Below are 64,647 nucleotides of genomic sequence, written 5' to 3'. Positions count from 1 at the left end.
GGTGTGGAGTTATTTTTGTTTTGCCTTTCAAGAAAGTCAATGGGGGTCATTTACTAAGGCCCCGAATCATGTTTTTCCGTTGGGTTACCCAAATATTACTGTTTTGCACCGATTTCCCCTGAATTGCCCCAGGTTTTTGGCGCACACGATCGGATTGTGGCGCATCGGCGCTGGCATGCACTCGACCAAAATCAGGGGGTGTGGCCGTCAGAAAACCCGACAGATTCGGAAAAAACGCCGTATTTAAAAAAAAAAAAAAAAAAAAGTGTTGCTTGACACATGCTTACCTGCACCCAGCAACGGATGGTGAACTTCAGTGAACTCCGACGGACTTCAGCGCAGCAACGACACCTAGTGGACATCAGGGGAACTACCTTAGTGAATCCCGGCCGGACCCGAATCCTCCGCAGAGAACGCGTCGCTCGATCGCGAATGGACCGGGTAAGTAAATCTGCCCCAATATGTAGGATGGAGGATATCATTTCTCTATTTCTTTCCCTTTTTCAGTTTACTATGAAGCCTAGTGAGCTCTTTCTTCATATACAATTTATGGGTGATCCACAACGAGAAGGGGCTCACCATACCATTGTTGTTAAAAAAAAAAAAAAAAAAATCTCTCATGCTTCTTTCCATGACTAGGAAGTTCTCTGTTTTGGCTAGATCTGTCATGTTTGCTTTTCACGCATAGTCAGTGTTACATGAAAAGGTATCTGAGAATGTAACCTCTATTGGTGCATGATCCGACCTCTGGATATTACCTATGGTGGATGAGAGCATTCTATCTAATAAAAGTCTGTCTGTTATAATCATATCAATACAAGAATATGTTCCATGTGGGGGGTGAATAATATGTCAAATCTTTTTTAGTGGTATGGTGAACCCTCCAGACATCAAATAATCCTTTTTCCCATAATGTAGGATTTAGTGTAAAGTTTCTGTGTTGGGACTTTGAAGTGGTATCATAGATGACATGACCTATGGTGTTAAAATCCCTGCTCAGAAAGTAATGGACCTTTTTCACTTTTGCATAAAAGTTTTTTAATAAATGATCCCTGTCTCTGGTTAGGAGCATACAAATTAACAAAATAGTATATTCAAATTGTTGATGGTACATACAATGATAATATAGCGGCTCTGATGGTCTATATTAGTTATGTACTGATAGCGCCACTGTGTCCTTAAAGGCAATCAGGACTCCCCCTTTTTTTTACTATATGAAGACATAAATATATTGGGAAACCTTGTGTGCGCCTTTTTTTTTGGGGGGGGGGGGGTGTGCTTACATGTGTTTCATGTATGCAAATTAGGTTTCCTTTACTGCTCATCGCTTCCTTCCACAACATAGAGCGCTTAAAAGGGGCTATTAAGTCCCTTAACGTTCAGAGATGCTAATTTAATGCTCATGGTATATGAATACGAGTGTGCTGTAATATATACAATCAAGTTATATTTCAAATATATTAGCTGCCCTATAGTTATTTTGTCAGTAAATAAAGTCATGGTTTTCAGGTCAAACAAATTTACCATGCTTAACCCCTTAAACCTCATTTCAGCAAATCAATGTTATTGTATGTATTATAAAAGGTTATACAACTTTCCAATATACTTTCTCTATCAATTCCTCACCGTTTTCTAGATCTCTGCTTGCTGTCATGCTATAGAAAGCCTCTGTGTTTACTTCCAGTGGACAGAAATCTGACCATGGTCACACATTGGCACGGCTCGTTATATCACACAGCTCTGATTACTCTCTGTGATATAACGATAGCTGGAGGTGAAACTTCCAGTGTTACACGTGTACCCACGCTCCATCTCTCAGGTATGTCTTGCAGGGATGGGGAGCTGCTGGGGCTGGCAAGCTTCCCCCCTGCTTGCTGAATGTCAGGCGATTTGTGGTGCTCCGTGAGCGTGTGCATGGCAAAGCTGGTGTCTCTGCTGGTGCTGGAAGCTGATAGTAGCGGTGGGTAGTATGGAGCCATTTACTCTTGCGGCCAAGCCATGCCCCCGTAAAAAACTTTCTTACTTTCAAATGTTCTATTTTTTTGACAAAAATTCTATGTAAAAAAACATTTGCCATTTGTCTTCTATTTCTTTAACATTGCTTATTTTTTTATGAATTTTAGCAGGTTTATAGTTTTGGTCTCAAGTTCTCAAATTGCGTTCACTACTACCTCCCCCACACACCACATGCTCTACTTCTATTATCACAACTCACTTACAAATACGGTTGGGGACGGATGGACGGACAATAAGGGGCATAACGCAAGGAAAAATGGATGATGGATGGGGGGTGTAATAGTGATTGTGAAACAGTACCTACAGGACAAATCACACATCTCTCCAACATCACCAAAAGCAAAATCCGCTTTGTAATCCCCACCTGCCCCTTACACTCACAAGACAGGGTGACATCAGAGGCACGGGAAGCACTCGCGTTCAATATATATACGTAATGTATGTAATAGTAAAACGAATGCCTAGTGGTATATACATTTGCATTAGAGCCGTGTTAAGATAAATTAGATGGTATTTGTATATAAAGTATCAGATGGACAATAAATTGGCAGATTATCTAAGCGGCTCCTGTCCCTCCCTTGTCTCATTCTGATTCACCCCTATCACTTCATCATAAACATTTAGAAGAAATATCTCTGTCAGATATGAGAGATCTGCATGAAGAAGCTATTCTAGGACGCCTTAGAGGGGGAAAGCTTCACAAATGGCAGAATTTTCAGACTAAAGTAAACCATCCCCACATATTCTTCCCAGTATGGGGATTCTGAAATCATCTTTTTTGCATCTGTGAATATAGACAGTTTGTAGAAGGACAAAATTGTGTAGATACTGCTATGGTATAATGCTTCCTCCCAAGAATTGTCAAAGAAAACTTTTGAAAATACTGCTTCTTCTAAGTGTACTTGTAGGATGTGACATTAATATCAAAGTACAAATATTCTTGAAGGAACCCGTGAGTAGAAATTGACGTAATAAACAACTAAGTACCTTTTTAAGCAGAAAAAAAAAGACCTTACAAATGATGTTTCTATTATGTTCCAAAATAGTGAAATCATCCATTATATATGTTTGATGGGATGGGATTTAGGGATTTATTCTGACCATCATACTTGGCGTTCAGAATTTTTACCTAAAATGAGCATTTATCTGTTTTTTGCCTTGCTCCGGATAAACAACAGTAATGCAGGCCGGACCTGTGTCCATTTTTTAACCATACTCACAGTTAACATGTCAGTAACATACTTTCTGGTCATTCCATGCTGTGCTGGTCCCCTTTTACGAAGGACATTAATATGTCGGGTGTTAGCATGTCCCTTGTCCAATCTGACCCCACACATAAGAAATCAGAAGAAAATAAATTCATCACATCATTTGTTTTTACAGCTGGTGGTTCTCGGGCAGTGAAGAAAGGGAAGTGCTTTCTATAGTAACTGTATTTACACACTTACATTAAAGGTAAATGATCATCATTCTGCATTACTGAAAGGTGAGTAAACCAACATTGTGGGCAAAGGTTAAAAGAAATGTAACATCAAAGTCCATCATGATAAACCAGGGACACTAGCTCATGGATCCAAGTACCGTCACTGTTGTAATCGTCGGTTATCCATAGTCTCCTTCCTTCTAAAATCAAGTTTTTAAATTATGCTAATGTGCCTGAAGGGCTACTGGGGGTGCTACCAGTGCCCCTCACTGCTACTTCTTCACGTATATCAGTAACAGAAATAACAATTTACCACAAACCATAAAAACAAAATGTGACAACCAACTTGGGCACTATTGTGGTTTTCACTTATGGCAAATACAAATCCATGTTCATGAGTCTTCTAGCGAAAATATACCCAGGTTGCTCTTTACCCCATTTCATTGTATGATCAACTAACCTTAATGGACAACCCTTTTTAAAGGGCATCAACCATCAGGATGAAGGACTTTATATGCAAATGATCTTAAGGGGCTCCAAGCTCCATTAACACTTATGGAGCATGGAGCCCCTCAGACTCATTTGCATAGACTTTCATACAGGTAGTAGATTTCCTTTAAAAAGAAAATGCCACAAATGTAATCTGCTTGCCAATTACATCTAACATTTATGGTACCTGGCCGAGTCATATGATGAGGAGCCACGACCACATGTGCAGGGGGTACAGAGATTGCAAAGTTTCCATTTAATATGAAAGAGTTGTTAAAAAAAAAAACATATCTATGAGGAACCTCATATGAGGAACCTCGCCTATTTGCGCCCAAAGTGTCTTATATTAAGGTAGAATAACTTCTTAAACTTGATCACAGCAATAGGAGTCATCCTTTCCAAATAGATGACTGTAAAATTGCAAGTGTATTTGACAGGACAATTAAATCCATTATGAGAAGTAAAACCTGGTCACAAGCACCAATCTTGTCATTGTAATAAAACTTTATTTTATGACATTTCTAATAATAGGAAATCATTAGAACAAGGTTGGCTACAAAAACCAAAAATATAAAAGTTGACAAAGTATATACACATGTGACAATAAAAAGGAATATACAGGTCTTGAAGGACAGCATTTATAATTAACTCTAGAAATACAAGTTCATTTAATTTTTTTTTAATCTGTAAACATTTTCTAATAAATTTTTGTCTGTAAACATCTTTTGGTCCATTCAGAGTTCCTCATTACTTTAACATTCATACAAACATCTTCATAAAGTCTAACTAGAGAACATCTAACAAACATGTATAAATTTCATCACCTTAGTAAAGTTTTATTCACTCTACAACCTAGTGATCACTCCACAGATAAGCCACGGGTTAGGCAAGTGGGCAGTCCGGTGCTCCTCAGAATGGAGGGTGTAAGATGGGAACTTGCCTTACCTAGAAGGTTTGAGTTTTCCCTTAAATTATCCTTTAAGAGGATTTTTTTCCGACAATACAAATGGCTTACAATGTGCAAAAACACATACAGGGAGTGAAGCCTCAGCCAATCAGTGGCCATGGTATGAACCTTCCTCAGGAGCCACTGGCTGAACAGCCATTTCCTAAGTGTCCAGAGGGTGATACTAACCTATTATTTATTTATTTTGACTATTAACACTATTCGGGGTATTAACAAAATATCTTTTTCTACGAACCCTATAATAACCAAAGATGATCATTTTCTAAAATTTATATACAAACAACATAAAATTCTGTTACATGGAAAAACAAAACCCAACATACACAACAAGGTGTCATATACATGGACGTGTGCACACAGCTCACAAATGTCCCACCAGGAGTATTCAACCATATTACTGGTTGTATGGTAAATTCTGTACTGTGCATACAAGATTTGATTGTTTGATGTATATTATTATGCTGCAGTTCTTATGTAAAATCTATCCAGTGCAGCTTAAAAGCAGATGCACATTCAAGATGGGGCCCACAAGCTCAGTACATGTGTCGCCTCCTTTACTGGAATGAGCTGGGATCGCAAAACCCGGAACAAGATTGATGGCCAGAACTCAATCATGTGCAACTGACCTAATGTTTTTGGGTGCCAGCGGGAGATATTAATGATCCCACTGAACCTCTTTTACAGAGGTCGATGATTGTCTACACGATTGTTCATGCAAATATTCATTTCTGGTTGGTACCCTGGCAGTTTGTGTTACACCAGGATAAACTCTAAAACAATAAGGACCTTATGGATTATTATAGACAATATATCCCTAACTATGTCAAGTTCAGCACAAAAATGTTTACATTTTCCAAGAAATGTATTATCTGGATGTGGAATATAATAAGCCAGGATAATCCTAGAGCAAACACAATCACTGTAACACAGTGATGGACAATTATTAACATGGACCATTGACCTATCTGACTTTATGGGCTAAAGCTATTATCAATGAATGTCATCCGAGAGCCAAAGTGGATTCGGGTGTAACATTGTACACCCAGGGAAAAAGAGAAGATGCACAAAGCAGGTTTGTCATTTTTAAGTGAAAAATTCTTTAAGCCAATTTTTAATTTAACTAAAAGAGAACATGTATAGAAACATGTATAATATGAACAATTCTTCTATTGTAATGTATTGGAAGTGGTGAACAGGTAAAAAGCTCAGTGTAAGATCAGGTCATTTCTCTAGATAGAACAAGTACAATGATAATTTTAGGTAAACTATTAATGTGCGATATTCCTGTAAAAACCCTAACAAAATATACCAAGTATGTGAATAACAGGACACAGGGGTTCCCAATATCCTTTGTGCTCATCATATTCCAAGAGTGCTTTTATCCGATGTGGGGTCAATAGTACAGTAAGACAATTTTGCAGATTATGCTGTATAAAGGTATAAAAGATAAAACATGTTTCCCGCAAATGTGATCAAATCTGAATATGGTCACCAGCCGCTATACAGATCAGCAGGGACCGCCCCTTTAAGTTCCATGTGGGTTTTACATACTTCACAAATCATGAAAGGTTCCATATGAAACAGATGACATGTCAAATTGTGCTCTGGTCAATGCAAGCTAAAAGGTTGCATAGTTCTAGATACGGCAGACTAGAAATCTTCAGGTCGGTCTTGCTTAAATCCGTTTGTAAGAGCCGAGTAAAGCCTGGCAATTGGAGCAGTAATGATCCACATCTTTACAGGAATCAACGCAGAAAGGAATGAGGCAGCAACCAAATCCGCACCTGTAAAATATCATGGAAAATACATGTGAATTACTACTAAAAACAACCATATAAAATGGCTAGCAGTAATCAGGCACAAACATCACATCTGTCATGGAAAGATAACCCCCCTTATCATGGTTTTTATGCCAGTTTTCTGCCAGCCTGGTGCTTTAACCACAGCCTGTGCGGGGTTATAGTGCACACACTGGCGTGATATCACATGTAGAATGGACCTAGTCATGATAAATGCCCCTCACCAAGTTCTAGATTTTGTTATTTTATGTTAGATTCCCAACTGGTACCAACGTTGTGCAGGAGACTAGATAATTCAGATCAACAGCAACACATACATTTTAAAAGTTTTTTTCCCAGGTTGTTTTTTTTTTTTTTTTTCAGGGAATCAAGAATACGTTCTTACCCCACTCCGGCTCCCAGAGCTTGGCTTGACTTAGCAAGTTTGTGGAAGGGAAGGGGGGTTGGCATGGGAGCCACTGCATCCAATGATTGGCCTCCTGAGATATCACTTCCGTTTTCTAGGGGACTTCACTTTCTTTATTGACCCCTTGTCTGCGGAGGCCACTCATTGAATTAAACAGATCCAGCGACCCCTCAAAAAGCAGGCTCCTCAAACAGGCACAAAAAAAATGGACGTACCAGCCCAACACAGGAACTGGGAGCCAGAGCGGGGTATATGTGATTTTTCTTTTGCAACACCATGGCCCACAAGGTTTTTTCGAGGTTCAAGGGGAAAAACCCCTTTAAGTTATTTTGCAGTCACCTCTTCTTGTGGACTTTGACATGCTGTAGCATTAATCCCCAAACCTTATATATTATTAGAGGGTTGTACATAAAGGAAAACATATTTGGGGAGATCAAAAGTAACTAAGTGTAGTACTTTTCTGGTTGCCCATGTCAACCAATCAGAACTTCGCTTTCATTTTCCCTCAGGCATTTATAAAATTGAAGCGGAGCTCTGATTGGTTGCTATGAGCCGCCAGAACAGTTCCGTTCGCAGGCACTTCTGATTAATCCCTTACCGACATGTGACGTAATACTACAACACATATCGGGTCCGGTGCATGGAGAGGGCTCACGGGCTGAGCCCTCTCCATAGTCGGCAAGTCTTTGCTGCATATTGCAGCAAAGACTTACCGGTAACACCCATGGTCGGTGCTTGCACCGATCGCAGGTGTTTTCCAGCCGATTGCCGATGGCGAAGGTGCTGGGGGCTTAAAAAAGCTTCATCTTGCCGAGGATCGTCGCTCCCTGTGACATCATCGGGGAGTGGCGATCCGTCGCCATGACAGCCTTGGGTCTTCGGAAGACCCGAGGCTGCTTCGTGTTAACCCTTTCATTACAATTGTACAGCACATTGTAATGAATGAGGAGGAAAATCCCAATATAATGCTATACTGTAGTATGGCAGTATATGGTAGGATCGATCAGACAACCTAGGATTAAAGTACCCTAAGGACTCTGAAAAATAGTATAAATTTAAAAAAAAAAAAAAATTCAAATCCCCCATCTTTCCCTAGAACTAATATAAATATAAACAGTAAAAATAATAAACACATTAAGTATGGACGCGTCTGAAAATGCCCGATCAAAATATAATAAGGTTTTTCACTGCGTTTAACCCCGTAAATTTTCGTAAATTTTTGTAAATGTATGAAAACATTATAAAACCTATACAGATTTGTTATCCCCGTAATCTTACCGACCGAAAGAATAAAGTAGACATGTCATTTGGGGTGCACAGTGAAATCTGTAAAATCCAAGCCCACAAGAATATGGCACAAATGCGTTTTTTTACCAATTTCACTGCATTTGGAATTGTTTTCCCAGTACACAGCATGGAATATTAAATACCACCATTTTGAAGTGTAATTTGTTGCGCAGAAAATAAGCCATCACACAGCTCTGTACATAGAAAAATTAAAAAAGTTATAGATTTTGAAGGCGGGGGAGTAAAAAATAAAAACACAAAAATGAAAAAGGGCATCAGTGGGAAGAGGTTAAAGGAGTATTCCCATTACAGAAACATAAATGTTATTGTTTGTATAATAAAAAATTATACAATTTTCCAACATACTTTCTGTATCAATTCCTTCTCTAGATCTCTGCTTGCTGTCACTCTAAAGAAAGTTTCTATGTTTACTTTCAGTGGTCAGAAACAGTACAGCTCATTATTACCTGCAGCTCTGATTTCTGACATAGAGGCTTTCTATAGATTGTCAGCAAGCAGAGATCCAGAAAACTGTGAGGAATCGATACAGAAAGTATATTGAGAAAATGTATAATTTTTCATCATGCTAAAAATAACAGCAATTTGCCAAAATGAGAATACCCCTTAAACGTTGCCGAATTACTGTGATAGCTGTCCATAGGATGAATGTGGTATTGCAGCTCAGTCTCATTCACTATGCTGCAATATCGAACACAACCCATAAGCAGGTGTGGAACGGCTTATCAAGTTTGCCTAATGTACGGTGTTTACGGCGCTGAGGTGTATGAAGAGGGCTTGCTGCATATTGCAAAATGCAGCAAACACTTACCGGCTATGGAGAGGGCTCAGGCCGTTGGCTCTCTTCATTCACCCGCAGCCTTCAGTAAGGCGTTAAAGTGTCAAAACTGTTTGCCTACTCACCCGAGAAGACACAATCCACCACAGGATAACCAGGCCAGAGCTCCAGAAGTATGAGCAAGGTGCGTGGTCGTCAAATTGCTACAACGTGGACAGCATAACTGGACGGGACGATCGTGAAATGTGACCGGCTGCTGGACGTACACAGTCTGAACTGTAACTGGAAGCATTAAAGAAGTAAAGAAGAATATGACAAAATTAGACATTCATTCAATGTCATATCCCTATATTAATCTTGTTGATCCTAACACAAAGGAATTAATACATTTACACGTGTGACACAGCAGACAGATGTTATCCAACTTTTGTTGACCATTTCATCTCTAGGAAAGAGGTCTCCAGAGAGGTCACATTGACTGGCTCCACTCCTAAGTACCACTCAAGGGCCAAGTTGTGGGTCCAAATTCTCATTTGTCATTGAGATAAATTAGTCTCCTCCTTCTCTATAATATGCACCCTGCAAATAGGACTCTATTCACAATCTGCTCAGCCCCCCCTGCTGTATAACATGCTGCCTGCTGATATGACACTATGTATAAGCATCTCAGCTCCTCCTGCTGTATAACATGCTGCATGTAGATAGGACACTATGTATAATCATCTCAGCTCCTCCTGCTGTATAACATGATGCCTGCTGATATGACACTATGTATAATCATCTCAGCTCCTCCTGTTGTATAACATGCTGCCTGCTGATAGGACACTATGTATAATCATCTCAGCTCCTCCTGTTGTATAACATGCTGCATGTAGATAGGACACTATGTATAAGCATCTCAGCTCCTCCTGCTGTATAACATAAAGCCTGCTCATAGGACACTATGTATAATCATCTCAGCTCCTCCTGTTGTATAACATGATGCCTGCTGATATGACACTATAGGACACCCTCTGTAACAATGATTTCACTGCACTTTTATAGGAACAAGTTCCCTCTTGGGCCATTAGTCATTACTATTTCCGTAGGCTTTTAAACGTAGAGAACATATGGAAACACACAAAAGAGGAGGTTTAGTTAAAATAAAAACACTCATACAGAAGAAAACTTATGTGATAATAACTCAATTCAGTATGAGTACCATATATAATGCAGGAACTATAGAAAATAAAGGCAGATCCAGAATTATAATACACTGAAATTAATGTAAATATTTCATAAGAAAACAACAGAGAATCAATACACCCCTGGCTGAACACAAAACAGCTCCTACAGGACAAACATTCACCATGGACCTAGGAAATCATCCAAATACAGTCACACAGCAAACATTGCGGGTTCACATACAGCAACAAGAGCAAGAGAGAGATCCTCAACCAGTGTCTATAATGCTAAAGACTTCCTCTCTGATGTAATGAGAAGACCCAAGGCCCTGAACTACAAAATGTTACAAGAGTTTAACATTAAAGCAATTACTCTTATTTTGAACATTAATAAAAATATTGCCCATAGGCTAAGAAATAACACAAAAAACACAAGAGACCTGTAAATAATAGATCTAGCACATCACCCGTCTATACATAAGAAATATTCTATTCATTTTTCAGAACTTGACCAAACTCTTGGCAAACGCTGAAATAAAATATGGAGATGGTACCTGGAGGCTGCATAGGGACTGGCTGGATGTAGGTACCGGCTGGATATGGAGGATAAGGGCTCATAGGTTTCGCTTCCATCCCTGGATTAAAAGGTGGAGGACCCGGCTGATGACAGATTGTGGCTTCTTCATATGAAGGTGGTGCAGAGGGAACCACATATTCCCCAGGAATTGGATGGTAATTCCCTGCTGGCTGCATCGTGATCTGCAACGAAAGCATCATCATCATTAATAATATTTCATTCATGAGGTAAAATATATCCTGGTATCAGTGGCGTAACTAGGAGAGACAGGGCCCCCTAGCAGGCTACTGCATGGGGCCCCCCTTCGCACTTAAAAAATATACATGTTAGTATACTCACACATGTAAATACACACATGTGCATATACACATACATACAGTGCCATATGCAACATACTCACATACAGTGTATACAGACACCATATACACATCACAGATACTGCATATATACATCACAGTATATGTTATATACATATTATGCTGGACATGTGCAGTACAATATAGATATAATGGTGCACATCCTCCATTCTTTATTGTTGTCAGGTCGGATGACGGGTCCCCCTGATACTGTGGGCCCCATAGCAGCTGCTATGGCTGCTACCGCTGTAGTTAAGCCCCTGACGATATTACTGCATCTAGTCTATAACCATACAGTTGTTACTGACTACTGTATTGCTTGCTTGACCAATGCAAATAATAAGGCCCAGTTCGCCCATGCGTTTGGACTCTTCTCTTCTGCTATTAAAACAACAACAGAAGTCTAAGGGATCCATAAAAAATGTAATTGATTTCAAAGGACTTTTAATGACTTCCAATAGTGTCCATTTGCACCACTTCCATTTGGCTTCTGTTATTTGAGAGGGAAAAAAATAGTGATTGTGTTACATTTTCCACAAACTAAAACGAAAAGAAGCCTAAATATAACGGTGCAAATGGACAAACAAAAGCCATTAAAACTTCTTTTCCAAACAATGGAAAATACAGATCTATTCAATTTCAGTTAATAAAGGAAATCTACCATCAATATCAAGAATGATAAACCAGGGACACTTACTCATAGATCCAGGCACCGGGACTGTGATAATCATCTTATATTTGTTATCCATGGCCTCTTTCAATCTAAAATCTACTTTTAACTGCCATGCTCACCAAGATGTACTTTTATATCCCAGTTCTGCAGCGGGTGTATGGAGAGCGCTCACTGGCTGAGATCTCTCCATACTTGGTGGGTGTCAGCTGTATAATACAGCTGACACCGGCTTGTTACCATCGCGATCGGTGCTGGCACCTATTGCTGCAGTCAACCTGTTAAGTGCCGCCATCTTGGATGGCAAATTACTACCCCCACCTGTGATGTCATCGGAGGGTGGCGATTAGGTTCAATTATATCCAATAACCTGCCGAAGGTATCATAAGTAATATTGCAGTATATTATATGAGTTAAAAGTTAAAGTACCCTAGAGGGTCTGAAATTACGGTATATTATAAATCAGATTATTCTTGGCTGTTAACACTGTAATAGAAAATAGCACCCAAAGGCCAATGGAAATGAAAGGGAGGTTAGAAACTGGTCTGTAGTTAGTAGCATTGGATGGGTCCAGTGAAGGTTTCTTTAGAAAAGGGGTAACAACTGCATGCTTGAAAGAAGAGGGGACAACACCAGAAGAGAGAGAGAGGTAGAAGATGTTAGCGAGGTGAGAAGTGACTGCTGCAGAGAGAGACTGCACAAGATGTGAGGGGATGGGGTCACTGATGTAGGGATGGGGCGAGCAGAGGAAAGGAGCCTGGACACTTCTTCCTCTGTCACTGGCTCAAAGGAAGAGAGTGAACAATTATTTCCTGACGAATGTATTCAATTTTATCCTTAAAGGGAACCTACCACCACGATTCTACCTATAAAGGTAGATCGGGTGGTAGGTGGATGTAAGGGACGTGAGAAGAGCTCTTTTTAGAGCTAATCCTCACGTCCCCGCTAACTTTTGGGAAACTTTATTTACCAAATATGTAAATTTAGTTATGCGGCTACTGGGGCGTGGAGTAGGCGGCACGAGGCTACACAGCGCGGCTACTCCACGCCCCGGTAGCCACATTACTCCTCCTACCCTGTTGTGTGCGGTGCGCAGCTCCTCGTAGCTGCGCGCCCTCGTCTGACAAGCCAGCTACTGCGCATGCGCAGTAGCTCCGGCCTCAGAGCTGGGACTGCTCAGCCGGCGGGACTGCTCAGCCGGCTCAGCCGCAGAACGCCATCATATCGGACGTAGCTGCGCGCCGGACACAACAGGGTAGGAGGAGTAATGTGGCTACTGGGGCGTGGAGTAGCCGCGCTGTGTAGCCTCGTGCCGGCTACTCCACGCTCCAGTAGCCGCATAACTAAATTTACATATTAGGTTAATAAAGTTTCCCAAAAGTTAGCGGGGACGTGAGGATTAGCTCTAAAAAGAGCTCTCCTCACGTCCCTTACATCCACCTACCACCCGATCTACCTTTATAGTTAGATTCGTGGTGGTAGGTTCTCTTTAAAGTAGATGGCCAGATCTTCAGCCCCAAGGTCTGTGACAGGTGGCTGCACCTTTGGTGTTAGTAAGGAGTGAAGCTTATCAAAGTGCCTTTTGGGATTGTTGCTGCAAATGTGTGGCCTGCATTTAGAAAATACATTTAGTTACTTCATAATTCTGGGCATAAAGCTATCCTTGCATCTTCTAGTCATCACAACTTTTCAGAAACAGGGTGGAGAGAAAACATCATTACATTATTGTGGCGGCACATATATAAAAACAAGGAGTTGCCTTCAAACAGGAGGTCCAAGAAGATAAAGATGAGTGTGATCAGGGCTGGATTATAGGGAGGGCTCCACCCAGGGCTCCCACCAGCAACGTCCGATAGTCTCTTGGAGTGATGTACAAAGGGAGTGTACCTGCCCAGCTGTACTCAATTGGATTTTGCATGCAGCATACATTTCATGCAGAATGAAACCCGATTCCCCCCCCCTTTCCTTAATACCTAACACTGGTTGACTGAACTGGTTCCCAGCCAGCTTCTAGCCAATCAATGTTAGGTTTACTTCCTGGAGATCACTTGGCCTGAACTGTGAGAGGAGAGTGAGCACCCCCACCAGATTTTGCACCAAGGGGCCTCCACCTACCTTAATCCGGCCCTGACTGTGATACAACAGAGTACTATCAAATTTGTGGAGCCGCTGTGAGCAGCCTGCCATCTTATCAATGTAACTCAGTGCTGGTAACAGTAGAGATCTTACCAAGTCATTGTAGAGGCTGCTATATTCCACAACAAGAGATTAAAGTGGAACTACCGCCCCATTCCAAATCAAATGCACAGTATTGTTGTATCTAAGTTTTCATGTGTGATACGCCTATTAACCCTATTCAGAAGATGAAAATGGACCAGAAGTGCTCCAAAAGTGAGAAAAATGGTGACAAAAATAGTAAGTACTGTTAATAGTGTTACTTATATATACACCTACAATCTGCGAAATTCTATGCAATCTTCCTAAACAGACCATGTGTGACCCCAACGACCCGTGGAAAAAGGGTTCACAGGATAATTATAAGGGTAGGGGACATATCAGACCAGAAGTTTGAGCGCTCCATGACCCCCGGCCAGACTTCTACAAATGTAGATCGGCAGACAAATATTCCTCCTCTAGTGACAAGACACAGAGACGCTTGTTTCCCATTTGTCCTACTGACACCACACAAGACTGGGGGCTGTGCTCATACAAAGCAGATGTTTATACTGGCAACAAAGGAGAAAACATTTGCTGCATCTGGAATGGAGATCTGCCTACTGCCTCCATTTCATTGCATCTCTTGTACATATATGACGTTAGGTAAAAAGTTCAGCTGTACTTTTATCATGGGACTATCCTTAAAGCCACATCCTGCCAAGAGAACAACCGTCTTACTTAAAAAAATAAAATAAAAAAAAAATCGGATGCATCTGCTTGTGTATCACCAAGCCTGTGGATTAAAAAAATATATATAAATCCAAACCAAGAAATCACATATAAAGCCCTGAAAAAAAGGTTACAGCCAGAATCTTTTCATAGATGTATATATTGATCAGCTATCATCACCAATATCTGCCAGCACCAGATACTTCCAGGTTTAGGCATGTGCTGCGGTGCCTTCAGTCTATGGAGCACAGCGCCCTACAAAGTATAATGGCTGGACTTGGTATTGCAGTTCAGACCCATTTACTGGAGTTGCAATAAGCTGAAACAAGTGAAGTTCAATGGGACAGCACAATATCCTTAAACAGCTAATTGGTTGGGGTAGCGGACCCTTAACATATACAATATATTTCATGACATCATCAAAATTCCTTTGACATGTAAAAGATACGTACGCCTTGCATTGATGCAGTACATAGAGGATGCGTCTGCTACTCACCAAAACTGGTAAATATATACATACATTCTAGAATCATAATAAATAGTGATTCACATATATATAAGCGCAAAAGTTTTACGTGATTTTTTTGTACAATACTTAATAGGAGTTTGGCCTCTTGTGTGGTACCTAAGCTATGGAAGACGTCAACTATATTTCCTGTTGAAAAATGAAAGTCCCCTAATGACTATCATCCAATAGCACTCACCCCGATAATAACAAAAGTGTTTTAGTGTTTTATGTTACAGTATTTGGCTAGTCATGAAGCCTTAGCTTAATCCCCTACAATTTAGGATAATGTTTTTTGAGGTTGTAAGTGAAGTTGCTGCCTTTGTTTTAGCACTAGGATCTGCTCCAAGTGCACTTTTTCAGGGTGACAGGTCCTCTTTAAGCATTCATTTATCCCTGCTGTGACAGGACTTGTCAATACAATAGGAAGTGTTGATTAACAGGTATTGGAAGCGAGTTGTTTTTCACTTTTAGATAAAGGTACATTTTAAAATGAATTTTATATTATATTTGTATGTATAAATGTTTGTACCATGTACAATTGTGTTGTATTATATGGCTGCTGTGACATGCTAAATTTCCCCTATGGGGACAATAAAACCCTATTCTATTCTGTATAAATTGAAGGTCTCATTGATTGTACTGACCCAAAAGAAAAAACAATATAGGGCAGTGATGGCTAACCTATGGCACTGGTGCCAGAGGTGGCACTCGGAGCCCTTTCTGTGGGCACTCAGGCCATCACCAGAGATGACTCCAGGTATCTTCCTGCAGTCCCAGACATCCCAGGACTTGCTGTGCACAGAGCTATTTTAAAGTGACAGCTGTACCTGGGACTATTTTCTGCTTTATTGGTGTCCTCGGTGCTGGTATCAATGAAAGCTGTGACAGAGAAGCGAGTATATATCACAAATTAAATTTCTGTGTTGGCACTTTGCGATAAATAAGCGGGTCTTTGTTGTAGTTTGGGCACTCGGTCTCTAAAAGGTTTGCCATCACTGATATAGGTGATGCATGTCATTGCAAACTGAAGAATATCTCTCTCAGGGTAACATGAAATGTCAAAAGTTTAAAATCTCCTTCTTTGCAATTCCGCAGGATATTCCACCAGGGAAACCCAGCATCCAAGAGAGACTGGACAACTCCTCCTGGCAGCAGCTGTGTCTTTTTTTACCAAAAGCGTGTAGTACACCAAATATACAGTTAATCCAGGAGAGAATCTTACCCCATTAACTTCGAGCTGCAACAATGGATCTAAAACACAAGATGTTTTTTTCCTAATTCTCTTATGGAAGTAAATTGTATTATAGAAGTGAATTATCTCTGCTCTCTTCGTCTACTGTATTAAACAACTCTACATAGTCTCTCTGTGCATTGCTAGGAGATTCACATTGAGGTTCTCTAAGGAATGCTTCCGGTCCACAGATCCGAACATGTTATATTAGGAAAGTCTGAATCAGAGTCACATGGCACTGTGGAAAATTGGAACAGAGCAGATACCAAGCTATTTATAAGTGAACTAAGAAATCTACATTTACCATCTAACATGAGGAAATAAAGAAAAATTGTGGAGTACATCTTCTTCCTAAATAATATAATGAACACTATAATCTTCCTTCTACTCTCAAAGAACCATATATCTCTGTATGAAAAAATCCCAGGCATTCCTAAGTGCATAGTGGAGGAATACATTCTCTATAACAGTGATGGCAAACCTTTTAGAGACCGAGTGCCCAAACTGAGACCCAAAACACACTAGCTTTTCCCAATGTGCCAACACGGCAATTTAAGCAGTAACAAACTTATTACTACCAGAATTTTGGAGCTCCAATCCGACCCTGTACACACCTTTTCTCTCTTCGGGCAGGACCAATCAGCACAGGATGGGTCACTTTAAAATAGCAGGGCACTATTTGGCCTGCTTGAGACTGCAGGAAGATGCCATGTCTGGCAAACTGTGTCTGGGAGACAGCCCGTGTGCCCACAGAGATGCCTCCGAGTGCCATCTCTGGCACCAGTGCCATAGGTTCGCCACCACTGCTCTATAATATAGGAATTGATCATGTTTTTGTATAAATTGACAACTAGGTGTCAAAAAGATGAGGCCTTCAGTCTGGAACTCTCAGCATTCAAGGAATTGTACCAGTTATACAAGTTATTCATTACAAACAGTAAGATGATCAGTAAGTCCACTGGCGCTAGGGGGGAGTGCATACCGTACATTAAAATATGAGGCTCCCTGAGGCACTCAGGCTACGTCAGCCGGAAAATTTGCATAAATTTTATAACTCTCTATTTCTGCGATCTTGGGATATAAAGTTATAATAAAAGAAGTCATGAGGAACTATGTTCCTCAGAAACTTCTTACTAAGGCACATCACTAAACTGATGGTAGATGTCCTTTAAAGGAAACCTACCACTTCGGGTAGGGCTTATAAGCTGGGCATGCCGTGCCTTAATATCTTCCCCGCACCGGGATCCGTGCTCGGCGCACCATGCGCACTACCACTTCCTATTCAGATGCACGCACGGTCGCGCAGATGGTGCGCCGAGCGCGGACCCCGGTGCGGGGAAGCTAGTAAGGATATAAACATTAATAAACTGTTAAAACACTTTCAAACTGTTTAAAAACATAACGGAGATAAGCGCCGGCACCAGCTCACCCTGAGCTGGTGCACGGCATGTCCAGCTTATAAGCCCTATCCCAAGTGGTAGGTTTCCTTTAAGTGAAACTAGACAAACCACTATAGCTTTAGCTATGGAAGTTTCCAATTGATGATCACCGCTGTCTGTAGTTAATGCTATTGTGGTTTGTCTTATACCACTTAAAAGTTTTATTCCTAGAACTTTGCTAAAACCTAGAGCAGTGATGGCAAACCTTTTAGACACCGAGTGCCCAAACTACAACCAAAACCCACATAGTTTTTGCAAAGTGCCAAAGCCACAATTTAAGCAGTAACTTATTACTCCCTGCTCTGTCACAGGTTTAATTGTATAGGCACCTGAGGACACCAATACAGTAGAAAGAAGGAGAAAAAGTTTGGATCATTATTGTAGCTTCCTTCCAGTGTTCTGGGCTGCCTGTGATTGGAAGAGGCCTTGAGTCCTGTCTGGCGAACCCTGCCCTGGGGTGATGGCAAGGGTGCCCATATAGAGGGCTCTGAGTGCCACCTCTGGCACCCGTGCCATAGGTTCGCCACCACTGACCTAGAGTCATGTTCCTAAATTCCGCTCCTACACAAAGTATAATTCAATGAATCAGCTGTGAGTGGAGTGTACATTTAAATAGCTGCCACAGCCCCTTTAAGAGTTAACATTATCAGGCTGTGCAGGGAAATGCCCCCAGCAAGTAAGGGTCCATTCACACGCGGTATGCCCGCCGTACGGGCATACCGCCGTGTGCTAGAGAGGAGGAGGCCCCTCCTCCCTCCATAGAGAATAGCGGCGCACAGCCGCACACACGCCAAAAGATAGAGCATGCTCTATCTTTTTGCGGTGTGTGGCCCGGATCGGTGCCGTGCCGCTATTGCCGTCTATGGGGACGTACATGCGGCCGCATGTACGTCCCTGCAGACGGCCATGTGAATGTGCCCTTACACCCACTTGTCCATTTATTTATACATTTTTCTGAAGAGTAAGAGAGGAATGATACAAAAGACATGTCAGGATTAATAACATGGGCTCTTGTTATGCCTATTACAAGCCTTTCTAGCAATGCACATTTAATGGATGATCGCATCTTTCATGTGGAGATTAAAGCAATTGTCAGGAGCAGACCTCCCAGAATACACGCGGATCATCTGCCAGCAATACAGAAACACGCATGGGAACGAATCATCATACTAAAGATTATTTACACACATACAGTCACAATAATTTCCCTTGTACAGTATACAAAGCCACCATTCAGTTACTAATATTGATCATCAGTAATAGGTAATGAAGAAAAACCCTAAACCACCAGCGATGGATTCACAGACCACATTATATCTTTTATCTGATTCACAATATCAACAAATATTGATACTTTTCATGGAAGCTTGGAAACAAAATATCATTCCTGCTGCCATTGACATATATGTAGTAACCAAGCAGGAGTAGAGTGTTATATAACACAGAAGAAAGGGATGAAACAGAGATAACGCTGGACATCTGCTGGCTCTGAGGTCTCCGTAATGTTGCCTTTTTCCTACACTTACACTTCCTATGCCTTGCGGCAAGGGGTTGAGCACTACTACTATTTGTATGTATTTTTTTATTACATTTTATAAATGTTTTTTTTTTTGCTATCTTTATCTTCTATCTTTAGCTACTATTTGAGCACGGCCACTAGAGCTGGAGAAGCCACTGCAAGACAGGAAGTTTCAAAGGAGTCCTCAAGTGTGACCTATAACCCTTCTCTGTGATGTTGACTCACTGAGCAAGGAAACTATCAGAGCAGTTTTGGCAGCCGATCCCTATTGTTTACAGACCCCTTCCAAGTTACAAAGAAACGAAACTCAGTACATGATCTAGAATGTTTCCCAACACATTTATATTCATCTAATCCTGTAATCATGCAAGAAATATTCATCAGTTTATGGAAAAAGCATGTAACATTGTAAACCCAACTATACAAGGTCTGGGAAAGCAGGGGGGTTACAAATGCTGTGTAAAAGGATGGTACAATTCAGTCTTTCAATAGATTTGACACGCAATTGTGTTGTGCATGTTGTTTTACCATGAAGCAGTGTCAATCCGGACACCCGGTTTCCCAAAATTTATACAACTGTTTTGACCAACTTTTAGGAATCTGGAAGGAACCAGAGCCCATCACAAATGTACAGGTTCTATCTCAACTCTGACACCACCACATGGTAAGTGTTTATAAGGATGGGAGAGACACTAACCGCCAGTATTCATTTTTCTGAAAAACTTTAACCCCTTAACGCTGAAGCCCTTTTTCGTTTTTGCATTTCCATTTTTTACTTCCCACCTTTAAAAATCTATAACTTTATTTTTCCATGTAAAGAGCTGTGTATTGGCTTGTTTTCTGCATAACAAACTGAACCTCATAGTGATGGTATGCAATATTCCATGTCATGTACTGGGAAGAGGGGGAAAAAAAATTACAAATATAGTGAAAATGGTGAAAAAACCATTGAACCATTTTCTTGTGAACTTGGACTTAATGGCTTTCACTGTGCGGCCCAAATTATATGTTTACTTCATTCTTTGGGTCGGTACAATCACGGATACACCAAATTTGTATAGGTTTTATAATGTTTTCATACATTTACAAAAATTAAAACCTCCTAAAAATAAAAAAAAAATATATATATCATTTTGCCATGTTCTGGCACTAATAACTTTTTCATACTTCAGTGTACGGAGCGGTGGGTGGTATCATTTTTTGCGACTTTTGCAGAATATTTAAAGGGGTATTGCAGGAATCAGCATAATTCATATACACATGGGCACTCAAAATATAAGCTAATGTGTAATTAGTTGTTATTTAAAATTTTGATCCCGTTAGCAGAAAAATGCTGATGACATACCCTGTAATAAAGAATTAAAATGCTACTGGCCCTTTAATCAGTCCGTAGATTTCCTCCGCGTGGTCCGGGGCAGGACAGAAGATGGCCGCTGGTCACATGTCCACATCACATGTCCTGCACCTGTGATCACCACTATGTTAGGCTGTAGTCGGCTGAAGTGCATCCAGTATGGCCAGTCTTGTGGTGATGACAGTTACACATCATTACTATGGTAACGGAGCAAGAAAGTCTGTTATATCATCACTGGGGGCAGAGCATAAGTGGTAGGAGGAGTTATTGAGAACTAAAGGATCATGGAACTTGTAGTTTCTAGTAGCGGCCATCTTAGTAATAACTCCACCTACTTTAGAGAGGCCATAAATTTTGTAAATCATAAAATCTAATTATTTAAGCTCCGTTTTGTGCCTAATGACATTGAGTATTGTTGTATTCATTTATTTATATCATCATGGGTTTTTATGTCAGACGTTCATATTCCCGGAATACCCCTTTAAATGCCCCTGGCAGCTTTGCCAGAGGCATTTACAGGGTTAACATCCACAATCGGTGGCGTTACCGGTGGGTGTTTGCTGCAATATGGAGGGGGCTCAGCACGTGAGGAGTAGGAGTACGTCACCTGTACGTAAGGGGTTAGCCAAAATGACAGAAATAGTCCAAAACTTTCTAATACAAAGCAACTGTGATAACAAAGAGTGAGAACACTAGAAGCCCTTCGTGGTAGGGGGCAGTACTACCGATTGTTGGCACCTCCGTCCAGCCAATGACAGCCTCCCTGAACAGAGAGAGAGGTGCTGTAAAGTGATGTTGGAACTGGAAGCTGACGCAAGTAATTGATTTGGCCACCTCTGCCCTAAGAGGTTGTGCAGAATTGCTAGCAATCCCTTTAAAGGAAATCGACCATTAAATTCAAGCATGGATAAACCAGGGACTCTTACTCATAGATCCAGGCAGTGTGACTGTGATAATCTTCCTATATTCGTTATCCATGGTCTGCTTCCTTCCAAAATTCAACTTTTAAAATTATGCAAATAAACCTAAAGGCTTCCCTAGCTCCTCTGTGATCTGGCTTTGCAGACTGTTATACTAGCTCACCCTCTCCCCTGCTAATTTATGAATTATGTAATGAGCCTTTCCTGCTGTATTCTTAGCTGAATAAGCAGAGGGAGCGTGAGACAATGTAACTGGCAATGTAGTCTGCAAAGCCTGATCGCAGAGGAGATAGGGCAGCCCCTCAGGCTCATTAGCATAATTATAAAAGTTGATTTTGGAAGGAAGGAGGCCATGAATAACAAATATAAGAAAATTACCGCAGTCACAGAGCCTGAATATACAGGTGGTCCCCTACTTAAGGACACCCGACTTACAGACGACTCATAGTTAAAGACAGACCCCTCTGCCCACTGTGACCTCTGGCAAAGCTTTGCAATGATCAGCTGTAGGTGTCTGTAATGAAGCTTGTCACTGGGCAAATAAAAAAATTTGTCTGGGGTTACAATGATAAAAAATACAGTTTCGAGTTACATTCAAATTCAACTTAAGAACAAACCTATCTTGTACGTAACCCGGGGACTGTCTGTATGCATAAGAGCCCCTGGTTTATCATTTTGGAATTTGATAGAAGATTTCCTTTAATGCATGCAGAAGCAACTTGGGAAGCGTCACACTGTATATAATGAAAACTCGAAGAAAAGGAGTCCCACATTGTGACACTGAAGAACATTTTTATACAATTAAAAACAAACGAAAAGTAAAACTGCTATTAAAGTGAATAAGAAAAAAAGGTACATAAAAGTTATACATAGATACCAGTTAAAGTAGGCAAAGCCCAGGAACAGGACATACAAGTTTACAGAACTGCAGACCCCCTATGTAGAGCTTTTTCACTTCCAGTGTAGACATCAGGACATGATAAGGACTCATTTGCACTAGCACAATATGGGTTCACTTACTTATGTTAGCCTAAATACTAACACTATCACAGGGACCTGTTAGCAAGGATCCTGCTAGGTCATGCTTCAGTACTTATGACTAACCCTCTAGTGACTAGAACCGGGAAGGATTTGTCCAGGCCTGCCTACATACATGGCTCCAGGCAAGCACTGTTATCAGACTGACAGTGTGTACATGACACCGCTTTATGTTTATAGGTAAAATAACGGTATTTTAAGTCGATACATCTTGTCTGTATAAGATGTTAGAGGGCGACTATAGCTGTTGGAAGGACTGTGCTGTGACTACCTTTGTGTTTGCTGTCGAAAACCTTTATCGGAAGGAGGAATTGTGTACTAGCATGTACATTAACAGGGAAACTGAGGTTTTATTCTGCCCAAAAGGAGTCATGACTGCAAACAAGTGTACACATTATTCATGGCGCATCCGAAAAGAGCCGCTAGTGGACAGGCATGAATGACCCTTCTGCAGAATATAACTTCTCAAAAAGTAAGTCCAAAAGAAAAACCCATCCCTAAAGGCAATCTACTCACTACCCCTCCAATATCCAGAAAATATGCACCAACTGATAAACTAAACAAATGTGCCAAGGTCCATAAGCTTTATACACTGTCTACTAGATGGAAGTCTCAAGAAGAAATTGCCTCCATCCAAAACATCAGCAAAAACAAATGACACCTGGACCGGCAATGGATTACACACAGATCACACCTACGGACATACTATCCACTGTCAATTTCATGTGCAATTTTGTTAGATCTCACAAGTAGAGATGAGTGGACCCAATGGCAGAGTTCGGGTTCAGCCACCTGATCCAGACATACAGCTGGATTGCCGGCCTAACAGGCAATCCGGAAGATAGCCACCCATAGCAACTAACCAAGGAATATGGGTGCTCCCACTGGCCAATAACAGCCATGGCTAGGGGTATCAATTTGGCTGTTCAGTCACCAATGCGGCAATATGTCCAGGTCAGACAGCCAAACCCCAACCTGACCATCGCGTCCACTCATCTCTACTCACAATATCCCAAAGGTAAAAATCAGTTTTTAGGAATTTGCATACAGATAGTTGTACAACAGGTTACACTTGAAAAGTCCTTCCTATAGTTCCATATGACTGTTATTACTCGGTAATGTATTTTTTTTTTTATTTGTATACGTCCCCTATGATTTGCAATATGAATACAGAATATGATGGCGCTATATAAAGGTTATTATGATTATCCCTGAACTGTGTCTATGGGGGAAATTTATCATGCGGCAGCATTTGATAGTGGCCACCCCACATTCAGCTCCGCTCCCAGTGTCCTGCCAGATACACAATATTCCGTTAGGTGGACCTGGCGTAGTTTTTCGTTTTAAAAAGTTTGCAGCCATGGGGCAAGACCCACTTCGCCCATCAATCGTGTGTTAATTGTATTATGTAACTATGGCTCATTTAGCCCCAAATATGCAGTGATAGTGAAGACACAGCCTGTAGGAGGCCACTGATGGCTGGGCCTCAGGAAGCTGCTATTAGGCTCTGTAAATAAATAACTGTCACCTAAAAATAAAACCCCAACTCCAGCTCCAGTAAAAGGTGATCAAGAAGAGGTTAAAAGCTGATGAGAATTCTGAAGCATCAGAATAAAATGGTCTGGCAACAAATGAACAACCCAAGTGACGCCAACAATCTTGTCATTGTTTATTCTGTGGAATCTCAGTAAAAGGTCTCGAATTTGTCTCGGTGCTCTACAGTATAATAGTGAATCCAATCTGTCTCTGCGCTCTCTTGCACTATGTCTCAATTCTGTCTCAGCCCTCTACAGTATGAGATGGACTGAAGATGTGGGGGAACCGGGCAAATTTCAGTATGAATCCGTCTTCTGGGTCTTGTGATAACACACAACACAAAGCCTGCTACATCTACTCTATTTGTAAAGCACATTGCAACCAAACATTTGGCAATCTTTTGAGGTTTAGATGTCGCAAACTAACTATATACAGGAAATCTCATAGTTCTGCAGAAAAAAAGGGGGGCGTCCGGCTGTGCTAGTATCTACCCCATAATCTCACAAGGACAGTCACTTCACTCGATAACCCTAGTCTTTGGGGCACATTCATCATTATGGTGGTGCACCAGGCCCCAGAAAGATTTATCATGAGCCTCCCGTGCTGCACCGGCAAAGCATTTTGTACACCAGTTCTAACCTGTCGTAAAATTGCACCATAGTCTGCGCTTCCATATCTAGGTTCCTGGCAAACTGCCAGGAATTTCAATTATTTTCACCCATTTGCTACCTCTGCGCCAAGTGAGTTTATAGGGTGTGTGGAGAGGTCTGTGCAGGTGAAGGTTATAGCACAATTCTATGGCAGACAGGGTCTGGCACAGATTTGTCCGGCGAACGCTTGTCCGATGCCGCCTGATATATTCGCCACAGCAGGAGGGGCGGGATTTAATCATACACTGGCGCCATCTTATAATACATCCCTCCTAATGTATCTGTAGGGCTCCAACTGTGTTTCCCCATACAAAAGACTTAAAGGAAACCTACCACTTGAAGTGGCAGGTTTCAGAAGAAAATACCGAGCACCAGCTCAGGGTGAGCTGGTGCCGGAGCTTAGTTTTGTTAGTGTTTTAAACCGCTGTATCGCGGTTTAAAACACTTTTTAAACTTCCTATGTAGCCGCGCGCATGGTAAGCGCCAAGCGCGTACCTCCCTGCGCCGAAGCAGCTTCGGCTATAAAGTTTAAAAAGTGTTTTAAACCGCAATACAGCAGTTTAAAACACTAACAAAAATAAGCTCCGGCACCAGCTCACCCTGAGCTGGTGCTCGGTATTTCCATCTGAAACTGCCACTTCAAGTGGTAGGTTTCCTTTAATATGAGGTGGCCATATCAAGTCTAACACCCAGAATCCCAATCATCCATCTGCAGGGCACGTCACTTCTGTCACACAGGGCGTCACATACATTTGTGAATTGGTTTGGCTTTAGCCAAGTTCCCTATTACCAGGCCTGAACTGCAATACCAAGCACAACCACTGCAAAATGTACAGTGAGAAATCTACGTCTCATGGACAATGCCTTTATATCAGGGATTATATGACACCAATCTCATGCGAGATCTGTTGCACGGCACTGAATTGCGGTTCCTATTATCTTGGCAGTAAGAAAACCTCTGCATGCAGCAGCCATTTGGGATGGTAACACACATGGTGGATCACAGCTGATCACATGGACTGCATACAACTGTAACAAACTCTCTGCTGTGTGAAGAATTCACTCTACACAACAGGGACTGTGTTCCCACATTGTGGTTTTCTGATGCAGTTTTTGATGTCCAAACCAAGTAAGGAGTGAATAAAAAGAGTAGTAGTAGCACATCTCATTGATACGTTTTCACGCGTTATGAGCAACACCTGCATTTTGCTTCAAAGACAACAGCAATAAACCTGAACGTGTGAACACAACCTTAGGTGTGATGACAACAGGCACATAGTTTATTCCTACTGCTCTGTTGTCTTGTATGACCGACACAACCAATACCAGAATAACCAAAAAAAAAAAAAATAAACTAAAAAACTAATTTAACTGGATATATAATCCAACGTCTCAGTAGAATGTGTGATGGAGCACAGATGTGAACAGAGCCCAAACCCTACAGGAACAAGGAAGTATGGCCAGATGTCAGAAAACCTTAAACACAATTCGCACAGGATCAGTATTGTACCCCACACCTAAAACAAGAAATTGGAATTTAAGTGTAAAAGTTATGAAGTGTCAGAAATCACTATTATCACCCAAAAAACTTTTAGAAATTCTAGGCCAGGATCTCTCCAGAGTCCCCTATGCCAGTGATACCATGTGTAATTTTTACATCTACAGCTATGAAGTGTCAGACATCATTACTATACACAAAGTATCTGAGAGCAGATTTCATGTTTTTAGCATTAGTATCTGAGTACTAACACCCCAATACCAAAGACTGGACCAGGGTCTATTCAGAACCCCCAGACTTTACCTCTACAGCAATACAAGTTATAAAGTGCTGTACATAACTACTATACACAAAGTACTTTACTACCAATGATTGTACCAGGGTCTATACAGTATTGCTTATGTGAGTGCTCCCATGTAAAATACTTACCTCTCCAGCTGTAGAACGGTGACCTGAGCCAAATCTTCACAATATTCCCATAAGTGTAGCCAGAAAATATCGCCCTATAATCACGTGCAGCTGATTGGACACACATCTCTCCCCCCAGTCCCCTCCAGCAGGAGGAGGGAAGTCACGTAAATCTCCGCTAACTTTTGATGGTCTAAAAACTCTAAAAACAGGATCGGACAAACTTACGTGTAGGAGCGGGACACACGGAGGAGACCACGTCCGCGTTCTGGCTCTCGGGGTGTCCGGGATAGCGGAGGGTGTGCTCAGCTCTCACGAAGGAAGGAGCGGGAGCGAGCAGCGCGCCCCCGCCCATGGTCCACACCTAGAGGCGCGCCCACGTCACTGCTGGAGGGAAGGAGGAGGGAGGAATGTGACAGGAGAGGGCACCTCAGTACACACGGGACCCATAGCACCCCAGCCTCATGCCAGTGTGTGCTATGGTGCTAGATTCCCCAAGGTCACGGCTATTTCAGTGCATTCGGCCGGTAACAGTCCACTGTAACTAGCACTCATCTTTCCAGGGCTCCTGAATGACCAGACTACCTGGTGTGCAGGCTACCTACAGCACCAAATGCAGGGCTGAGCATAAGGATCTCAGTGAGGGGGATACAATTTGAAATTTTGGTGTAGGAAGCAAACTAAAAAAGGAAAATCTTAATAAAACACTGTACACACTATAGCTGAGGATGAGGCCATACGCTAAACTGCTACGCTGCAGATTTCCCATACATAATACACAAAATGGAGGAGATTTATCAGAAGTGTCTGAGCTAAAACTGTTCCAGTCAGAGCTCAGCTTTCATTTTATGGACAGCTGCGAGGAAATGTAAACTGAGCTCTAACTGGTCCTGGGCAACTAGAACAGTTCTGCTCTAAAACACTTCTGATAAATCTTACCCCGTGTGTGGGTGTCCTAAATGTCAATTTACCTTTTTTACTATGGGAGTAGAAATTATGCAAATCTACAGTTTACTTTGTACTACTCCGGCAACACTATGGGGCACATTTACTTACCTGGTCCTGTCGCGATCCCCAAGGTGCTTTGTCCGACGAGGATGAAGTCCAGCTCGATTGACTAAGATTGTGTGCCGGATATCCTGCATGTGTCACTTCCCCGCTGAGGTACCCCGAAGTTCACCTTCTTCTTCCCGGTGTATGTGAGTGCATGTCTTGCAACACAATTTGAATTTTAAGTCGCGCGCTCAGTTCGAATCAGTCAGGTTGTCCGACGGCCGACCCGTGATTTGTGTCACATGAAAGTCAGCATGATTGCGCCAAAATCCGATTGCGTATGCCAAAAACCCATTAAATGCGGCGGGAATCAGAAATAGTCGGGAAACCCGACGGAAATGCGGTGTGCGGACCCTTAGTAAATGTGCTCCCATATTTCTGGTGCACTTTCACCTTGGAGCGTGTCTCGGACACTTGTTCTACATGTGTAAGCAGTTTGCACATGAAGAGCTCAGGGGCTTTAGTAAATCTGGGCCAATGTGTATGGTGCCCGTATTAATATTTCAGGGTCACAACGATCCAAAGGGGAGGGAATAACTTCCCATCAAACCCCTGTTCTCGTGATCTGTGATCCTTCTTGGACCCTCACCAATCTGCCAGCTATCCCATGGATAAATGATAACTTATCGAGAACACAATATCCCCTTTAGTCTTATACAGTGACCAGAGACAGGGAAAGTAGATTGTAACCACTGGGGACAGGGAAATATGTGGAAACTATTGAAGCGGATACAAATAAACTTCCTGGTAAATACCGCCATGTGGTGAGCAGACAATGCCGCACCGTGCCCAGATAAATAATGTGACAGAGGACTTGTATATCCAGTGTCCTTGCTCTTCTGTCCTCTTCATAGTGTTTGCTCAGATGCACTTACATCTTTCAGCCCATAGTTTGCACAGGCTGCGTACTGACAGGTCGCAGAGCACATATGGTTTAGCGTAGACATGGTCTGCACAGCAAATGGTAGGGGAAGAGTCATGCTGGGATGCCCCCTCTGGGCTTGTTCAGTGTCCCGTAGGCCATGTCTATCTTCACGAGTCAACTGCTGAGTGCTGAGGGTAGTCGAGCCCTGATGCCAATGATGCAACTGCTGTGGTGGTCACTTGCTGTCCGCATGTAAACAAGGACCAGGAGAACTGACAGATCATTTGTGTAATCCAACTTCTAAAAAGGTTGTCTCTAATAAAAGGATTCCCAAGCTGCATAGTGATTTTCTGATTTTACTTGATTCAAAACACAGCGGACACCAGTTATTTATGGTGTTTAGGGTATATCATGGCTTTTAAAGAGGGGCACTCCAAAGAAGGACCCTTTCCAGCTATAGTCTTGCGGTGGCATGGCGGCTGAGGAGTCTGATACCATGTGCTGTTTGGCAGGATATACCATATGACAGGGTTACCACCCTTTAATTACTGACACAGATTAGAGCTTAATTATAGTGTAGTTTGACCTGTAGTGAACCAGAATAATAGGATCTATTGAATTTCTTAAATGGTCACCAACTTTTTTTTTCTACAGGAACTAGGTTATAGTTAGATCCATGTCCACAAGAGGCAGCTGGAGACATGTTGTGATACTATATTACCCAAAGAGCTTTATTCACACTAGTGCTATTACGTACTAAATGATCAGAAATTTAAAATCTGGACCATAAACCCCCAATATAATATATTAAGTTCCTTATATGAGGAGGGACACATAATGAGTGTCCTAAGACCCTTGGACCCACATGTAACTGTGCCCCAATATGTTACATGCCTACTGCTTCTTAAAGGGGTTATCCGGGTATTAAAAATGACTGAGGGCTCGGCTGGGGAGGGCTATTTAAAAATAATAAACATGTACTTATCAATAGATATCATTTTATGAGGGCTTGAATTTCCAGGAAAAGTTGTCAAGTCTAATAGCATTATTTTGTGGTACATACATCTCATTGAATAACTTTTGGTAACTTGTTAGGTAACTATTTATGTGTATTATACATTATTAGTTTATATAATAAAATGATATGAAATATAGAGAAAACATCTGACACCAAATGCTAGGTCTGCCCAGCACACGCTGCTCTTCCTTCCTGTGTGTCTGGCTGTGTTGTAAACTTAAAAGAGAGCAGCAAGAGAGGAAACCCCCCACTGGTGGGAGCCAAGCAGCGGGGGAGGGGTGTATGTATTGTTACTGTATATGATGTCACCAGTCGTGTGTGTTTCATGAACAATGCAGACTTGTCAAGGATCTTGTCAAATAGTGGATTACAACACAAGAGCAGCATGTTCAGAGCTTCAGCTGTGCATATATTAGTTATTCTAATGGTATTACAAAAGTATTCAGCACTGAAACAGATAAGAAACCTAATACATATTCAGAAGGGAAATGGATATCCCAAAGGATATTTTAATTCTTGTTCCCAGCTGCAATTACAAAGTTCCCCACTTTTGGAGACCTCCTAGAGAGGTGCTCAGTCTCCCTAGGGAGCTTCTAACATGGAGAAGGCACTATTCCTAACAACTTCCCACCCTATGCATCGGCAGGGTTGTTACACATGTGTATCTTATACCTATTTAAAACTATTTTTACTATTTAAAATGTTAGTTTTTACTTTACATCCCCCTTATTTCACTTGTCACTGGTGAAGAAGGGCATATCAAATAAAAGGGGTTTTCCCTATTCAGGTATCGATGACATATACACATACAATCTCAAGGACCAATTACTATTGACGTCCACCACACTTACTGCATGAGTTGAGTGGTAGTTGGAACTCTCCATTTTCTCTCCATTTAATCAATGGGAGCGCACAAAATAGCTGAGCAAGAGCGCTTGGCTATTTTTGTGTTACATTTTATTTTAATGGTTAGAGCTTGGTCAGTTTCAATCACCATTCCCAATTTTATTGATTGGGTAAAGGAGACAGAGGTCAATAGACCGCCTCTTATGTCCATGCCAGCATCGTCTTCTGTCCACAGAATGTGGTTTAGAAGGTGTTGATTTTCCTTTATGTTTTGTGTGTGTAAACTGTGGCTTAGGTTGCTGCTGCATTGGGACTGATTGAACCATACCCAGTTCCTCTGAAGTTCTCCCACCAGGATGAAAGAGTCAATGCAAATGAGCCTGAGGGGCTCCATGCTCCATTCACACCTAAGAAGCCTGGAGCCCCTCGGGCTCATTTGCATACAGTCCTTCATTCTGGTGGTTTATGCCCTTTAAGTGATGTTTGGCCAGTCCAGTCAGCTGCTTAGGGCGGCATCCAGGAGCTCCTTTATATATCTGCCAGTTCCATTACACCTTGCTGGTTTAACCAGTCTCCTGATACCGTTCCCTATTTCTGCTTGCTATTGCTGTGCTATACTGTATATCTGACATCTACTTGGTAATTTAACCTTTCTCTTGTTATAAAATTCTGTGCTTCACCAACATCTTGGGATTGACCAGGTTCTCTCGATTTCACTTGTCTGTCTGTTTTCCGTTGTTTGTCCCTCTGTGTTTGGTCATCTTTCCTGAAGGGATTGTTGACCAGAAGTCCCTAACCAATAGGGTTTGTGAAGACTTATTAGGTGGGTGACAGGGGTTGTCGGTGAGTCAAGGACCAAAACCCCCTTCTCCAACTTTGACACCACCATTCTCAAGATCTGTGTAGGCCCCTGATGGCAGCTTCTAAGGGCAAAAAGGGAGAGTTTATCAGGTGAGTACTATATGGGTGACATTCTTCAGGGAATGTATTTACCCTAGAAAACTTTCTTATTTTTGGACAATCCTTTTAAGGTTAGTCTACAAAAGCCTTAGAAGAAACAGTTGAAAAAAAGTCTGGTTTGGGGCATTACACCATGTAATTTTAATTGCAAAAACTTCAGTTGCTGAAAAAAGAATTGTGTGAAAATAGAACATATGGTAATTCATCACAAGAAAAGAAGAAATGATCCCACTGGAAATTTTTGTTGTTGAGCCACACCTAGGAATAAGTCCTCCAAAAATTCCTTTACAGTTAAGTACAAAGAAGAAAGATGACTGGAGCTAAAACTCCTTTAGAACAATTTCAAGAAAAGATAAGATGGAGCCTTCTGACCACCTTCTGGCCCAAGAACTGGGTATGTTCTGACAAAAACCACTTCCCTTTTGTATAATGGATAACCAAACTCCTTTGTGTAGTATGGTTTCTCTTGACCAAGGGTGTAGGAATTAGAACAGACAATGGTGCAGACTGTACAATCCAAATAAAATTAAAAACATAATTTTTTGCACTCTACGGTTCTGTAAAAATGCGCATATATTAAATCAAAACATGCAGATTATTGAATCACATCACCTGGGCTTTACATGTTTAGCTCATACTTTCGCCCTCAATCGGCATCGGGGAAAGAATTAAAGACTCCATTTAGCGTAGACCAGTAAGTCAAATAATTTTTTTTTTTTTCTTACACTCAAAAGTATAAATAAAGCCAAAGTCGGTACATTCAGCCATATACAAGCCCCACCCGGGGGTTGCACCTCTTTGGTTACTTCTGGGGCACGGTTAACGTATATCACTCCCTACACTTACACCCATAGCATGTTTTATATTTAGAAACATATAATTTCTTATACTCCTGTACCCTTTACAACAATACAACGTATACCTTAGGCTACATTCACACGATGTATGCCCGCCGTACCGTAGTACACGGGTTCACACCTTGTTATTATACGCTGTAAGGACAGGTCATAAGAATTCAGATGTGTCCTTACAACGTATGGCACAGACTGCCTATACAATGGGATACATTGCCCAGGGACCCTCCCTCCTCCCTGTATGCAGGGGGGAGGAATGTACATCAGCAGTTTTTACACTTTACAGCTGTTTAACCTGACAATTCTATTGGAGCTATGTAATCTGTTGGGTAGTGCTCCAACTTTTTCAGGTTAAAAAATTTTCAACCTTTTCAGGGTAAAATTTTTCAGACACATTTACATGAAGTGTTGGTGTCTGCACAGGCTTGGTAACTGACTTGCTCTTGAAATGGAGATACTTATTTAATGTTGTGGATCTGTGCAGATACATTTCTGGCACAGAGACCATTTTCTGTCCCTGGGACCAGAATCTGTCCTGAGCTCCATTAATGTGTGCAGCAGTCGGAGAACAAGCTGAGCGCTGCCCTGGAGTATAGCAATGGCCACTGTGGCAATGCATCGGTGGCTGACCTCATCCGACACGCCGGCCAGTTGGAATTGGATGCCAGAAGGACAGACAGCAGACATGCTAATGTGGTGAGTGTTTTTTCGGGTATGCTAGTGTAAGCTGAGTGCAGTAGCACAGTTTTGTGTCCCTGCTAGACCAAATTTGGACTACTCTACTCGTAAAGCAGAACATAACTGGCGGAAATGCCATAGTAAATGTTCCCCATTCAGCTAGTCATAACACACCAATCCTATGGATATATCACAATTCTGTATAGTAAAAAGGCATTTTTATTGTTTCAGTTTATCCAAAAACTGTAACATTTTAAATTCACATCTGTAAACAAGATAAACTAATGAAACAACTTATTTATGTAACTTTTTCAGAAATGTCATGGGTCAGAGAATATTGGATTGGAAACGGCTCATCTTGTTTAGTCGCTTTTAGTCCTAATGGCTTTAATCATTTACATTCTCCAGCAATTAAATGTGATCCATTAGAAGGAAAGGATTTATTATGAAGCTGAGTAAATTGCGCCATATCACCTGTCCATGGAGCAGAGTAATTTCCCTTCCGTCAGTTAGATTCACAGTATTGCCAGCTTTACTAGCTGGTAACTAGAGATACAGTATGTGACTGTGGTATATCCAGCACTGGAGAACACATAATACCGCCCTGACAATGTAGGGAAATTTCTGCAGTGGACACCAATTTACAGCTCAGTGTTATATAACAAGCAGTGTCTGGGTTTGTCACATTAGCTGTAACTTTATTCTTTTCATGCTCAAAATTGTCAAGCACCATTTCAGTGCAATGTCTAGAATGACACGTAATAGCCTCTCAGCATGAGGAGATAATTCAATCCATCTTGAAAGATGCTTACCATAGTTACTCTTCCTCCAGAAAAGAAGGCCCCATAATATAATCCTAAGGGCCCTCCCTTCTTAGGGCTGTCTTGGAGCCTTGGGTCCCCAGACACTGTTATTGTAGTGAGAACTGTGTAATGTCATACATCCCCATCAGTGAATAAGGATATAGAACAGAGACAATGAAAAATAACATTAAAATAATCTTGTAAGGGAACCTGTTATGTTAAAAATATAAGGCCTATGTAATGGAGACTGAGGAGCTGAGCAGATTATACACATTGGGGCCTGTATGTATAGTGCAGGGTCCGCCAGATTCATGAATTGTGGCGCCCATTCTTCACAAATATGGTGTCCGCTGCACTGCCCCGACAGAGTCCGACAACTTTTTTTTTTGGTGCACCTTTAACATAGGATTTGCGACACACTTTTTTAGGGTTTTTCAAGATAAATGTGGCGCACAGTACGACTGAGCACCAGGATGCCCATTTTAGTGCAGACCACCCCCTTATAAATACGTTGGACCGATTTAAGCACGGTCCGGCATTCCTATTGTACTCCGCAGCAGTGTCTGGAGGGTTCCGCTAAAGTTAGCAGTATAACACTGGTGCATCTGAGGTAGCGCTAGGGTCTGCTTACTTTAAGCAGCTCCGAGTGCTTTTTTTCATGAGCGACAATGGGCCTACAATGATTAAGTAGGCCAACTTCAAGAAACTTAAAAATGTGGCAGCCAAAAAACATGGCAATGTTTAATATGCTCCGCTAACTCTGCTTAACCCCTAGGCGCACCAGGACGTTATAGTACGTCCCCGGGGCTAGATGCTTAGCGCACTGGGACGTTCTATAACGTCCTGCTTCTGGCACCGGCTCACGAACGGAGCCGGTACCAGAAGCAGCGGCTGTCAGCTGTCTAGTACAGCTGACAGCCTGCGCTAACACCCGCGATCGGAGCCGGCTCCGATCGTGGGTGTTAACCCCTTACACGCCGCGGTCAAACATGACCGCGGCGTGTAAGGGTGTTTGCGCTGTGGATGGGATCCCCCGTGCCGCTTACTGCGGGATCCGATCCACTTCTGGGCAGCTCCGAGGACTGGCATGTGCCCCGGAGCTGTCCGGTCTCCATGGCAGTCAGACCCCTTCCGGTTCTGACTGTAAACTGTCTGAGCATGCGCAAGCATGCTCAGACAGTTTACACTGCTCTACAATAAAATAGTAAAAAGTATGTATAAGTAAAAATATGCAAAAACACTTAACACTACACATTATAATAAATAAAAAATAAATACATAAAAATATAAGCCCCTAAAATGTCACTATCCCATAAAAACACTTAATAAAGTATAAAAAACACAAAAAATGCCGCATATTTGGTATTGCCGCGTCCGTAACAATCTGTATAATAAAACAGAATCGTTACTGGACCCGCACGGTACACGCCGTAGAAAAAAAACCGCAAAAACGTTCCGAAAAAAGATAATTTTTAATTATACCCTATCAAAAAATGCTCTAAAAAGTAATTTAAAAAATGTTATGCACTCCAAAATAAGCCGACTAAAAAGAACAACTCTTCTCGCAAAAAATAAGCCCCTAACCAGATTTGTCAGCCGAAAAATAAAAAAGTTATGCATATGAAAAGATGGTGATGCTAAAATGAACAAGATTTTCTCCAAATTGGTTTTTATTCAGTACAATTGAATAAAATACACAAAACCCCCACATATTTGGTATCCCTGCGTCCGTAACAATCTGCATAATAAAACAGAATCGTTATTAGATCCGCAAAGTGAACCCCGTAAAAAACAAAACAAAAAAAAGCTCCAGAAAAAAGATAATTTTCAATTAATACCCTATAAAAATGCTCTAAAAAGGGATTTAAAAAATGTTATGCACTCTAAAATAAGACCACTAAAAAGAACAATCCTTCTCGCAAAAAATAAGCCCTTAAACAGATTTGTGAGGCAAAAAATAAAAAAGTTATGCATATGAAAGACGGTGATGCTAAAATTAACAACATTTTTGCCAAATTACTTTTTATGCAGTAAAAATGGGAAAAAAATAAAAAATCTATATAAATGAGGTCTTTTTGTAATCGTGGCGACCCATAGAATAAAAATAATATACTATTTTTATGGTATGGTAAACGGGCATAAAACCAACAAAGAGTTAATAAAATCTCACCAATTAGCCTATAGATTCCCCCAAATTACGTACCAGAAAAGTGCATCTCATGTGGCAAAAGAAATAAGCCCCTATAGGTCCACATTAAAAAAAAGAAAAAAATTATAGCCTGTACAATGTGACATAGCAAATCTGATCTGGCCGTGCGCCCATACAGCAGGTTACCAGCACATATGGTGTATCCGTGTACTCGGGAGAGATTGGGTAACAAACTTTGTGGAGCCTTTATTCATTTAATCCATTGTAAATGTTTAATTTTCCACCCAAAATGGGTGTGTTGTGAAAAAATATTACAATTTGCAGACTGCACCTCCATTTTGTTTTAACCCCTATAAAACACGTAAAGCGTTAACAAACTTCTTAAAAGTGGTTTTTCATACGTTGAGGTGTGTAGTTTCCACAATGGGGTAATTTACGAGTCTCACTATTATTTAGGCCTCTCAGTGTCAATTAGAAGTTGAGCAGGTCCATCTAAATGCGGGTTTTGGTGATTTTACAAAAAATGTGAAAAATGATACCTAAATTCTGAGCCTCATAACATTCTAGTAAAATATGTGGAATCTTAAAAAACCATGCCAACATAAAGCAGACATTTGGGAAATGTAAGTTATGAATTTATTTGGGAGCTATGACTATCTGCATCAAAAGTAGAGAATTTAGAACGTTGAAAATAAAGAATTTTTCCAAATTTTTTCCAAATTTTGTTTTTTTTCATAACTAAACACAAAAGATCATCATCCAAATTTTTAAACTAATTTGAAGTACAATGTGTCACGAGAAAACAATCTAAAAATCCCCTGGATATCTCATAGCGTTCCAAAGCTATAACCACTTATAGTGACACAGGTCAGATTTGAAGAATGGGGCCGCGTCCTTAAGGCCAAAATAGGCTGTGTCCCCTAGGGGTTAATAACATGCTTCTTGTAGAAATGACACTATGTACAATCTGAAGGCACCATGTTATAGAGCAGGAGGAGCTCAGCAAATTGTATATAGGGTTCTATCAACAAGCAGCATATTATAGAGCAGGAGGAGATGAGCACATATTACGTAGTGTCCTATCTGCAGGCAGCACAATATAGAGTAGCAGGAACTGAGCAGATTGGATATAGTGTCCTATCTGCCAGCAGCATGTTATAATCCAGGAGGAGCTGAGCAGAGTATGCTTAGCATTCTATCTATAGGCAGCATGTTATATTAATACCGTATATTATTATATAATATATTATAATTAGAGATGAGTGAGCACTAAAATGCTCGGGTGGTAGTTATTCGAAACAAACTTTTCCCGATGCTCGAGTGCTCGTCTGGAATAACGAGCCCTATTGAAGTCAATGGGAGACTCGAGCATTTTTCAAGGGGACCAAGGATCTGCACAGGGAAGCTTGGCCAAACACCTGGGAACCTCAGAAAAGGATGGAAACACCACGGAAATGGACAGGAAACAGCAGGGACAGCATGCATGGATGCCTCTGAGGCTGATTAATCGCACCATTATGCCAAAATTATGGGCAACAGCATGGCCATGACAGAGTGACCGAATGAGGCTAGATAGCATCTAAAACATCCAATAATTGACCCTGACACTATAGGGGACGGCATGCAGAGGCAGCGGCAGCAGCGGCAGGCTAGAGAGTGTCATGGCGACATACCCTAAATGGACTCAGGCTTCAAACCAATGGGTGGCAGAGAGGAACCAAAGGAGGTGAGCAAGCAGCGCTGAAATGATTTCCTATGTGAACAAAAGGTTGACGGTATATTTAGTCGATAACACAGCATGGTGGCGACATAGTGACCAAGTTCCATAACGTATCCGGTGAAACACCCGAAAAATGAGCCTGACACAGCTCGTTTGATAAGGGGACGACATGTGGAGGCAGCCATGGAGACGACTTCCATGATTAAGAGTGACAGTATGGGGCATCCATATTGCACTGCTATGATTGCAACTTCAGGTCTCCAGCATGGCGGCGACAGATGGGCCCAGTTCCAATATGTATCTGGTGAAACACCCGAAAATTCTGCCTGACACAGCTCGTTTGATAAGGGGATGATGTGCTATATATCCTCTCGCGCTCCAGCTTCTTGGGTATAGAGAGTTGAAAGTTGCGCATGGAGACATTGGTGGACACTGTGGAGGATCGTGGAGGCAAAAAATGGACAGGAAACAGCAGGGGCAGTATGCATGGATGCCTCTGAGGCTGCCTAATCTTGGGATGGAGCTGGCGGTCCGCTGCCAGGCGAGCTTTCGCCTGTCCAAGCCCCTGTCTCTCGACTCCTCCCCACCCAAAATGGGCCTGGGGGCCAGAAGCGTTTACTTTGAAAAAATTATAATTTTCAAGGCATGCGGGGTCGTTTGAATATTTCATCTAGGAATAATGGAATAGCATAGCGGTTCTATTTTTAATAGTTTTTTCGGAAATGGTTCCATAATTAAGAGCGACAGTATGGGGCAGCCATATTGCGCTGCTATGATTGCAACTTCAGGTCTACAGCATGGCGGCGACAGAGTTCCATTATATATCTGGTGAAACACCTGAAAATTCTGCCTGACACAGCTCGTTTGATAAGGGGGCGATGTATGGAGGCAGTAAGGTAGTAGTAGATTAAAGGTGCTGCAGTTAAAACTATGTTAGTTGGATCTTGGGATGGAGCTGGCGGTCCGCTGCCAGGCAAGCTTTCGCCTGTCCAAGCCCCTGTCTCTCGGCTTCTCCCCAAACAGCACTTCTAAGAACCTTTTGTATAAGATCAAGTGTAGTAGTGTTCTTATAAGTTTGGGTTATGGCGGGTGAGGGGAATGTAAACAGATGCGCAAGAAGCGCTGAAATAATATCGGTAAATTATAAAAGTTTGCCAGTATATTTTGTGGATAACACAGCAGGGTGGCGACAAAGTTAACAAGTTGTAAAGCATACCCCTGCCAGTGCTGGACAAGCTGCCTGCTCGCCTACTCTCCCTCGCTACTTGTCCCGCAGAAGTACGCCCTCTGCCGCTAGCGCTGTCAGAAGGGAAATACTGTTTCAGCTTGTGCACCAGGGCCTGCTGGTATTCATGCATTCTCACACTCCTTTCCTCTCCAGGGATGAGAGTGGAAAGATTTTGCTTGTACCGTGGGTCCAGGAGAGTGAATACCCAGTAATCGGTGCTGGAATAAATTCTTTGAACGTGAGGGTCACGGGATAGGCAGCCTAGCATGAAATCTGCCATATGCGCCAGAGTCCCAACTCGCAAGAATTCACTCCCCTCACTGGCCTGACTGTCCATCTCCTCCTCCAACTCCTCTTCTTGTGCCCATACACGCTGAACAGTGAAGGTCTGAGCAATGCTCCCCTCTTCTGTCTCGCCAACATTCTCCTCCTCTTCTTCCTCATCCTCCTCCACCTCCTCAGATATGCGCTGAGAAACAGACCTGAGGGTGCTTTGGCTATCAACAAGGCAATCTTCTTCCCCCGTCTCTTGTGACGAGCGCAAAGCTTCTGACTTCATGCTGACCAGAGAGTTTTTCAACAGGCCAAGCAGCGGGATGGTGAGGTTGATGATGGCGGCATCGCCACTGACCATCTGTGTTGACTCCTCAAAGTTACTCAGCACCTGACAGATATCAGACATCCACGTCCACTCCTCATTGTAGACTTGAGGAAGCTGATTGACCTGACTACCAGTTCTGGTGTAAGTTGACATCTGGCAGTCTACAATCGCTCTGCGCTGCCGGTAAACTCTGGTTAACATGGTTAATGTTGAATTCCACCTCATAAGCAAGTCGCACAACAGTCGGTGAGCGGGTAGTTGGAGGCGGCGCTGCGCTGCCCTGAGAGTGTCAGCATCTGTGCTGGACTTCCTGAAATGCGCACAGATGCGGCGCACCTTCGTGAGCAAATCAGACAGATTGGGGTATGTCTTGAGGAACCGCTGAACTATGAGATTTAACACATGGGCCAGGTATGGCACATGTGTCAGTCTGCCGAGTTGCAGAGCCGCCACCAAGTTACGGCCGTTGTCACACACAAACATGCCTGGCTTCAGGTTCAGCGGTGCCAGCCACAGATCAGTCTGCACTGTGATGCCCTGTAATAGTTCTTGGGCGGTGTGCCTTTTATCGCCTAGGCTCAGCAGTTTGAGCACCGCCTGCTGTCGCTTAACGACGGCACTGCTGCTGTGCCTAGAGCTATCGACTTATAGCACCATGCCCACGGATGGTAATTCGGAGGAGGAGGTGGAGGAGGGGTGGGAGGAGGAGGAGGCATAGTAGGCCTGAGAGACCTGGACCGAGGTAGGCCCCGCAATCCTCGGCGTCGGCAGTATATGACCAGCCGCAGGGTCAGACTCGGTCCCAGCCTCCACCAAGTTAACCCAATGTGCCGTCAGCGATATATAGTGGCCCTGCCCGGCAGCACTCGTCCACATGTCCGTGGTCAGGTGGACCTTGTCAGAAACGGCGTTGGTCAGGGCACGGATGATGTTGTCTGACACGTGCTGGTGCAGGGCTGGGACGGCACATTGGGAAAAGTAGTGGCGGCTGGGGACCGAATACCGAGGGGTGGCCGCCGCCATGAGGTTGCGAAAGGCCTCGGTCTCTACCAGCCTATAGGGCAGCATCTCCAGGCTAAGTAGTTTGGAGATGTGGACGTTGAGGGCTTGGGCGTGTGGGTGGGTTGTACTGTACTTCCTCTTGCGCTCCAGCGTCTGGGGTATGGAGAGCTGAACGTTGTGCATGGAGACATTGGTGGATGCTGTGGAGGATTGTGGAGGCGACGGTGTGGTTTTCACATGGGAGGTGTTTGGGCCGGGGTCCTGGGCAGGGGGCTGACTAGCAAAGGCAGCAGATGACACAGGGGAAGGAGCAGTGGTGTGCCCGGACGGAGGTGAACGGCCTTGGTTCCATTGAGTGGGGTGTTTAGCATTCATATGCCTCGGGTTCAACATTTTCAAAATTAAAGTGTAAACTGTAAATTTTTTGGGATTTTTTTGTTTTTGTTTTGTTTTATTTGTGTTTTTTTGTGTTTTTTTTTTTTACAAAATGATGCTATCCTATTGCTATGGCTAGTTTCTTTTTTTTATATAATTGTATTTTTATTATCATTTTTCAAAAATATATAACAGGCAAATTATCACGTACATATTTCACATTGAAGTTTTTCAATAGTAAAACAACTGAAAGACAAGAAAGAAATCATTTTCCCCAAAGGATATCAACAGTTTAAATCTTCCATTTGCGTATCAAAATGTGAAATCTAACAGTATAATATGTTTACAATAGTAAAACAAATACAGGCGGTCCCCTACTTAAGGACACCCGACTTACAGACAACCCATAGTTACAGACAGACCCCTCTGATCTCTGGTGAAGCTCTCTGAATGCTTTACTATAGTCCCAGGCAGCAATGATCAGCTGTAAGGTCTGTAATGAAGCTTTACTGATAATCATTGGTCCCATTACAGCAAAAAATGTTTAAACTCCAATTGTCACTGGGGCCAAATTTTTTTTGGTCTGGAATTACAGTTATAAAATATACAGTTTCGACTTACATACAAATTCAACTTAAGAACAAACCTCCGGAACCTATCTTGTACGTAACCCGGGGACTGCCTGTACCAAAGACGGCATTAACACTATGCCTAACCGGCCTAGAGGGGTTGGGGAAAAGGGTACAAACAAAAGACAGTCATACATACTCACTATGACAACCATTAACACTTGGGTAGAAACTAAAGGGATGGCCATGTCACTCTCCTCCTCGTGCTCGTTCTTCTATCCAGTAGCGGTCCCAACGTTCCCAGGTTTTGTCAAACAGTGGGATACGATTATTCAGGGAGGCAGTCAGATATTCCATTCTGCGAGTTTCCCTTACCCTAGAGAGTAGGTCCATTCGGGAGGGGGGAACTTGCCTCTTCCAGAATTGCGCTATCAGGCACCTCGCAGCTGTGAGTATGTGCAAGCTCAGTTTTGTGGTCGCCTTGGTCATGGGGTGCGGAGAAACATTCAGCAAGTGAAATAATGGGGAGAGTGGGATATCACCGCTACGACCTCCCGAAGGAGAGTCTTTACCTCCTGCCAAAAAGGCTGCACTAATGTTGAAGAGTACCTCCAACTGAGCCACATCGCCAGCAAGTATCTGGCGTATCCGGAAATAGTCTGTGCAGCAAGGATGGGGTATGATACCACTGCATCATCAGTTTGTACTGGTTCTCCTTATGTGTGGCACACAAGGAGGTCTTAGCCGCCCTATGCCAAATCAGCCGCCATGTGTCTTGAGATATTGGTCCCCCTACTATGCTCTCCCACTTGGCCATGTACGGGTGTGCGATGGGTTCGTCTGGGCTTGGATGGAGTAGTATCATGTAGATATCTGATATAAGGCCAGAAGTCTGGGTAGCAGTTTTGCAAATGTGCTCGAACGTAGTGGGTGCCGAAACTGTCTCAGAACTGTCCAGGGATTGTAAATAGTGCCTAATTCGGATGTAGTGAAAATTGGCCGCATGCGGGAGATGGAATTTATCCTGTAGGGCAGCAAAGGGCAAAATCTTCCTATCTCGGTAATCCACAATGTCTTTAAATCTAAACAAACCCTTCTCATGCCAGGGTTTAATTTCCTGCCCAGCCCCGGTTACCATGGATATTAGGGTCCTGACGGATAATGGAGGCCAAGGGTTCAATGCAAAGTATAAACAGGAGAGGAGAAAGTGGGCAACCCTGACGTGTACCATTCTTGATCCGCAGAGGTGGGGAGGACGCATGTGGAAGCTTAATTTCCGCTGTAGGATTTGAATACAACCCCCTCAAAGCCTGAAGAAAGGGACCTTTTATTCCAATTTGTTCTAGCACTTGAAACATAAAGGGCCAGCTGGGGCGATCAAACGCCTTCTCAGCGTCTAAACTGAGAATCAGGGCCTGGTCATTTTGTTTATTAACTACATCAATGAGATCAATTGTTCTCCTCGTGTTGTCGCCACCTTGTCGTCCAGGTACAAAGCATACCTGGTCCTTATGGATTACCTGAGGGATCCAATGAATCAGGCGATTGGCCAGTAGTTTTGTGAATATTTTCAAATCTGCGTTCAAAAGTGCAATCGGTCTGTAATTAGCACAATCGGTTGCATCTTTCCCAGGCTTGGGGATAAGGGTGATATAAGAATGAGTGAAAGTTGTAGGCATGGGTTCACCTTGTAAGAAGCATTAAACACTTTTGTCATATGTGGCAACAACACAGGGGAGAAGGTTTGATAGTAAAGATATGTGAGCCCATCTGGGCCCGGGGATTTCCCATTAGGCATTTCTTTGATCACCTCCTCTATCTCATCCGTCGTTAATTCTAAGCTGAGCGTCTCAATGGCCTCCGAGGGGAGTCCAGGAAGGGAGCAAGAGTTAAAAAAATCCAGTAGCAACGTTTTTCTAAGGCCCTCATCTAGGGGTAGGGTATTTGGCAGGGAATACAATTTAGCATAAAATTCTTGGAAGCGAGAGGCAATCGCTCTCGGGTCATGTATTAGATTCCCCCCGGAATCCCGTATGATGTGGGGAGTCTGGTGTTCTCTCTTCTCCCTCAGTTGTCTCGCTAGGAGAGAATGGTGCTGGTTCGCTTGCTCATAATATCGTTGCCTAGTAAACACCAGTAATTTCTCTACCGCTTGGGTCTGAACCTCTCGCAACTGCTCCCTAACCTCAATTAGCTGTTGGAGTCTCCTCCTAGTTGGTTTAGCTAACAAAGCTGCCTCCTGCTTACCAATCTCCTTTCTCAGTTCCTTTTCCAGATGGACTCAATTTCTTTTCAATCTGGTTCCCTGTTCTATACAATGACCTCTGAAGACCGCCTTATGAGCTTCCCATATCATAGGAATAGAGGGAATCGAATCCTCATTAAGCTGGAAATATTCCCGTAATGCTCCATTTAACTCCTCCTTGATCAGGGGTTTCTTAAGAAGGGATTCATTTAAGCGCCAATGACATGCCCTAGTTGTGGAGGGATCCTCTCTAAGCTGCAGAAAAACTGGCGCATGGTCTGACCACGATATGTCTCCCACCTCTGCGGTATGCATCATTCGCAAGAATTGGATATCTCCAAACCAGTAATCTATACGGGTATGGGTGCCGTGTGGCGCAGAGTAAAAGGTAAATGAACGGTCACCCGGGTTGCCCACTCTCCATAAATCATACAAAGCAAACCTCCTGATGACTCTACGGAAAGCCGCTGAAATAGTGCTCTGCGACCTAGTGGTGGAGTTGGGGTCGATTGCCAGTCGATCCATATTTTCTGAAAAAATTACATTGAAGTCCCCTCCTATCAGTAAAGGTGCCGGTGGGAGTCTGGCTATTTTATTCAGGACTTTGGTAATGAAGCGGACCTGTGATAAATTGGGGGCATATATATTGCATAAAAGCACAGGCGAACCGAACATTTTACCCTGAACAATGATAAAGCGGCCCATGGGGTCCGAAGTCACCGTCTCAGGCACTATGGGGCACGAGGTTGAGAACAAGATCGCCACTCCTGCTTTTTTGTTCTCCGTGGATGCCATATAAGATACCGGGTAAAGGTGCTTAGCAAAATTAAAATTCCCCGTAGCATCATAATGTGTCTCCTGCAAGAACACCACATCTGCTCTACTTCTCTTCAGCTCATTAAGCGTAAGTCGTCGCTTGCGAGCTGAGTTGAGCCCCTTTACATTAAGTGTCAAAAGCTGAACCATGGTGAGTTAGCTAGCCGATACTCCTGGGCAAGATGCGTTGGCGCCCCTGAATAAGACGCAACTGGACAAGCTCTGGGGTAGGGGTGGTGGTGGTAGGAGTGGCTTTTTTTCGTAAGGCTCTGGTGTGGGGGTAAGGGAGGGTGTCGATGTATAGAGGCCTAGGGCGTCAGGGAGACTAGGAAAGGCGACAAAAAGGGTGACGGGGGGGGGAGACAAAACTTGCACACCACAAGACAAACAGTCAAGACAGATAAAAAGAAAACCACGTAAAAAAAAAGGTAATAAGAAAACAAGGATAAATTCCTAATACTATAACCAGGGAGAGGAGAAACCTCCTGACCCTAGTGCAGGTCTACTCAGCCGGTCTGGGGAGTATAGTCACCTGATCCGGATTCACCACCTCCTGTGTTAGCCCTAGGTCAGGGCCAGAGGGCGGGGTCCGGAAGAGACCCACCTAATGGGGGAAAACGTGGCAATAGAACCTTATAAAGGAAAAGAAAAACGTCAAGTGTAGTACTACACAAGAGTAGGAACTGAGATATATCACTAACTATCCAGACACTAACCCCAGTGCCCTTATGCACATTACTTCCAAAATTACTAAGGAGGGGAAGGGTACCCCGAATCTAAGCAAACATGAACAAACATAAGACCCCCTTCAGTCAAATACAAGAACTATAAAGGATATATGAGCAGCAGGTGTTCTCCTCTAATCGTAAGAGTCCTGGGATGGAGCTCTGGTTCGCGGCCTTCGCCTCTTCTGTTGCAGTTGGGTCTTATTCTGCATTTGGCGCAACTGAGGGGGGAGATCCCCCCAGTCGTCCAGTCATGGAGTCGGGATGTTCCAAATGTCGCAGAATTCCTGCATCTCCTCCATCACAGAGAGCGTCGCCGTTACTCCATCTTTGGTGGCCGACAGGGCAAAAGGAAAATTCCAGCGATAGGAAATGTCATTTTCACGTAAAATGTCCAGCAGCGGTCGCAAAATCCGTCTCTTCTGAAGGGTGATCCCAGAGAGATCCTGATAGAGCTGTATGGTGTCCCCGTTGAAGACAAAATTCTTTTTCTTCCTCGCCACAAACATGAGGCGCTCCTTTAATTCAAAGTCATGCACACAACAGATCACGTCCCGCGAGTTTCCTCCCATTGCTTTAGGCCTCAATGCTCTATGAGCTCTATCAAGCTTAACTTGTGTTTCCGGATCCCCCAACAGTGTCGAGAAAAGTGCTTGTAGTGTGGCACGAACATCTTCTTTACCCTCCACCTCCGATAGACCCCTCACCCTAATATTGTTACGCCTTCCTCTATTGTCGAGGTCTTCCAGGTGTCTGGCCATATCTTGTAGTGTGACCGCTTGGGAGTGCAAGGCATGTTGCGTATGTGAAATCTGACGCCTTGAGTCCGCCTGTTCAGCTTCTAGGTGGTCAATTTTCTGTGTCATACACTGAATATCACGTCGTACCTCCGAAATTTCGAATCTGAACGCCTCTGACTTCAGCAATTAAAGATTTAAAGTCCTCTTTAGTAGGCAGATTCTGGAGGTGAGCGTGCCAGAGCGGTTCTGATGCCAATGGTCTCTTATCTGACATAGCGTCTGTACTGAAGTGCTCAGGCGATGATGCCCACTCTGGGGAAGGTGCAGCATAGCGGGCAAGAGTGGGGGTAGCACCCAGCTCATCTGGAAGCAGGTAAGTGGTGTTTCGCCCACCTGTCCCGCGTCCTGGGGTCCCGAGGACTTCACTCCCCTTCTGGGGGTCTTTTTGACTTTAGGGGCCAGGGTAAGTCCCCTCCTTAAGGGCAAAATAGGCACCGGGGCTGCAGAGCTCTCTCAATGTGCGTCCATCAGGCTCAGGGTCTAGCCACGCCCCCCCGCTATGGCTAGTTTCTAACCTATACTGACAGCACACAACTGGATTTTGTGCTGTGCCTGATGACTTTGAGTTATAAAAAAAAATAAAAGTAAAAAAAAAATCATCAGACTGTCCCTAATTCAATCAAACCCTAATAAATTGTCCCACTTAGGTGTTTGAGATGTGTGTGTCACTAAGAGCTAAATATAACGTTCCCAAGTCTCTCTGCAAATTCCTCACAATATGGTACTAGCTGCACTACTAGTGCCAGCAAGCCCAGCCACAAGCAAACAAAAAATAGATAAAATATAACGCTACTGTAGGCCTAACAAGGGCTGTTGGGTTCTTGTAGAATCACTCCTGCCTAACAGTAAGCTAATATAACACCCTATCGCTTTCCATGACCAGCAGCAGCTCTCTCCCTAGCAGCATCCAGACAGAGAATGATCCGAGCAGCGCGGGCAGCGGCTAGTCTATCCCAGGGTCACCTGATCTGGCCAGCCAACCACTGCTATCGACGTGTAAGGGTACCACGTCATGCTGGGTGGAGTGCAGAGTCTCCTGGCTTGTGACTGGCTCTGTTTCTGGTCGCCAAAAATCAAAACGGTGGGAGATGCCATTTTCTCGAGCTGGCGAAGTATTCGTCCGAGCAACGAGCAGTTACGAGTACGCTAATGCTCGAAGGAGCATCAAGCTCGGACGAGTGTGTTCATCTCTAATTATAATGTATATTGAGTTAACATACAGAGATATGTAGGGTTACCCATAACTAACAAGTCTTGACAAAGGTCAAAACGCATAATATACAAGTTAAACAGAAACTATTCCAACACTGTATATCAGTCTACTTACCTTCTACTCCTGTGTTATAATATACACGTTAAGAAGTTGTTTCAAAAAACAATAGAATATTCTGTTGTTGAATTGTGTGTTTTTCTATAAATACTTTGTTATATCATGGCAGATGAAGGCTTGCATTTTGCCTTTATTTTACTTCATCTAGCTATTAAATGTATTATAACAGCAAGATTGTCATATTCTATGATTTATTTGGGAGCGTTTGTTATATTGCCACACTGGGGGGGGATTTACCAATTCTGGGGCAGGCACGACTGTCGGCATCGGAGCACAATTTCTCACAATTGTAGTCTACAATATTTTGCATAATCCAGTCATAAAAAAGGTATCAGAAAATATATGAAGCCATGAAGGTTTTGATAAGATCAGATATATTCTTGCCAGGTAACAATATAATTAGGTAACACATGACTAGTGCATGTGGGATCCCATTAATTTCTCTATGGCGTTGTGAGATTGCTATGTGCCACATGACTCTGTTTCCAAAACCATTAAAGGAATTGTCATGTAAATATGCCCTGTATACACAGGAAAGGCAATAACTTGTTGTTGGATGTTGGTCAGCCTCTGGGACCCCTAGTGATTGTAAGAACAGGGGTCTTGTTCTCTGGAATGAAGTAACAGGTCCAGCATGTGCACATGCATAGTCACATGCTCAACCTGTCTCTTCATTAATTTTAGAGAACAGATCCTATTCTTGTTTTGTCTTTTTTGTCTTGAAAGTGGACAACCCCTTTAACCCTTCTATTATTTTAGAAGTGTTAAAACAAAATCATGTGCACTTTTTAAATTTGTATTTTTTGGGGCTAAATAAATGTACACATTCTCAGTGGATAAAATACCAAAACGTTTCACAAAGTTTGATACCCAATCAACCCAAGCATATTGTTATATCCCATATGTGGTGGTGACTGCTGTATGGGCCCTCACCATGAAATTTAAGGGAAGCTGCGCTTTTTTCTTGGCAATTTGGACATTTAAGGGCTTATTTTCTGCAAAATTAGATACACTTTAGTGGGTCATTAGCTTATTGATGAGATCTTATTAATTCTTGGATGTATGGAGGAAAAGAAAATCATGAATTCCTGCTACCTCTCTTTTTATATTTTTTGGGGCCGTACACCGAACCATAAAAATAATATATTATCTTAATTTTTGGTCAACAGAGCTGGTTTTGGGCTTATTTTTCACGTGTTGAGTTGTGCTTTTCAGTGGTACCATTTTGGTACACATAACTTTTTTTAACACTTTTTGGAACATTTTTGTCAAGGGATTTTATGAAAAATTTAAATTTTTTGGCAAGTTTTTCGGGTTTGTTTTTACGGCGTTCACCAAACAGGTCCAATAATGTTTCTGATTTATTGTACAGATTGTTCCGGATGCAGTCATAACAAATATGTAGGGTTTTTGTGATTTTGTTTAATTATTTAATGAATTATTTTATTTTTAAAAAACTCTATTAATTCATTAAATATTTTTTTTTACAACAAACCAAATGATTAGCACAAAATTAAGGAACAACATTTATCTATAAGTTTTCTTTATGCGAACCCACTCCATTTACAACTCAATGAAACCTTAGAAAAACCCATGAGTCATATCCGGTTCATAAATATTTCATTACACCATTTTGTTAAAATTTAAATCTTCTTTTATTAATTGTTACCATTTAAAAACAACAGTATGACAGTATAACTTTGGAGTACAATAAAAGGTAAGTTGTCCTCAGGAGTTCCACTAGTGCATCCCCACATCACAGATCAGCAGGTAAATATTGTATATCAGGATATATTGCCATGCATAGGCTATTGGAAAAATGCTATAAAGTGCCAGTGCAACAGTAATCCAACCCAACATGTTCCGGTACCGGCGTCCACGCAACACACAGCATGGGTAAGCTGACTTTGCTCCTATATCCATTGTAGGAAAGGCACATAGCACTTTAATGATATGTTACCGGAACATGTTGGGTTGGATTACTGCTGCACTGTCATACTGTTGTTTTTAAATGGTAATAATTAATTAAAGAAGATTTAAATTTTAACAAAATCGCATTTTTTTTACAAGTTGACTTGAATATGCGATTCTCTGATCAGCTGTGTTTAGCTGGGTCCTGCTAGGCGGCAGGGCCAGCTCCGGAGGACATCACATCAGAGGACCCTTACACGCCATGGTTATGCATGACCGTGGCGTGCAAGGGGTTACAGGCAGGTGTCAGCTGTAATATACCGTAATATGCCGCAGCTTAGAGCACCTGCTTCGTTCAGCAGCTGGTGCCAGAAGTGGGACGTAATAGTATGTCGCGGTGCATGAAGTCCCTGCCGGCCGTGATTTACCCCTTTGTCGGGAAGGGGTTAATAAAATGCTGGTGGAAATTTGACAATGTCCAAACTGTAAAATCAGGATAGTGGATGAAATCTAAACATAAGTTATGTGACATGCAGGTCTTTGAATGATTATACTCTCCAGTTCATTGTGGCCTGATTTGTAAAATTGTAGTAAAAGTGACGGCAAACCTTTTAGACGCCGAGTGCCCAAACTACAAAGCTCATGTATTTTTCGCAAAGTGCCGATGCGACAATTTAAGAAGTAACTTATTACTCCCTGCTCTGTCACAGGTTTAAATTGTATAGGCACCTGAGGACATCAATAAAGTAGAAAGAATGAGAGGATCATTGTAGTTCCCTTCTAGGGTCCTGGGCTGCCTGGGACTGAAAGAGGTCTTAAGTCCTGTCTGGCGAACTCTGCTCTGGGGTGATGGCGAGGGTGTCCATAGAGAGGGCTCTGAGTGCCATATGTTCGCCACCACTGGTATAGAAGCTTGGAAAAAGACGCAAGTGTTAGGATTGGTACACAAAAGACAGGGGATAGTGTGCCCTGAGCTTGCCCCAACCTCTGTCCCTTCCTATAGCCCCCCCACGCTAAACCGTGGGGCGACTACTTGAAGACTCGAAATATTCTGGGTAAGTGTGGGAAGGGGAACACAAACAGACTGACAAACATAAAACATAAAAGAATCGTAAACAAGCCGGAGTCACAACTAGAGGGTACGTCAAAAGCAGAATCAGTAAGCAAAGAGACAAAGTCCAAAACTAGCCGAGTTAGCAACAATATAGATACAGATACAGAGCAATACAAACTAGCAGCAACCAGGTGGAGAAAGGGATTTTCAAACACTGGCACTGGAGACTAGTGAAGCTGCAATTTATGCAGCCAGAACTCCACCTCCAGAATCTGATAGGAGCTGGACAGTTCCTGGGAATTAACCCCTCACGGTGCAGAATAACCAGGCACCAAGCAGAGGTTCAAAGTCCCAGCCCCTCCTAGACAGCGCGAGATCTTAGCAGCCGCTGCCCAGGACGAGAGGTGGAGTTTGCGCGGATACGCGCCGGGGTACGGAGAACGCTGCTGGCACCACCAGAAGAACCAGAAGTCCCAGCAATCTCCCTAGCGAACCTGACAGTACCCCCCCCCCTGACGGGGGGCCTTCGGACCCCTAGATCTTAAAGATGGCTTCTGAGGGTTGGCCTGATGAAACAACCTGAGCAACCGTGGAGCATGAACATCTCTAGCCGGAACCCAAGACCTATCCTCAGGACCAAAACCCTTCCAATGGACCAGGTACTGCAGGGAGTTACCTACCCATCTGGAATTCACCACTTTTTCCACTTCAAATTCCAGATTCCCCTCCACAATAGATGGAGAAGGAGGGTCAGGAAGAGGCAAAACAGGCTCAACATACCGCTTCAAAAGACTCTTATGGAAGGTGTTATGGACCCGCCACCCTGCTGGAAGTGTAATCTTAAAGGAAACCGGGTTAACCATATGAGTAACAACAAACGGACCCACAAACCTGGGCGCAAACTTCAAAGAGGGGACCTTCAATTTAAGGTTTTTCGTGGATAACCACACTTTATCCCCCACCACAAACGAATCAGAGTTAGTGCGCCTTCTTTCAGTCTGTTGGACCATAGAATTTTGTGCCCTCCGAATATTCTCCCGAACTTGTGACCAGAGCGAGCGCAACTTGGATGCAATAGCTTCCGCTCGAGGAATATTAGAGACAGGCACAGATGAAAAAGAGAAACGAGGATGAAAACCATAATTGCAGAAAAACGGAGATACCTGTGTGGACGAACTACAGTGGTTATTAATAGCAAATTCCGCCAACGGAAGGAATTTCACCCACTGGTCCTGACTGTCCGAGACAAAGAGTCGCAGATATTGAATCATTTCCTGATTCATTCTCTCGGACTGACCATTAGACTCAGGATGAAACGCTGAGGAGAACGACAGATTAACTTCCAGTCTAGAACAAAATGCTCGCCAAAATTTGGAAACAAATTGTACGCCCCTATCAGACACAATATCATCTGGTATACCATGGAGGCGTACAATATTCTGTATAAACAAATCAGCCAATTCTTCAGCTGAAGGTAACTTTTTTAATGGAACAAAGTGTCCCATCTTGGAGAAACGGTCCACTACCACCCAAATCACTGTATAGCCTTGAGATGCTGGCAGATCAGTGACAAAATCCATTGACACTTTAGACCATGGCCTGGTGGGAACTGGAAGCGGAAGAAGAGGCCCCTCAGGACGTCTCCTGGGAGTCTTTCCTCGCGCACAGACCTGACAGGCTTGGACAAATGCGTGCACATCATTAGTCATGTGAGGCCACCAGTAACTTCTCTTTAAGAGATCCAAGGTACTCCGCATTCCCGGATGACCTGCCAATACCGAGCAATGCGTCTCCTCCAACACTCTCAAACGACAAGAAAGAGGAACAAATAATTTGCCTTCCGGAAGGTCTTTGGGTGCAGATTTTTGTCCTGCTAAAATTTGAGAGGAGAGGTGGGAGGAGACAGCTGCCAACACAACACCTGGAGACAAAATATTACTGTCCGTAGTCGCTGGAAGCTCAGGAGTCCCGAAGCTACGGGACAAGGCATCAGCCTTCACATTTTTTGACCCAGGTCGGTAGGTGACCACAAAATTAAAGCGAGAGAAAAACAAGGCCCACCTAGCCTGACGTGAGTTCAAACGCTTAGCAGTATCCAAATATACTAAGTTCTTATGATCTGTGAGCACAGTTATCGGATGAAGAGCTCCTTCCAAAAAGTGTCGCCAGACTTCAAATGCCCACTTAATGGCAAGGAGCTCTCGATTACCAATATCATAATTCCTCTCACAAGAGGAAAACTTTCTAGAGAAATATGCACAGGGCCTCAGTCTGGTGAGAGTGGAAGACCCCTGAGACAACACTGCACCTACTCCTACCTCGGAGGCATCAACCTCCACAACAAACGGTAGAGAGAGGTCAGGTTGAACCAAAACTGGGGCTGACGAGAATGCCGCTTTTAAAGTTTCAAACGCTGAGCAAGCGGCAGGGGACCAGTTGTTTGGATCAGCACCCTTACGGGTTAGATCCGTGAGGGGTTTGGCGATCACAGAAAAGTTCTTTATAAAGTTCCGATAATAGTTAGCGAAACCTAAAAATCGTTGTAGGGCCTTAAGATTGGTAGGCCGAACCCAGTCCGTGAGCGCCTGAACCTTACTCGGATCCATCTGTACATCAGAGGGAGTCACAACATAACCTAAGAAGGAAACCTTCTGGACGCAAAAAACACACTTTTCCAGCTTAGCGAAGAGGTGGTTTTTGCGCAACCTGGTAAGTACTTGGCGGAGATGTTGCTGGTGAGAAACCATATCAGGAGAAAAAATCAAAATATCGTCTAGATACACCACCATAAACACACCGATGTAATCATGAAAGATAGAGTTCATAAAGCCTTGAAAAACCGCTGGGGCATTACTCAAACCAAAGGGCATAACCAGGTATTCAAAGTGCCCCAAAGGTGTATTAAATGCGGTTTTCCACTCATCCCCTTCTCGGACCCGAATCAGGTTATAAGCCCCTCTGAGGTCTAATTTAGAGAAAACTTGGGCCCCAGAAACCTGATTTAAGAGATCCGGGATCAAGGGGAGGGGACCTGAGTTTTTTACCGTTATCTTATTTAATACACGGCCATAAACCACCATCTTTTTTCTCAACAAAAAAGAACCCGGCCCCAGTGGGCGACTCAGAGGGACGAATATGTCCGATTGCCAAACTCTCCTCAATATAACTCTTCAGTGCCTCCCGTTCTGGCACCGACAAGTTATATATACGACCCTTTGGCAATCTAGCATCAGGAAGAAGGTCAATTTTACAATCAAACTCCCTGTGAGGAGGAAGGACTTGGGACAAGGGTTTTGAAAACACATCTGAGTAGTCAGAGAGAAAACCTGGAAGACTTTGATCTTCCGTCACTACTGTACATAGTGAAACTCTGGTCAGGTGTTCCTTACAGAGAGGACCCCAATGAACCAGCTCCAGAGTTTCCCAATTAATTACCGGATTATGGATCCGGAGCCAGGGTAGACCAAGAATGACATTTTCAGACAGGTTTTCCATAACTAGGAAAGAACACCATTCTTCATGCATAGCTCCTACCATAAGCTTTATCTGCGGGGTTCGGAATTTGATCAACCCTGCCTGTAGAGGGGTCAAATCCGCACCCGACATCTGGATAGGAGTGGACAATGGAATCAATGACATGCAAAACTGAGAGACAAAATTATAATCGATTAAATTAGTCGCAGCACCTGAATCCAAAAAGGCGCGACCAGTGCAGGAAACAGACTGAAACTTAACCGTACAAGGTAAATACATTCTAGACACAATAGGGAGTACCTGAGCTCCTAAGCAGTCCCCCCGACTACTGCTTAGGAGCGGAAGTTTTCCTGCTGCTGCCTCTTGGAACAGGTGTTGATCTGATGATCAGGACTTCCACAGTAGAAACAAAGATGGCGTTTTATTCGATGTTGCTTCCGCTGTGCAGGAGAGATGCTATCCAGCTCCATGGATTCCAATTCTGGACTACCTGGAGACGGACTGGCCGCTGGCTGACAGTCCGAGGACACCCGAGGTGATCGCCTGGATCTTAGGCGACGATCAACTCGGATGACCAGAGTCATAGCATCATCTAATGTCTGAGGCTCGGCATAAGCTAAGACTAAGTCCTGTACTCGGTCTGACAGTCCGGACATAAATTGGTCTTTTAGGGCGCAGTCATTCCATTGCGAGTCTGAACTGGGCACAATAATCTTCTGCTGTCCGTTTTCCCTGACACAGAGATCTAAGGTGGGAAACTGCAAGTGCTCGACGGTCAGGTTCGTCATAAATCTGGCCTAAAGCAGAAAAAAAAGCGTCAAGAGAAGAACGGGATGGAGAGTCAGGTGGGAGAGAAAAAGCCCAATTTTGCGGATCCCCACGCAACAGGGAAATTACCACGCCCACCCTTTGAATCTCTGTGCCCGATGAACGAGGGCGTAAAGAAAAGTAAAGTTTACAGCCCTCCCGAAATGAAAAAAATTTCTTACGGTCACCAAAAAACACGTCAGGGAGAGGAACCTTAGGTTCAGGCGTGGGTGGCAGTGGATCCTGCGGTGATGTCCGCCGTGGAACCTGCATAGATTCCTGAATTTGGAGACGGGAAGCTAGATCCTGAACAAGCTGAGTTAAGGTCTGGACCTGAGCGACCACAGCTGACAAAGGCTCCATGGAAGGAGAGAATGTAGCAGGTCGGATACAGGATGCAGACCTATGTGTGGCCAGTGTTTCTGTTAGGATTGGTACACAAAAGACAGGGGATAGTGTGCCCTGAGCTTGCCCCAACCTCTGTCCCTTCCTATAGCCCCCCCACGCTAAACCGTGGGGCGACTACTTGAAGACTCGAAATATTCTGGGTAAGTGTGGGAAGGGGAACACAAACAGACTGACAAACATAAAACATAAAAGAATCGTAAACAAGCCGGAGTCACAACTAGAGGGAAAGTCAAAAGCAGAATCAGTAAGCAAAGAGACAAAGTCCAAAACTAGCCGAGTTAGCAACAATATAGATACAGATACAGAGCAATACAAACTAGCAGCAACCAGGTGGAGAAAGGGATTTTCAAACACTGGCACTGGAGACTAGTGAAGCTGCAATTTATGCAGCCAGAACTCCACCTCCAGAATCTGATAGGAGCTGGACAGTTCCTGGGAATTAACCCCTCACGGTGCAGAATAACCAGGCACCAAGCAGAGGTTCAAAGTCCCAGCCCCTCCTAGACAGCGCGAGATCTTAGCAGCCGCTGCCCAGGACGAGAGGTGGAGTTTGCGCGGATACGCGCCGGGGTACGGAGAACGCTGCTGGCACCACCAGAAGAACCAGAAGTCCCAGCAATCTCCCTAGCGAACCTGACAGCAAGTCCAACAGAATTAAATAAATGTTTATCTCTCCAGAAAGGCATCCAGGCCTCTCTTGAACATGTACATAGAGTCGGCCATAACAACCTCCTGCGGCAGAGAGTTCCATAGTCTCTCTTACAGTAAAGAAGCCCCGTCTATGGTGATGGTAGAACCATATTAAGTTAGGGGATACATTCAGGGTTTTTTTCAGATGTGTAACTAGGAGAAGCAGGGCCCCATAGAATACTTCTGAATGGGGCCCCCTACCCCATCAGAAAATATACATATTTGAATACTCACACATTTATATACTCATGCACACATGATATGATATATACATTTATACACTTACACAGATCAGTAGCTGCTGACCACATTTGGGAAATACATGGCAGGTCCCTAGTTCTGCCGTTCTGCTGTCCCCTCTCTCTACCCCAATATTTCTTAGCTTAGCTGCGGATTCATATACATACTGGGGGTCATTTACTAAGGGCCCGAATCGCGTTTTTACGGCGGGTTACCCGAATTTTTCCGTTTTGCGCCGATTTTCCCTTAATTGCCCCAGGGTTTTGGCGCACGTGATCGGATTGTGGCGCATCGGCGCCGGCATGCACGTGACGGAAATGGGCGGGCGTGGATGAACAAAAACCCAACGGATTCGGAAAAACCGCTGCATTTAAAAAAAAAAGTGTCGCTGGACACGCGCTTACCTTCACCCAGCAATGGATCGTGAACTCCGGCGGACCTCGGCGGACTTCAGCAACACCTAGTGGACGTTGGAGGAACTGCCTTAGTGAATCGCCGGAAGACCCGAATCCACCGCAGAGAATGCGCCGCTGGATCGCGAATGGACCGGGTAAGTAAATCTGCCCCATTACGGCCGCCTTAGCCGTGTCTGCATCCCCTGTATGTATCACCAGCATGTGAGGTCCGCTTACACGCCAAAGACAATAGCAAAAGACTGCCTGAGCCTCAAAAAGGACAGCAGTGGGGGGTTTTTGTATATTGTTGTAGTGACAGCCATTTGCATCCAAAAATATAGGCATTTGATTTTTTTTATTCTTTCGTACCAAAAATAAATATAACACAAATATGGTTTGGCTGTATATGTACTGGCTGCAAATTAAAGTATGGTGGCTAGTTCAAGCAGAAGAATTTTTATTTATTAAATTATTTTATACTGAATGTCTGGAGCATTATACAAGCTCTTATACCTCTTGTGTCACCCCCTTCATCCTCGTAGACTGTAAGCTCTTGTGAGCAGAGCCCTCACTCCTATTGTTCCATATGAATGTTTGTACTTGGTAATGTAATATTATATTTGTATATGTGCCCCTATGATTTGTAAAGCACTGCAGAAGATGATGGTGCTATATAAATAAAGATTATTATTAAAGTATGCGAGCATAGTAAAAATTAAAAATCCAAAAATTACCCTTTATTATATTTGCTTTTTATTGTAGCAAAACTTTGGCCACTGCTCTATCTTCCGATTTACTAAAGTAAGTAAGGGCACTAACAATTCTCAGATAGAAAACCTTCTTCACCCCTTCAGGACTGTGGGAGGTTTAGTTTCTTTGCTTTTGTTACTGTATATACATGTCTGTCAGCATTTTCAGTAGCCACAGCAAAACAAACCACTTTGACAAACAAATACTTAACATTCGCCAAAAGACTCTTAGGACATTGCACAAGTTTAAAGATGACAGCTAGCACGAATGTGTCCATGGCCCCAGGAATAGAGTCATTTAGGAAAAGGAAGTTTCAATTTTTGTAAGTATTGGGTAATAATAAGAATCCTAATATTTTGACCATGTCCTCTGTTAACAGTAGTAGGGGAACCCAACTGTTTGATAGTGTCATGTGTGATCTTGATTTCTTTCTCAGGTCTTATTCTGCCGTATACCTTCCTAATTCCTCATTTGCATATGTAGGATCCCCATGCATGACCTTGTTGTATATTTCTGATGGAAGGGTTTTCCATAATAATCTATTGTTAGAGCAGAAAGAAGTTCTTGCGTGAGATTGACGAGTTTCGACGTTTAGCACGTCTTAATCATGGTTGTGGAGATCATGATTAAGACGTGCTAAACGTCGAAACGCGTCAATCTCACATGTTCTTTTTATCCATGTATTTACGCACCACTAAAGCCAAATAAAGAGGACCCGATTTTGCACCAATTCCTTTGTGGTTTCCATGAGTGCCGCTGACCGTGAATTTGCAAAATATTTTACCTTGTCTATGCACAATGGACTAGCTTTACAAAGATCAGGCTCTGTTATCTAGACAAACAATCGTTTTTACAGCAACCAGTTTCCATGAACTGGTCTTAGCCTAGAACTTTTGGTAAATAGCACCCTTACCATCAAGTAAAAATCAGGGAGGAGAATAGGTTCCATCAATGACTCCGCCATGTAATACTCCACAACAAACTTGGAGCCAGTCTTCCTTCTTACGTACTTCACATTATAAACCTTTTGAAATCTCCTTAATGAATCCAAAAACAAGGGTTATGCCATTTTGTTGTGAAGGTCAGCAGGATGGCTATAATGGGAACATAACATTTCTATTCTTAGATTCCGTTTCCATTTTAGAAGGAGTTTGTTTCAACCTGTTGATGGAATTACAATAGAACGAGTGTGTGAAAAGGTTGATAGGAAGAAACATACACTCCCTACATTTTAAATAGAATCTGACTCATCTGTTGGAAATATCACTTCGTAATTACTTAAGACAAAGCTTTACCTTTAGTGAACCTCTAGTACTATATCAGAAATGCTATTTTATCCAAGAGGAGAATTCTGGGTAAGAGTAATTACTGCTAACAAGTACTCAGAGACAATATAGAGGGCTGTTTGACTTGCAATTACAGGCAGTCCACGGGTTACATACAAGATAGGGTCTGTAGGTTTGTTCTTAAGTTGAATTTGTATGTAAGTCGGAACTGTATATTTTATCATTGTAATCCCAGCCAGAACTTTTTTTGGTCTCTGTGACAATTGGATTTGAAAAATGTTGGGTTGTCATAAGACTCAGGATTAACATTAACCCCTTAAGGACGGAGGGTTTTTCGCCTCATTTCTCGCTCTCCAACTTCAAAAATCCATAACTTTTTCATTTTTCCGTGTACAGACCTGTGTGAGGGCTTATTTTGTGCGTAACAAATTTTACTTTCCCGTAATGTTATTTATTTTAACATGCCATGTACTGCAAAGCTGAAAAAAAATTCCAAATGTGGAAAAATTGAAAAAAAACCGCACGTGCGTCACGTTCTTGTGGGCTCAGTTTTTACGACTTTCACTCTTCGCTCCAAATAACACGCCTACTTTATTCTTTGGTTCGGTGCGATCGCGGTGATACCAAATTTATATAGGTTTTATTGTGTTTTAATACATTTTCAAAAATTAAACGAATGTGTACAAAAAAGAAAAAAATTTTTTTGCCATCTTCTGACGCTAATAACTTTTTCATACTTTGGCGCACGGAGATGTGTGAGGGGTCATTTTTTGCGAAATGAGGCGACGTTTTCATTGCTACCATTTTGAGGTCTGTGCGACATTTTGATCATTTTTTATTTCATTTTTTATGTTATGTAAAAAGGTGTAAAAGTCGCATTTCGGACATTTGGGCGCCATTTCCCGCCTCGGAGGTCACCGCCGGCCGTAACCGTTTTTATATTTTGATAGATCGGGCATTTTGGGACGCGGCGATACCTAATATGTCTGTGATTTTTACTGTTTGTTATGTTTTATATCCGTTCTAGGGAAAGGGGGGTGATTTGAACTTTTAATATTTTATTAATTTTTTTTATTTTTTAAACTTTTTTTTTTCTTTTTTTTTTCACTATCTTTTAGACCATCTAGGGTACATTAACCCTAGATAGTCAGATCGCTGCTACCATATACTGCAATACTTCTGTATTGCAATATATGGCATTTTTGCAGCACATTCATTACAATGAGCCACTGGCTCATTGTAACGAATATGCAGCTGCCAGATAGCCTCGTGTCAAAAGAAGACACGAGGCTACCATGGCAACTGATCGCCGCCCCCCGATGACGTTCGGGGGCGTGGCGATCGAAAAAAAGATGGCGGCGCCCACGCGCCGCCGTCTTTTAAACGCCGCCGGCGACTTTGCCGGCGGCGTTTAGGGGGTTAATAGCCGCGATCGGTGCAAGCACCGACCGCGGTTATTAGCGGTGGGGGTTTTGTGCAAAATGCAAAAACCCCCACCTTTGTATGAAGAGGACTCAGCCCGTGAGCCCCCTTCATACATCCCTTATACCTCTGCGCCGTAGAGCTACGGCGCAGAGCGTTAAGGGGTTAAAGCTTCATTACAGACACCTGTGATAACTGTTATAGCTGATTATTGTAGCCTAAGGCTAAAGTACAATAAATTACCAATATCCAGAGGTCCGTTTGTAACTAGGGGTCGTATGTAAGTCGAGTGTTCTTAAGTAGGGGACCGCCTGTATATCTGTAATAATTGTTCATGTGATTACTTGTCTTTCCTACATCCAAAGTTGATTTCTGGACTGTGGCTTAGCTGAGATGACCTATAGAAGACCCCCTACCGGGCATGGGGGTCTGCTGATCCCGTTCCAGTAGCCAGGCCTAATGGAGAGTGGTTGGGTATGCTAAGATTGGTGCAAGTCTACCATCTTTTTATGATATATCTTATAGTCTAGATGAGAAACGCCTTTAATGGAAGTTGTGATTTTATTGTTTTCATAAGCAAATCATAGGTGCACTCTTTTAGGAGCGTGCCTTGGCCGTTTTTATATCTCCTGCTTTCCAGCAGTTGCTTTGTTGATAGATCATTATTAATCCATTTTAGGGCTTCAGGACCAAGTATGATTTTGTATATCTGCCCACCTTTAATTAAGAATTCCTTTATTTAATAATTTCTTTATTTATATAGTGCCCTCCTTCATAATAAGGGGTTACAACTTTGGAACACTTTCAAAATATCTGAGGGATTTTAAGATTGTACTTTAAATTAGTTAACAAAAAATAAATTCTCCATTTTCAAAGTTCTAAAGATTTTCAGATTTTCTAGCAGATAGGCAACTACATACTGTAACTAACATTTCCCAAATATGTTATATTGGCATGGCTTTTTATGCATCCTCTGATTTTTCTAGGTTGTTAGGAGGTTTAGAATTTTGAGTGCAATTTTTCACATTTTTATGAAAACTGCCCAAACCTATATTTATAGGGACCTGCACAGCCTTAAGGGACTTTGAGAGCCTTAAATGATAGTAAACCCCATTAATTACCCCATTTGAGAAACTAAACCCCTTAATGTATGAAAAATCTACTTTGAGCAGTTTGTTAACCCTTGAGGTGTTTCACAGGAGTTTAAACAAAATGAAGGTGCAATTTCCAAACTGTAATTTTAGTTAGTTAATACATTAGTTAAATTAAATATTCACAAAAGTATTAAATGACAAGGAACGCCACAGAGTTTGATAGCCAATTTCACCCAGGTATGCCGATACACCCATATGTGTTCTGTAATTTGGATACATGGGGGCTTATGGATGAGATCCACTTTTCAGGTACATCATTTAGGCTGATTCAATAGCTAATTGATGAGATTTTAAATCTTTCTTGACAGGGTTAAGAAAATCATTAATTCAGGTTTAGGGTTTTTAGCTTTTTTTTTGTTGGCCGTTCACCATACCATACAAATACTATGTTATGTTTATTCAATGGCGATTTCACATTTATATACTTTTTAAGGTAAACTTAGCTTGTTTTTGCATTGCCATTGTAGTGTCCCAGTACCTCATCCCAACTACTGGATAATATAGTTTTCGGTGGTTGAGGAGTTGCCAAATGTATTATGTGATTCAGATAATATCTGCTTTATGCTGCCACCTACTGGCATAATTGTATAGGTGTGAGAGTTCTGGTCACATGACCCTCCCTCAGCCGGACTGCCTGGGGGAAGCCTCTAGAACAGTGGTGGCGAACCTATGGCACGGGTGCCAGAGGTGGCACTCAGAGCCCTCTCTATGGGCACTCAGACCATCACCAGAGATGACTCCAGGTATCTTCCTGCAGTTCCAGACAGCCCAGGACTTGCTGTGCATAGAGCCATTTTAAAGTGACAGCGCTACCTGGGACTACTGGAGGAGTGGGAAGGTGTGGACAGATCTGGATTATCATTGTAGCTCCTGCTCCGGCCCTGTCAATTCTTCCTGTTTATGGGACCCTGGAGGGAAGCTACAATGATCATCCAAATTTCTTCTATTTTCTGCTTTATTGGTGTCCTCAGGGTGCTGATATGAATGAAAGATGTGACAGAGCACAGAATATAAGTCACTAATTACATTTTTGTGTTGGCACTTTGCGATAAATTAGTGGGTCTTAGTTGTGGTTTGGGCACTTGGTCTGTAAAAGGTTCGCCATCACTGCTCTAGAATCTTCTGAGGGAGGAGTCTCCCAATAGATACCTGTGAACCAGAGGGAGGAGCCAGTTGTGTCTAGATGCTGAGGAGATTTTCAGTCAGGATGTTGAGTATATAGCTCTTTAGGCTGCTCTTCACATTCAGCATATGCCCCAACTTCCAATTCCCTCATCTAGATAGAGATCTGCATTAAACACCAACCTCTATTCCCAGCATTGGGGCGCCATGGTGATGATCGCACCATCTTTTATTTTGATGGTATTCAGCGTGAGGGTTCAGTAACATTTTTATTATATAGTACAGGTTGTAACGGACGTGGTGATACCCAATGGCCCACATTTATCAAAAAATAATGTGCCTGTGAAGTGTGCAGGGAGCGGCAGTTTTATGAATTTTGGCTCACATTGGACAGAATTGTGGCACAAACTCCGACTCCCGAGCAGTAACTCACCCCTTTCGGTGCACATTTTTTCTGTCCTGTCGGACACAGTGCAGCTGTGACACAAAACTGGCGCAGACACTTTATAAACACATGTGCAATCAGGTGGCACACTTTTTTCACTGCAAAGTCCAACAGAAAACTGGAGAAAACACTTTAATGAATGTGGGCCAATGTGTAATGTTTTTGTGGTTATTTTCACTTTTTGTTTGTGATTTTTACGTAGGATATGAGCTTCAGGGGACTTTTATTCTTTTTTGATAATTTTTTTATTTGCACTTTTTTTTTTAAATTCTTTTTACTGTTTATTTTTTCCCATGAACAGGTGTCTACTAAGGTTATATACATTAGTATTGCAGTTTATTACACTGAACAATGCATAGGCTGAAAGCACAATCTAACAGGCATCTGTGGAAGGCAGCCTTGGGGTCCTTCATTGGCTGGGTTGATTCTAGCCTGAGGCGAATATTAAAATGCTGCTCCCCCACTCCTGTAAAACATCCCTTCATTATAAATTATATATATATATATATATATATAATGAAGGGATTCTACTGGAATTATAGCATGAACTGCACACCAATCAATATACAACACTCCTAATTTATTATAGAAGACCCCTTTTTTTGGTTTACATGATGCAAAGTAATCTTTTGTATCCTATAACTAATATATCCCACCCTGTTATGCTACATATGATTTTATATACTGTGCTACCCTGACCAATGTAAATATAAAGCACCCCCTCATGAATATATACTGTGTATATATATATATATATTATATATATATATACAGGTAATTTATTTTTATAAAGCCCTACTCTCATATATTTAAAGGCCTCGTTGTTCACCCCCCAATTAAATTATATACAGCTCCCATATACAGCCCACCAGCTTAGTAATATACTGTATCCCATATACAGATCCCCTCCAGCTTAGTAATATACTGTATCCCATATACAGCCCCCAGCTGAAATCTGGCCCCATATAAATATATACAGCCCCCCCCCCCCCAGGAAAAAAAGAATCTGTCCCCATATAATATATACAGCACCCCCCCCCCCCCCCCACACACACACACACACAGTATAAAATGATTCTGGCCCCATATTATATTAATAGCACCCCCCGCACCAGTATAAAATGATTAAGGCCCCATATAAAATACACAGCACCCCCCCAGTATAAAACAATTATGGACCCATATGAAATGCACAGCACCCCCCCCCCCCACCCACCAGTATAAAACGATAATGGCCCCATATAAAGTACACAACCCCCACCCCCCCCAGTATAAAACGATAATGGCCCCATATAAAATACACAACCTCCCCCCCCCCCCCAGTATAAAACGATTATGGCCCCATATAAAATGCACAGTATTATTATGCACAGATTATGGCCGCATATAAATATAAAGAGAAACATCCCCACCCCTACACAGTTATATTATCTATATAACCCTATATTCCCCCATTATTGGCCACATTTAATTAATAAGTGGTACATAAAAAATAATAAAACTTATACTTAGCTCGAGGCAGGTGCTCCCAAGATGCGTGTCTCCCGTCTCCTCGCGGCTCTCCTGTCAGCTACGGCTCAGATCAGAGACACAGGAGGCGTAACGTCATCATCCGCCGCCTGTGTCTCTGCATAGAACAGAGCGACACCAGCAGCTAGATAGGCACTGTGTCGCTCTGCATATAAATCGTGCCTTTATCTTAAAGAGACAGGCACGATTTATTTAGCTGGTGGGCGATTCGGGCATCAACTGGCGCCCGAATCGTCCACTTTAGTGGGCTCTGTATTCTGCTGCCTGAGGCGAGATTTTCATTTCGCCTCATGGCAGATGCGGCACTGCCTATAGCAGTGATGGCAAACCTTTTAGCGGCCATGTGCCCTAAAAGCAACCCAAAACCCCCCATATTTATCACGAGG

At 42.7% G+C, this 64,647-nt stretch overlaps 1 protein-coding gene across 2 annotated transcripts; it reads right to left on the bottom strand.

The window, feature by feature from the left end:
* Positions 1-4,412: 4,412 nt before the first annotated feature.
* Positions 4,413-27,320, bottom strand: LITAF (lipopolysaccharide induced TNF factor). 2 transcript variants are annotated; one of them, XM_072120703.1, is made up of 4 exons: positions 27,165-27,320; positions 10,901-11,105; positions 9,309-9,465; positions 4,413-6,679 (listed from the first exon to the last, which is right to left on the bottom strand). In XM_072120703.1, the coding sequence occupies exons 2-4, from the start codon at positions 11,097-11,099 to the stop codon at positions 6,571-6,573; spliced, it is 465 nt and encodes a 154-aa protein (XP_071976804.1). In that variant the 5' UTR covers positions 11,100-11,105; positions 27,165-27,320; the 3' UTR covers positions 4,413-6,570. The 2 variants fall into 2 exon arrangements, with proteins under 2 accessions (XP_071976804.1, XP_071976805.1); XM_072120704.1 differs by lacking the exon at positions 27,165-27,320 and adding an exon at positions 26,958-27,092.
* Between the last annotated feature and the right edge of the window lie 37,327 nt (positions 27,321-64,647).

The sequence above is a fragment of the Engystomops pustulosus genome, chromosome 8 (genome assembly GCF_040894005.1).
Source record: "Engystomops pustulosus chromosome 8, aEngPut4.maternal, whole genome shotgun sequence".
NCBI lineage: Eukaryota > Metazoa > Chordata > Amphibia > Anura > Leptodactylidae > Engystomops > Engystomops pustulosus.
The sequence above is the reverse complement of the archived record's forward strand: the minus strand, read 5'-3'. Positions and strand labels throughout refer to the sequence as shown.

Coding starts and splice junctions, on each gene's coding strand:
- LITAF (XM_072120703.1), bottom strand. CDS start 11,099: ATGCAGCCAGCAGGGAATTACCATCCAATTCCTGGGGAATATGTGGTT. Junction 9,466..10,900: donor AGTCCCTATGCAGCCTCCAG/GTACCATCTCCA, acceptor TAATGCTTCCAG/TTACAGTTCAGACTGTGTAC. Junction 6,680..9,308: donor GGTGGATTGTGTCTTCTCGG/GTGAGTAGGCAA, acceptor GATATTTTACAG/GTGCGGATTTGGTTGCTGCC.